Source organism: Nicotiana tabacum, chromosome 24 (genome assembly GCF_000715075.1).
Source record: "Nicotiana tabacum cultivar K326 chromosome 24, ASM71507v2, whole genome shotgun sequence".
Classification (NCBI taxonomy): Eukaryota; Viridiplantae; Streptophyta; class Magnoliopsida; order Solanales; family Solanaceae; genus Nicotiana; species Nicotiana tabacum.
This window is the reverse complement of record NC_134103.1, coordinates 85,512,991-85,585,079: the sequence shown is the minus strand read 5'-3', so window position 1 is coordinate 85,585,079 and position 72,089 is coordinate 85,512,991. Positions and strand designations below refer to the sequence as shown.

At 35.3% G+C, this 72,089-nt stretch overlaps 5 protein-coding genes and 1 non-coding gene across 8 annotated transcripts; 1 reads left to right on the top strand and 5 right to left on the bottom strand.

Moving 5' to 3' along the window:
- Nucleotides 1-15,738: 15,738 nt before the first annotated feature.
- LOC142178282 (uncharacterized) lies at nucleotides 15,739-16,371 on the bottom strand. The gene is made up of 2 exons (XM_075247612.1): nucleotides 16,143-16,371; nucleotides 15,739-16,037 (listed from the first exon to the last, which is right to left on the bottom strand). The coding sequence occupies exons 1-2, from the start codon at nucleotides 16,369-16,371 to the stop codon at nucleotides 15,739-15,741; spliced, it is 528 nt and encodes a 175-aa protein (XP_075103713.1).
- A 4,509-nt stretch (nucleotides 16,372-20,880) lies between these two features.
- Nucleotides 20,881-22,384, top strand: LOC107770234 (uncharacterized). The gene has a single exon (XM_075247981.1). The coding sequence runs from the start codon at nucleotides 20,991-20,993 to the stop codon at nucleotides 22,068-22,070; it is 1,080 nt and encodes a 359-aa protein (XP_075104082.1). The 5' UTR covers nucleotides 20,881-20,990; the 3' UTR covers nucleotides 22,071-22,384.
- Nucleotides 22,385-24,161: 1,777 nt separating this feature from the next.
- LOC107770229 (protein SODIUM POTASSIUM ROOT DEFECTIVE 2) lies at nucleotides 24,162-26,923 on the bottom strand. The gene is made up of 4 exons (XM_016589506.2): nucleotides 26,570-26,923; nucleotides 25,734-26,181; nucleotides 25,117-25,192; nucleotides 24,162-24,527 (listed from the first exon to the last, which is right to left on the bottom strand). The coding sequence occupies exons 1-4, from the start codon at nucleotides 26,704-26,706 to the stop codon at nucleotides 24,274-24,276; spliced, it is 915 nt and encodes a 304-aa protein (XP_016444992.2). The 5' UTR covers nucleotides 26,707-26,923; the 3' UTR covers nucleotides 24,162-24,273.
- A 7,589-nt stretch (nucleotides 26,924-34,512) lies between these two features.
- LOC107770231 (UDP-glucuronic acid decarboxylase 1) lies at nucleotides 34,513-41,426 on the bottom strand. The gene is made up of 7 exons (XM_016589507.2): nucleotides 40,696-41,426; nucleotides 39,765-39,912; nucleotides 39,588-39,667; nucleotides 38,999-39,082; nucleotides 38,847-38,921; nucleotides 36,040-36,132; nucleotides 34,513-34,966 (listed from the first exon to the last, which is right to left on the bottom strand). Exons 1-7 carry the CDS (start codon nucleotides 41,296-41,298, stop codon nucleotides 34,760-34,762), a joined length of 1,290 nt encoding a protein of 429 aa, XP_016444993.1. The 5' UTR covers nucleotides 41,299-41,426; the 3' UTR covers nucleotides 34,513-34,759.
- Nucleotides 41,427-45,513: 4,087 nt separating this feature from the next.
- TRNAR-UCG (transfer RNA arginine (anticodon UCG)) lies at nucleotides 45,514-45,587 on the bottom strand. Its single transcript has one exon. It is a non-coding gene; the product is annotated as a tRNA-Arg (tRNA).
- A 932-nt stretch (nucleotides 45,588-46,519) lies between these two features.
- Nucleotides 46,520-49,684, bottom strand: LOC107770232 (uncharacterized protein ycf20). Of its 3 annotated transcripts, none has more exons than XM_016589509.2 (3): nucleotides 49,485-49,676; nucleotides 47,976-48,173; nucleotides 46,520-47,167 (listed from the first exon to the last, which is right to left on the bottom strand). In XM_016589509.2, exons 2-3 carry the CDS (start codon nucleotides 48,158-48,160, stop codon nucleotides 46,768-46,770), a joined length of 585 nt encoding a protein of 194 aa, XP_016444995.1. In that variant the 5' UTR covers nucleotides 48,161-48,173; nucleotides 49,485-49,676; the 3' UTR covers nucleotides 46,520-46,767. The 3 variants fall into 3 exon arrangements, 2 of the variants coding, with proteins under 2 accessions (XP_016444995.1, XP_016444994.1); XM_016589508.2 differs by having other exon boundaries at nucleotides 49,489-49,676; XR_001644567.2 differs by lacking the exon at nucleotides 47,976-48,173 and having other exon boundaries at nucleotides 46,520-47,183; nucleotides 49,489-49,684.
- Nucleotides 49,685-72,089: the final 22,405 nt, after the last annotated feature.

The following is a 72,089-nucleotide window of genomic DNA, read 5'->3' as shown; positions in this document are numbered from 1 at the left end:
CACTATTAATTTTTTTATCTCGTTTCCTTTATAAGCATAACTTCAAGTTTAATAAGTATTACTCTTCACTTGTCCCACGGACAATACTTTCGACCTTAAATCTTTGCTCATGGGGTAAGGGGGTTGAAAAATCACGACCAGATATTTTTAAGGTCATTGGTGTAATTTTCTGGTGTTTGGACCCAAGTAAATGTATTGGGCTTTTAGATGTCATTCTATGCGTTAAATTTCGAAAAATCTTACATAAATGTCTCAAATGAGTCCCAACTTACCAATCTATAGCCATTAATTAGAGATTTACCAAAACTAGCCTAGTACATATAAAAATTGAAAAACCAAATAAATAAGGTTCTTTCTCTCCAAGAATCACACGCAAAGATCACCTTTCATATTTTTAAGCGTGGTCAGCAACCTTAGATACAAAACGGAAAGGAAATTTCATGTATGAGATAACAAATAAAGTGATGAATATATATATATATATATATATATATATATATATATATATATATATATATATATATATATATATATATATATATAAGATTCCAAAAAATTAAGCAAAAAAGGATATTTTTCAATGGGTATGGTTGAAATTCATTGAAAACATATAGATGAGTCATTATACAAAATTTGAGAAAGATTAGAGGTGATTTGGACTAATTTGATATCAAAATTCGTAGTTAAAATCGAGTTCAAAAAAATTCTTTAGCGACACATGTATCAAACGTGTATCACGCATGTATCTCACCCACATGTATACATGTATATATATGTGATACACATTTGATACAAATATGATACATATGTGATGCACAAATGATACACAATGTGATACACGTGTCATTATTTTCATGTTCATCTTCTATATCGAATTCAATTCAAACCAACTCAAAACTCCACCAAATCATCCCAAAACTAAAATTCAAGCTCCTTAAGATATATCCAGTCTATTTTAATAATATTCACTCAAAAGAAAGTAAAAATTAATATTTTTTGGCTACAAATAGCTAATTGGCTAATATTAGTAATGTTTTATAAATTGGTCAATTTTTGTATTAAACTACTTATAAATGGACATAACTGGTAGTTTCCCTTAAATTTCATGTATGTACAAGGCCATCTATGAAAATATTGGGGATCTTTACACAAATAGCTGGTCATATTCACTATTTACTTTTTCTAACCATCTACATGCATTATACATTGATTATACATAATTATACAAATATAATACATAAATTATGTATATATAATACCTCCACCGCCTATTTTTAGTTTAAGCGATTGGGTGAGTTTAAATTGAATAATGAACCCTTAACCACAGTCTTTGGAAACAGTCACATAAAGTGCTAGTGCCTTTTATTTGGTTAGTATTTATATAATATTGCAGAGATAGGTATGAGATTTAGAGACTTTCTAATCGTCGAGAATCCTTTTTTGCCCTAAAAGGACAAATTATAGAGTAAAGGGATGAAACCAACTCCAAATGCAACAAGAATGAACATTAAAGATTCACCTAACCAATCTAATTTGTTTAAAATTGAGATGTTAGTAATTGTTATTGATGATGTTTTAAAGTATAAGGACTTCTTATTTCTCGTTCATTGTTATGCAAACCAAATAATAGTGTTCGTAGACACGCTTGAAGCAACCATTGAAGCTTTTTGGCTGAGCCTAAGAATATGCTTTTTTTTTGTAATTAAACTTTTTGTATTAATCACCAATGTAACATTTACAAATCTGAGTAGACCATCTTCTCTACAAGATAAAAGAAAGTATCCAAAAACAATCTACATTCTCTGCCTCGCTATACACATTCTAGTCTCTACCTGTTAATGACTAATATTTACAATTGTTGAGCAACACTCGCATATATCCTTCAGCTCTGAAGTTGCACATGCAAGCCACTCTCCTAGCTAGGACCTCCCATGTAGTAGTTTGCTTCTCAAAGATCCGTATATTTCTCTCAATCCACAATGCATGAATATACTCTGCATAAACTAGCTTAAGTACTCTTGCCATCTGAGATTTGCTCTTAGTTTTTATAACTATTCATTGGTGATTTTATGCCCATGAGTCTAAAGGAGGATACTGAATTTGCAGCTAGTGCATGAGTCTATGCCATAGGCACTTACCATATTCGCATTCAACAAACAAATGATCTTGTGTCTCTGGTTTTTGATGACAGAAACAGGAAGTGTCATCTACCTGCATTCCCTATTTCTTCAACCTATCAGTTGTTAATATTCTTTCTTGCACTTGAAGCCACATGGTGAAGATAGCTTTTGGTGTTGCTTGGTTTTGACACATAAATCCTTTCCATGAAACTTTTGGAAGTACACCTAGTAGTTGCTGGTACACTTATTTTATAACTATGTCTTGTGACAAATTGCTAATAAGGTGTAGCATGTCCCTTGCCCGAACCATCCAACATGCTTGCTTTGGTACTCCCCTATGCATGAATTCCTGCTCTTTGATATAGTAGCTATGGATTCATATAATCCATAACTTGTCCTTCTTGTTATCCAACTCCCAGCAGGTCTTAGTGATAGCAGCCTTATTCCACATGGCCAAGTTAATCATCTTCAGCCCTCCAGCAGCTGTTGGAAAACACATCATATCCCATGCTACTAAAGACTTTTTGGTTATTGTATTCACCCCAGACCATATATAGCTTCTACAGTGTACTTCAATTGCTTTAATGACTTTAGGAGGTATAATGAAGATTTGAGCCCAATAAACTTGAATGCCAAAGATTACTGTTTGTACTATCTGTATTCTGCCTACATAAGACAGTTTCTTTGTTGTCCATGAAGAAATTCTGCTCACAATTTTGTCAATGAGAGGTTGCCATTGCAATATTGATAGCTTCTTAGTATCAAGAGGTATGCCTAGATATTTGAAAGGCAATACTCCTTGAATGTACCCTAGGGCTTGTTGAATCTCATGCTTCAATTCATTGCTAACTCCTTCATAATATATTGAGCTTTTTGCTAGATTTGCTTTTAAGCCCAGAAACTTCTGAAAAGGGTTGAACTTTTGGTGCAATAGGACAACAGAAGTAGTATCTCCTCTTGTGAAGAGAAGAAAGTCATCAGCAAAGCTCAAATGAGTTAGGTCCAATCTAGAACACATAGGATGATAGTGGAAAATTTTAACATGCTTAAGTGTCTTTAGGCTCCTACTCAGATACTCCATTGCTATGGCAAAGAGAAATGGAGATATAGGATCTCCTTGCCTAAGCCCTCTAGCTGCATCAAATGGCTTTGTAGTCTCCTCAATAATGAGAATGGTATAATTCACTGTTGACTCACACTCTATGATCCAATTGGTAAATTGAACCGGAAATCCCAAATATTCCAAAACTTAATGCAAGTACCTCTAGTCGACTATATGATAGGATTTTTGAATGTCCACTTTGATGAGGCATCTTGGGAAAATATTCTTCCTTGAGTAAGCCTTGACTAACTCATGGGCCAGTAGAACATTATCTACTACTTTCCTGCTAGAAATGAAGCCAACTTGGGTGTCTGACACAACAGAAGCAATAACGTTTTGCAGCTTGTTTGCAAGAATTTTGGCAATTAGTTTGTATAGAACAGTACAGCAAGCTATAGGTCTATATTACTTGATACTTATAGGGTAAGGAACCTTAGGAATTAGAGTGATGGTTGTGAAATTAATTGCTCTAAAAAGCTTGCCTAAATGAAAGAATTCCTTCATTGCATGACACACTTCTGGTCTGACAAGTGTCCAAGTTCTTTTGAAAAATAATGCATTATAGCTATCAACACCTAGTGCTTTATCATCTCCAATTGCATACAGAGCTTCAAATATTTCTTGGTCAGTGACCACAGCACAAAGGCTCTGTCACAACCCCGAATTCCCTCTGTAGGATGTCGTGATGGCACCTAGTCTCTAAGACTAGGTAAGCCTATCAATGCGGAATAAAAATTTAAATCTGAAATAAATAAACTACAATTCAAACAATTTCAACTCCCAAAACCTAGTAGAAATAAGTCACAAGCTTCTAGGAATTTATTCTTTATATCTCTATACATCAGAGTCTAAAGCAAATAAGGAGGACAACATAGTAAGATAGAAGGGGACTCGGGAGTCTGTGGTCGCTGGCAGATATACCTCGAAATCTCCTCGTACAGCTAGTTTACTGATGCCTGGTCTGATAAGGTGTACCTGGATCTACATAAAAAGATGTGCAGAAGCGTAGTATGAGTACATCATAGCGGTACCCAGTAAGTGTCAAACCTAACCTCGGTAGATTAGTGACGAGGTCAGGTCAGGCCCTACTGGAAAATAATAATAGATGGCATGGTAAAATATTTCACAATATAATAAAATAAAATGACAATGGGAATCAATCAAGTAGTAGGTCACCATTTAATTACACAAATAATGGCAAATAATACCTCGTGGAACAAAACAAAATTTCTTTTCAACTTTAAGAAAAATCACAAACAAATCAAAGGCAACTACGGCCATAAATCAACATCAACAAGGGCACTCCCGAGGTACCGCCTCGTAGTCCCAAATCATAAATAAATTCATAATATCTTATTTCCTTATCTCACCGCGGGAGACTTCATAATTTATTTTAAAGAAAATATTTTTTCCGAAATAGCATCTCGCGTTTTAGCCATCCTTATCATACCACATGACTTCTAGTAGTTCCCCCTACTAGTCACGCGTATCAAGCCACCCTTATCTCACCGCATGCATTTCAATACCCAGAGCTTATACCACCGCATGCATATTAATATCACAATATATCACAATTTGCACCTCAAGTGCTCAAATAAATTAACTTGCCAAAATAACTCAACAACAATGTTTTCCATAATAAAGAGCTCACGGCTCATGCCAAAATAAATCATCAATAATATTTTTTCACAAATAAGAGCTCACGACTCCATCACAATGAGTACTAAAATCTAACAAAAATATTCAGGAATAAATAATTCAACAAAATAATATTTCAAAATCTTTAATATATTGCTTAAATACCAAATTTAAAATGTCAAATAATTTATATTAATAATATTTAATTTAAGAAAAATTACCCTTCAAATAATGCACAGAATAAAAGAAATCAAGTTTCAACTAAACATATAAAAAAAATTAGCAGGAAAACGTCAAGAAAATTTAAAATATAAATATTAAATCAATGATGAAGAACATAACAAAATAAAATAATTTAATTAATGCGCAACAGTGATCTACACAATTTAAAACATAACCTTTCACATTTAGCTCATGTATACACTAGTCACCTCATGTACATGACTTTTCACTCATTACAATCATCAATCCTAAGGGAAATTTTTTTCACACAAAGTTAGACAAGTCACTAACCTCGACTTGCTCCAATTTAATCAAGTAGTATGCCTTTTTCTCGATTTTTTGACTCCGATCGACTCGAATCTAGTCATAATTAATTCTATACAGTCAACAAAAATTATAGGAATCAACTTCATAAGAAAATGCTACATGTTTCAATAAAATTCGAAATTAGCTCAAAAATCACCTGTGGGGCCCACGTCTCGGAATCTGACAAAACTTACAAAATCCAATAACCCATTCAATTCCGAGTCCAACTATATCAGTTTCACTCAAATCCGACTCTGAATCGATACCGAAATCTCAAAAATTCATTTTTATGAAATTTCAAAAACTTTCCCAAATTTCCATCTCAATATACTAATTAAATTGTGAAAACAATGATATATTCGTGTATATTGACCAAATCCGAGTTAGAATCACTTACCCAAATATTTTTCCTTGAAAATCTGTCAAAAATCGCTTCTGCTCAAGCTCAAGTTCGTCAAAAATGGCAAATGAGACGAATGCCCTCTTTTATAAATCTGCCTAGGCAGCCTTCAGAACTGGGCCTCGATCGTGGATTCGATCATGGCTCTCGAGCCTAGACCTCAATCGTGGCTTCAATCACAAGTTCGATCCTGGACCTCGATCATGGCTTGGTCCTTCGATCATGGCATCAAGCCTGAGCCTTCGATCATGACATCGAGCTTGGCCCTTCGATCATGGCATCGAGCCTGGGCCTTCAATCATGGCCTCGATCATGGCATCGAGCCTGTGCCTCGTCTCTGGCTTCGACCCTGGGCTCGATATCTGGGCTCGATCTTGGGCTCGATCACAACCCAGAATATCCAGCAGAAGAGAAAAATTGCAGCAGCTTTTTAAGTCCAATTTTTGATCTGTTAACCATCCGAAACTCACCCGAGGCCTTCGGGACCTCAACCAAATATACCAAAAAGTCCTAAAACATCATACGAACTTATTTGATACCTCAAATTACATAAAACGATGCTAAAATCACGAATCATGCTCCAATTCAAGCTTAATAAAACTTAGAAATTTCAACTTCTACATTCGATGTCGAAACCTATCAAATCAAGTCCGATTGACCTCAAATTTTGCACACAAGTCATAAATGACATAACGGAGCTATAACAATTTTCAGAACTGGATTCCGACTCCGATATCAAAAAGTCAACTCCCCGGTCAAACTTCCAAACTTAAATTACTGTTTTAGCCATTTCAAGCCTAATTTCACTACGGACTTCCAAATAAAATTTCGATCACACTCCTAAGTCCAAAATCACCATACGGAGCTGTTGGAATCATCAAAATTCTATTTTGGGGTCATTTGCACATAATTCGACATCCAGTCACTATTTGAACTTAAGCTTTTAAAACCTTTAATATTTCATCAAAATTCTATATCTTGGGCTAGGGACCTCAAAATTTGATTCCGGGCATACGCCCAAGTCCCAAATCACGATACGGACCTACCGAAACTGTTAAAACACTGGTCTAAGTCTGTTTGCTCAAAGTTGAGTTTTAAAGCTCTAATTCACATTTTAATCCATTTTTCACATAAAAACTTTCCAGAAAATTTTACGAACTGCGCACGCAAGTCGAGTAATGATAAATAGTTCTTTTCGAGGTTTTAGAACACAAAATTAATTATTAACTTTAAAGATGACATTTTGGGTCATCACATTCTCCATCTCTAAAATAAACGTTCGTCCTCGAACGGAGTTAGAAAAAAAATACCTGAGCTGGTGAATAAGTGTGGATAACAGCTGCGCATATCATGCTCGGCCTCCCAAGTCGCCTCCTCGACTGGATCACCCCTCCACTGAACCTTCACGGAAGCAATGTTCTTTGACCTCAGCTTTCGAACCTGCCTATCTAAAATAGCCATTGGTTCCTCAACATAAGATAGATCCTTGTCCAACTGAACCGAACTGAACTCTAACACATGAGACGGATCGTCATGATATTTCCGAAGCATAGAAACATAGAATACCGGATGAACTGCAAAGAGACTAGGTGGTAGTGCAAGTCTGTAAGCTATCTTTCCAACTCTCTCAAGAATCTCAAAAGGTCCAATATACCTAGGGCTCAACTTGCCCTTCTTTCTGAACCTCATCACCCCCTTCATAGGCGAAACCCGGAGCAGGACCCGCTCACCAAGCATGAATGCAACATCACGAACCTTCCAATCCGCATAACTCTTCTATCTAGATTGGGCTGTACGAAGTCGATCCTGAATCAACTTAACCTTTTCCAAGGAATCCTGAACCAAGTCTGTACCCAATAGTCTAGCCTCGCCCGGTTCGAACCAATCCACTGGAGACCGACATCGCCTACCATACAATGCCTCATACGGAGCCATCTGAATGCTCGACCGATAACTGTTATTGTAAGCAAACTCCGCAAGTGGTAAGAACTGATCCCAAGCACCCCCAAAATCTATCACACACGCACGAAGCATATCCTCAAGTATCTGAATAGTGCGTTCGGACTGCCCGTCCATCTGAGGGTGAAATGTTGTACTCAACTCTACCCGAGTACCCAACTCATGATGTACTGCCCTCCAGAACCGTGATGTAAACTGTGTACCCCGGTCAGAGATCATAGATACTGGTACGCCGTGAAGTCTGACAATCTCACGAATATAGATTCGAACCAATTGCTCGGAAGAGTAGGTAGTCATCACAGGAACAAAATGAGCTGACTTGGTCAGCCTATCCACAATCACCCAAACTGCATCTAACTTTCGCTGAGTCCGTGGAAGTCCAACAATGAAGTCCATAGTGATTCGCTCCCATTTCTACTCCGGAATCTCTAACTTCTGAAGCAACCCACCCGGCCACTGATGCTCATACTTCACCTGCTGACAATTTAGGCACCAAGCTACATATTCCACTATGTCTTTCTTCATCCTCCTCCACCAGTAATGTTTCCTCAAGTCCTTATACATGTTCGCAGCACCCGGATAAATGGAGTACCGGGAACTATGAGCCTCATGGAGAATCAATTCACACAAACTATCTACATTAGGCACACATAGCCTGCCCTGCATCCGTAATACACTGTCATCTCCAATTGCGACTTCCTTGGCATCACCGTGCTGAACTGTGTCCTTAAGGACAAGCAGATAGCAGTCATCATACTGGCGTTCCCTGATACGATCATAAAGAGAAGACTGAGAAACCACACAAGCCAAAACTCGGCTCGGATCGGAAACATCCAGTCTAACAAACTGGTTGGCCAAGGCCTGAACATCCAAGGCTAAAGGCCTCTCTGCTACCGGTAAATATGCTAAGCTACCCAAACTCTCCTCCTTACGACTCAAGGCATCGGCCACTACATTGGCCTTCCCAGGATGATAGAGAATGGTGATATCATAATCCTTAAGCAACTCCAACCATCTCCGCTGCCGCAAATTAAAATCCTTCTATTTAAACAGATGTTGTAGACTCCAATGATCTGTGTAGACCTCACAATGGACACTGTATAAGTAATGCCGCCAAATCTTCAAGGCATGACAATAGCTTCTCATGTACCTTTAACTGTCTGGACGCGAGGCAATCACCCTACCGTCTTGCATCAACACTGCTCTGAGACCAATACGTGACGCATCACAATACACAGTATAAGACCCTGTACCTGTAGGTAATACTAATACTGGGGTTGTAGTCAAAGTTGTCTTGAGATTTTGGAAGCTCTACTCACATTCCTCGGTTCACCTGAACGGAGCACCCTTCTGGGTTAATTTGGTCATAGATGCAGCAATAGAAGAGAAACCCTTTACAAATCGGCGATAATACCCTGCCAAACCAAGGAAACTCCTGATTTTCGTAACTGAGGACGGTTTGGACCAACTCTGCACTGCTTCAATCTTCTTCGGATCTACCTTGATCCCCTCGCACGAAATTATATGGCCCAAAAATCCCACTGAATCAAGCCAGAATTCACACTTTGAAAATTTTGCATATAACTTTTTTTCTCTCAAAGTATGAAGCACAATCCTCGGGTGCTGTTCATGATCTTCCCGACTCCGGGAATATACTAGAATGTAGTCAATAAACACAATGATGAAAGAGTCAAGATAGGGCTTAAATACACTATTCATTAAGTGCATAAATGTTGTTGGGGCATTGGTCAACCCAAAAGACATCACAAGGAACTCGTAATGACTGTACCAAGTCCTGAAAGCAGTCTTCAGGATATCTGGCTCCTGAATTTTCAACTGATGATAGCATGAACGCAAGTCGATCTTAGAGAACACTCTGGCACCCTGAAGCTTATCAAATAGGTCATCAATACGTGGCAATGGATACCTGTTCTTCACTGTAACCTTGTTCAGCTGGCGGTAATCAATACACATCCGCATAGAACTATCCTTCTTCTTTACAAATAAGACAGGAGCACCCCAAGGCGATACACTGGGCCAAATGAAGCCCTTATCCAGCAATTTCTATAATTGTTCTTTTAATTCTTTCAACTCTGTTGGGGTCATACGATATGGTGGAATAGAAATGGGATGAGTGCCCGATAACAAATCAATACTAAAATTAATATCCCTGTCGGGTGGCATACCCGGGAGGTCCGATGGAAATACATCAAAAAAATCCCTTACTATAGGAATTGACTCCATGGAAGGAGTATCATTACTAACATCTCTCACATAGGCCAGATACGCATCACACCCCTTCTCAATCATTCGTTGAGCTTTAAGAAATGAAACAACCCTGCTGGGAACATGATCTGAGGTACCTCTCCACTCTAGCCACGGTAGACTTAGCATAGCCAATGTCACCGTCTTGGTGTAACAATCAAGAATAGGATGATAGGGCGACAACCAGTCCATGCCCAAAATAATATCGAAATCCACCATACTGAGCAATAATAAATCGGCCCTGATCTCAAAACCACTGATAATAACTAAACATGACTGATACACACGGTCCACAATAATAGATTCACCCACGGGTGTAGATACATAAACAGAAGAACTCAAGGAATCACATGATATGCCCAAATACGGGGAAAAATAAGATGACACATAAGATAAGTGGAGCCTGGATCAAATAAGACTGATGCATCTCTATGACAGACCGGAATAATACCTGTGATAATAGAATCAGATGCAACGACCTCTGTCCTAGCAAGAAGGGCATAATATCTGGCCTGGCCTCCCACTCTAGGGCGACCTCTACCTGGCCGACCTCCACCTCTAGCTGGCTGTGCAGGTGGAGTGGCAACTGGTGCAGTAATCATGGCCTGAGAAGCCAGAGGGCCCTGTGGAATAGGTTGGGCCTGAAAAATATGTGGAGGTGCACCCTCCTAAATCTGGGGCAATCTCTCATAATATGACGAGTGTCACCACACTCAAAATAATCCCTCAGAGGACATGGCTACTGGGACTGGCTCGGGCCTGATCGACTAGACTGCCCGCTGAAAGCACCCCGTACAGGAGGTACAGAAGACACTGGCGGTGCATAATATAGAATCTGAGGTCTGGGAGTAGCCGGAATACCACTGGAAGCTGGAAATGCTGAATGAATAGGACGACTCACATAACCTCTACCATGACGGGCTGCAACTGGGGCCCGATAATTATTATATGTGCCAGAATCTCGGGGTCTCTTAGCTTTCCTCTCCCGGATACGCATACCTTCTAATCTCCTAGCAATTGACACCACATGTTGGTATGTGATGTCCATCTCTAGCTCTCGGGCCATACTGTATCTGATATTAGGGTGGAGACCCTCAATAAATCTATGAACCCGCTCTCGAACAGTAGCAACCAAGGCTGGTGCATGCCTCGCTAAATCACTAAATCAGACTGCATACTCTGACACGGTCATAGAACCCTGGCGCAACTGCTCAAACTCTACGCGCCATGCATCTCTAAAATTCTGAGGAACATACTCCCTTAAGAACATATCTGAAAATTGAGTTCAAGTGAGTGAAGATGCCTCAGCGGGACTATCCAACTCATATGCCCGCCACCACTGGCAGGCTGCTCCTCTAAATTGAAATGCTGTGAAAGAGACCCTACTGGAATCCACAATACCCATAGTATGAAAGATACGGTGATATTCCTCCAGAAAACCCTGAGCATCCTCTGAAGCTAAACCGCTGAAAGTGGGAGGGTAGTTCTTATACCTCTCGAGCCTGAGCTGCTTCCCTTCTGAAACTGCTGTCCTAATCTCAGGCCGAACTGGGACAACTGGCTGCACTGGTATAACCTCTGGGGCATGGTCAACTTGGGCCCGTGGTTCTGGAGTACGGGCAGCGGGAGTCTGTGCTCCTCCCCCGGCCTGAGATGTGGTAGGAGTAAGTGGAATCACCCCTGCCTGAGCTAGAGTGCCAAACATGCTCAAAAACTGGGCAAGAGTCTCCTAAAGTGCAGGAGTAGTAACAGGCGTCTCAGGTGCCTGCTCTCCAACTGGAGCTACTGGTGGCTCTGGTGCAGCAGCTCGTGCAGGTGCTCTGGCTGCACCACGTGGTCTTCCTCGGCCTCTACCCCGACCCCCGCCTCTTGCGACTCCAACAGGGGACACGGGTGTCTGATCATCGGATCCAGTTGAGCGTGTCCTCCCCATCTGTGAGAGAATAAAAAGATAATGGTTTAGAACTTTGAAGTCAACAGTGCACACGATAAGGAATCAAAGAAGTGAATATTTTCCTAACAGTTCCATAGCCTCTCGAAGATAAGTACAGACGTCTCTGTACCGATCCGCAAGACACTACTAAACCTGCTTGTGACTCATAACACCTATGAACCTAGTGCTTTGATACCAACTTGTCACGACCCCAAATTCCCTCTGTAGGATGTCGTGATGGCACCTAGTCTCTAAGACTAGGTAAGCCTATCAATGCGGAATAAAAATTTAAATCTAAAATAAATAAACTACAATTCAAACAATTTCAACTCCCAAAACCCGGTAGAAATAAGTCACAAGCTTCTAAGAACTTATTCTCTATGTCTCTATACATCAGAGTCTAAAGCAAATAAGGAGGACAACATAGTAAGATAGAAAGGGACTCAGGAGTCTGCGGTCGCTGGCAGATATACCTCGAAATCTCCACGTACAACTAGTTTACTGATGCCTGGTCTGATAAAGTGTACCTGGATCTGCACAAAAAGATGTGCAGAAGCGTAGTATGAGTACACCACAGAGGTACCCAGTAAGTGCCAAGCCTAACCTCGGTAGAGTAGTGACGAGGTCAGGTCAAGCCCTACTGAAAAATAATAATAGATGGCATGGTAAAATGTTTCACAATATAATTTAAAAAAATGACAATGGAAATGAATCAAGTAGTAGGTCACCATTTAATTATACAAATAATGGCAAATAATACCTCGTGGAACAAAACAAAATTTCTTTTCAACTTTAAGAAAAATCACAAACAAATCAAAGGCAACTACGGCCATAAATCAACATCAACAAGGGTACTCCCGAGGTACCACCTCGTAGTCCCAAATCATAAATAAATTTATAATATCTCATTTTCTTATCTCACCGCGGGAGCCTTCATAATTTATTTTAAAGAAAATATTTTTTCCGAAAGAGCATCCTGCGTTTTAGCCATCCTTATCACATCACATGACTTCTAGTAGTTTTCCTTACTAGCCACGCATATCAAGTCACCCTTATCTCACCGCATGCGTTTCAATACCCAGAGCTTATACCACCGCATGCGTATTAATATCACAATATATCACAATTTGCACCTCAAGTGCTCAAATAAATTAACTTGCCAAAATAATTCAACAATAATATTTTTCACAATAAAGAGCTCACGGCTCATTCCAAAATAAATCATCAATAATATTTTTTCAGAAATAAGAGCTCACGACTCCATCACAATGAGTACCAAAACCTAACAAAAATATTCAGGAATAAATAATTCAACAAAATAATGTTTCAAAATCTTTAATATGTTGCTTAAATATCAAATTTAAAATGTCAAATAATTTATATTAATAATATTTAATTTAAGGAAAATCACCCTTCAAATAATGCAAAGAATAAAAGAAACCAAGTCTCAACTAAACATATAAACAATTAGCAGGAAAACGTCAAGAAAATTTAAAATATAAACATTAAATCAATGATAAAGAACATAACAAAATAAAATAATTTAATTAATGCGCAACAGTGATCTACACAATTTAAAACATAACCTTTCACATTTAGCCCGTGTACACACTCGTCACCTCGTGTACACGACTTTTCACACATTACAATCATCAATCCTAAGGGAAATTTTTCCCACACAAAGTTAGACAAGTCACTTACCTCGACTTGCTCCAATTTAATCAAGTAGTATGTCTTTTCCTCGATTTTTTGACTCCGATCGACTCGAATCTAGTCATAATTAATTCTATACAGTCAACAAAAATTATAGGACTCAACTTCATAAGAAAATGCTACATTTTTCAATAAAATCCGAAATTAGCTCAAAAATCGCACGTGGGGCCCACGTCTCGGAATCCGACGAAACTTATAAAATCCGACAACCCATTCAATTATGAGTCCAACCATACCAGTATCACTCAAATCCGACTCCGAATCGATACCGAAATCTCAAAAAATCATTTTTATGAGATTTCAAAAAAAATTCTAAATTTCCATCTCAGTACACTAATTAAATGGTGAAAACAATGATATATTCGTATATATTGACCAAATCCGAGTTAGAATCACTTACCCAAATATTTTTCCTTGAAAATCTATCAAAAATCGCTTCTTCTCAAGCTCAAGTTCGTCAAAAATGGCGAATGGGACGAATGCCCTCTTTTATTAATCTGCCTAGGCAGCCTTCAGAACTGGGCCTCGATCGTGGCTTCGATCATGGCCCCCAAGCCTAGGCCTCGATCGTGGATTCGATCACAGGCTCGAGCCTGGACCTCGATCATGACCTCGATTATGGCATCGAGCATGGTCCTTCGATCATGGCCTCGATCCTGGCATCAAGCCTGAGCCTTCGATCATGACATCGAGCCTGGGCCTTCGATCATGGCATCGAGCCTGGGCCTTCAATCATGACCTCAAGCATGGCATCAAGCCTGGGCCTCGTCTCTGGCTTCGACCCTGGGCTCGATATCTGGGCTCGATCACAACCCAGAATATCCAGCAGAAGAGAAAAATTGCAGCAACTTTTTAAGTCCAATGTTTGATCCGTTAACCATCTAAAACTCACCCGAGGCCTTCGGGACCTCAACCAAATATACCAACAAGTCCTAAAATATCATACAAACTTATTTGAAACCTCAAATCACATAAAACGACGCTAAAATCACGAATCATGCTCCAATTCAAGCTTAATGAAACTTAGAATTTCCAACTTCTGCATTCGATGTCGAAACCTATCAAATCAAGTCCGATTAACCTCAAATTTTGCACACAAGTCATAAATAACATAACGGAGCTAGAAAAATTTTCGGAATTGGATTTCAACTCCGATATTAAAAAGTCAACTCCCCGGTCAAACTTCCAAACTTAAATTTCTGTTTTAGCCATTTCAAGCCTAATTTCACTACGGACTTCCAAATAAAATTTTGATCACCCTCCTAAGTTCAAAATCACCATACAGAGCTGTATGGAATCATCAAAATTCTATTCCGGGGTCATTTTCACATAATTCGACATCCGGTGACTATTTGAACTTAAGCTTTTAATTTCTTTAATTTTTCATCAAAATTTCATATCTCGGGCTAGGGACCTCAGAATTTGATTTCGGGCATACGCCCAAATCACGTTACGGACCTACCAAAACTTTCAAAACACTGATCTGAGTCTGTTTACTCAAAATGTTGACCAAAGTCAACTTAGTTGAGTTTTAAAGCTCTAATTCATATTTTAATCTATTTTTCACATAAAAACTTTCCGAAAAATTTTACGAACTGTGCACGTAAGTCGAGTAATGATAAATAGTGCTTTTCGAGGTTTTAGAATACATAATTAATTATTAACTTTAAAGATGCATTTTGGATCATCACAGGCTCACCTACTGAGAGTGTGTGAGGACAGGTCCCAGTTTCATTATCTCTTAGTTCACTACATGCAAGTGAGCTGATCTTGATCCCATAAGGGATTTGTAGAAGTCAATTATTTCTTGTTGGATCTGCTTCTGGTGAGTGAGTCTATCTCCACAGGCATTATTTAGTTCTGTAATAACTTTTTTATGACTTCTTTCCTTCATGATAGGTGATAAATATTTGGTGTTAGAATCACCAAGTTTTATCCACTTAGCTCTAGATTTCTACTGAAGGATGCTTTCTTCTATTAGTGACCATCTTTCCAGATCTTCAAGTAACCTTTTCTCCTCTAATGCTACTGCATCAGAGTAGCCCTTGTTCAACTGCTCTTGAATATCTTGCAGCATGTATCAGAGATGTTCTATCTTAGTTGTTACTCCTATGAACTCATTGTTATTAAGTTGCTTCAGTTCTGAATGTAGTTGTGTCTGACAAACTCCCTCAACCACTGATAAGAAATCCTCATGATTAGCCCAAACATTAAAGAACTTAAATGGGATCTTGCCACTGGATTCAGCTCTCCTTAAAGTGATCATCATGGGAGCATGATCTGAGATAAAAGGTATTTTGTAGTCCACCTCCATATGACCAAAAGTATTCATCCATTCATCATTTCCAATAGCTCTATCAATCCTGCTGAAAACTCTATCTGCAACTTGTTATTTATTAGACCATGTATAGTATTCCCCCTTCCAAGGTAATTCACATAAGTTAAAACATTGCATATAGGTTGTGAAGTCTTGAATCTCATTACTTGTTACTGGATTCCCATGGAGTCTTTCTTGTACGTTTAACACTGAGTTAAAATCTCCCCAAATGAGCCAAGGCTTGATGATCTGTGTTGCAAGGTTTTGCAGATGCACCCACATAGGCTTTCGCACCTCAATTATGTTAAACCCATAACTGACTGTCATGAGACAGTTCATTTGATTCTTCCTTCCTCTAACATCACAATGCATAGCTTGAGCAGATTGATTCATCATTGTTATATCATAGTAGGAAGGATCCCATAATACCCAGACTCTTCCATTAGCAGCATGTTCATAGTTAAATCTTGCTTGCCATCGTAGCACTACCCTATTAGCAATGCCATGTGCCTTATCTTTTTTTACTCTAGTTTCTACTAAACCAACTAGTTTAATATTATTCTCTTTAATATAGGTACTCAACTCTTTTTTCTTATAACGTTTGTTGGTACCTCTAGTGTTCCAAACCAACCAAGACATCAAGTAGGTTTGGATGTACCACCTGCAGATGGTAGTGACAAATTAGCCATCATAGCTACATTTGTCTGTTGATTAGGGCTTTGCTTACCAGATGATACAACTACTTGTGCATAGTTCAGAGGCATGCTATTTACTTCAGCAGCTTTCTTCCCTTTATTAGGAGATTGTTGTCACGCCCCAAACCTGAAGAGGCGTGGCAGGCACCCGGTGCCATACTCGGCCCGAGCATACTACTCTGTAACTGTAAACTCTGGAGGGTAACCCTCAACTTAGGCTGAAGAGGCCATATTCTGAATCATCTCAAAATAACGTCTACAACCAGCAACAACAAATTAAACATCAACAACCAGCAACAACAAATTAAACATCTACATAGGGCTGGTAAAGCCACAATACTGATATAAAAATGTATAGGACTTGTCTACAAGACTCTAGGAATAACTGAATTGTATCATGGTCGGGACTGGGCCTCGACCTACTCATCAAACCTGTATTTATAAAATGGACTCCAAGGTATCAACCTGGTAACTCCGAGGAAGTGTAGCTTACCAACTAAGTTGATGTTTGACTTTGTTTACTAGGAAGGTCTATCCAATTGTCTATTAGTACCTGCAGGCATGAAATGCAGCGTCCCCAGCAAAAGGGATGTCAGTACGAAATAATGTACCGAGTATGTAAGGCAACAAGATAACTAAAATCTGAAACTGAACTGATAATATTATAACTGAAAGTACCTGGGAGTCAAATATAATTTGAAGATATCCTTACCTGCTGATACTGACTCATCTCTCTCAATATAGTAAGTAAAGTAGTTGTCCGGCCCAATAAGGCTCGGTATGTGTAACTGCTCTGCCGCAGTAGGCTCGCTCATAGGAGCTCGGCCATACTAGGCTCTGTATCTCGGCCATTCTGGGCTCGCTCATAGGCGCTCGGCCATAGTAGGCTTGGTATATAACTTACCATCAAATCAGAGGTTTCCCAATAGGGGCCTGCCCACCGATTATAACTCGATGGTGGTAAAAATAATGTAATACTGTATATATATATACTATAATACTGTATATATATAGACCCTCTGCTCTCTTGACTGGAAGAAGACAATACTCAATTGAATATAAAGTCCCGATAAGGGAGAATACTGTAACTTATGAGACTAGGATAATGTATATAAATTCGGGAGTATGAACTTCTCTTTATGCCTCGTTATCAAACACATGTAGTTACGAGATCATGCCAAAATGAAGGAAGGGCTTAGCCTTAACATACCTTATCACAATCTTTACAATCACCAAGTTGAACTCGCCTCTTCGCACCTTAATCTACAACAATGATAATAATACTATCATTAAGTTATGAAAGGTACAATTATCGCACAACAAATGACAAGCTTATCTTGTATTTAAACGGGCAACATCTCCCCTATAATCCTTACTTCCTCCAAATTCAAGATAATACCAATAACATAAGAACGCAACAATAACAACCTATATACATTATTTTCCAACCTTATATACACCACAAAATACTATAAAATAGCCCAACACACCCCAATCTCTTCATACACAAAACGACCACTGTAGTAGTGTCAAACAACTCAAAAATATTACGACGAGCGACCAACCCACCACCCTGCATTAGTTTGGTATTTCTACACACCCTTACTTCTCCAAAACTCCACAAAATAGCAGTAAAACACGCAGCCCAACAGCAACACAAAACAGTCCACAAAACAGTCTGTTACAAGTGAATAACTCGAACTTACAACTTCCGATCACCGTCTCATGAGTTCTTACAAATATAGAAGGACTTGCTATGCATCCACATCAGAATAAAATGGATGAAAGAGAGCAGTAAACTTACCTTATTTTTTGGATAACTCAGCTCCTATCTTGGTTCTTCAAACTCTAGGCTTTACCTCCAATTAGAACTTGAAAGGGAGAGAAAATCAATTGGGGTTTGTAGGCAATTTTTGGGAGGATTTTTGTAGAGATTATGTCTGGTTATTTTGACCTATTATAATTATAATATATGAAGGGGATAGAATTTTACAAATGCATCTTTGGACGACCCGAACTGGCCCATTTTTGGATTCTCGTTTAAGAAAGTAGGTGATAGTCTGCGCAGTCTCGCAAAAATGCCCATATATCTCTACTCCGATATCGTATTGAAAAACGGTTTAATGAGTTAGAAAATAGACTCATAGATATTTAATTTGATGGGTGGAACACCTCTTAACTCTAAGTATATTGGGATAAAATCGCAGTTACATTTGACCCAAAGTTTCAGTAAAACTTATGAACGTAACTTGTGATGACTTTTATCGACTTTTGTTCTACCACTCGCTTGACTTCAAAACATAATACACGACTATCATACAACTAACATAACTCATAACATAACCTCCTTATCATGTTAAACACCCTTGTCTCACCCCAAAAGTACATACTATAACATTCCCAACTTGTCGACTTTCGACAAAATATTATTTTCTTCAATTTCTTTAGCTTCTGAACCTTCCAACCATCTTTGTACTTGTTGTTCATGATCTTCAATGTTTGTAACCTCCGAGGTAATATGATTAACTTACTTTATATACTTTCAAAGAGGATCTCATTTTCAAACTTACATCAATTGACTTACGACGTACTTTCATGTACAAAAATATGGGGTGTAACAATTGTTGTTGGCCTTCTACATTTATTGGTTCTGCTACTCTACTCTCATCAACACAAGTAGTGATCCTTTGTTCATTTAGCATCACTGTCTTCCCTTGGTTAGTTTTGTGTGCAGGAGCTAACATAACTCATGTACTCTTCCACACTTGCTTCACAGGTTGTGGCCTATTTCTTTTGGGTTGCTGAATTTGTTTGACCTCCTCCTTGCGAGCTTTTGTACAATCATGATCAATTTTTAAGCATTTCCCACAGAATTCAGGTTTCCAGTCATATTCCACTGTCTGATCAAAAAGCCTACCTGAGTCATCCATAATAGAGTCCTTGCTTGGAAGAGGTTTAGTGACATTCACCTCAATGAGAATTCTGGCATAAGAGATTCTAGTTTATTTGGCAATGCACTCATCTGCAAACAGTGAAATTCCTATTGTGCTTGCTATTCTACTTAATGAGCTACCTCCCCAGCAGTTCATGGAAAGTTTGGGAAATCTAACGCACAGAGGAATCTTAGTTAAAAATTCAGCATCAAAATCAAATTGTGGACTCCATTGTTTTATTATCATGGGCCTATTGTTGACTGTGTAAGGTCCCTCACACAGAATTTTCTTCATATCGGCCATGGATTGAAACCTAACAATGTAGTAACCATCGTCATGAGAATAGAGCTCTAGCATAGTGACCGTATTCCACATCTGGTTTATATATCTATGCATGTAGTTATACCCTGGCTTTTCCCCAATTACATAGATGATTAGGGCACATTTCCACTACAAAGTTTCAGCTTCTAAATCTGATTTCTCAAGTTTGACCACAAGATTACCTGCTACTAATTCAGGAGTAATGTAGTGCAAATTTGCAGTTGATCGATTACCATTAAGGCCCCCAGCCCAAGCTGATTTCCTGGCAATGAAACAGTAATGTGTTATGGTGATTGAATCTCAACTTCATTCTTCTTTCCCATAGTAGCATCAGCTGATTTTGAAGCTTGATTTCCAGCTTCCAGCTCCTTGCCCAATGGAACAGTAACATCCCTAGATGGAGGAGGTGTTACACTATCTCTCAAGTTCACTTGCATAGGAATAAGGCTTTGATTTGCTCGTTTCTGCTATTGACTTGCAGATGCAGAGTCTCCGATATAAGGGGTCTGGGTAAGTATTCCACCTCCTACCTATGTTTTGAAAGTTCCAAAGATTGACTCCATGACTGCAGACGAGATACTTCCGATGTTTTTGAGCTTAAGTATTTTGTCATCAACCTTGATCTTTACTGTCATTGACGAGGTCGATGCACATTAGCTTAAACTGTGCCGAGAGAGGGAGGAAAAAGGCGACAAATGCTCGATTTGGCCTATCTGTTAAAATAAATATGCCTTTGCTGCTTTCTCCCTTTGCCAAAATAATTTTCGGGAAAACTACATTGTATAATGATTTTCAAAAAATAATATAGTCGGTAAAAATATATATTTTTGTATATTAATATATAATAAATATATTTTATATTATATATAATTAGTATATATATTTTTAATATATTTAGCTAACGAATATAATTATTTTTGATAGATAGGCTAAATACGTTACTTGTCCAAAATTTTCCAAGAATTGGGATTCTGCAATTGACCTCCCATTATCATCAGGGTTTAAGAGCTCTCACTCTTTCTTCATTTCTTCTTCATCAGCCCCATAACACCCCCAACCAAACATCATGAACACCTTAAACCCTTTCGCCGCAAAAACAAACCATTTTCATAACCAATTCATTCCTTCATTCCATCAACATTGCTCTCTGTTAACTAAACAACCCCTTAATAATTCTCTTTCCTTTAGAACTCCATTACCACCATCTTTATCCTCCTCTTACTTACCCATCAAATCATCCTCCTCAAATCCTAAAGCCCCTAAACCTAAAACCTTCAAATCATTAACTCCACTCTCTTTCCTTAAACCCACACTAATCTCCACCATTACAGCCACTGCACTTTTCTTCACCGGATTCTATCTCAACCCTAAATCAGCCATTTCTACCCCGCTATCTCCCCCACCGTCTGCGGACACAACAAGTGTAAATGAAGAGAATACCGAAGATGCCCTCAAAGAGGAGCTTCTCTCTAACCCCGATGATGTTGATACAACTGCAAATGAAGCAGTCTCAGACAGTAATACCGAAAATGCCCTCGAAGGGGAAGTCCTCTCTAACCCCAAAGGTGTTGAAGTCTTGAGAAATATGTTAGAAAATCACATTAAGAATAGAGAATTAGTCGATGCCCTTAGCATATTAAACAAGTTAATTGAGCTCGAGCCGAATGAGACAGAGTGGCATTTCTTGAAATCTCATTTGTATGTTCATAATGGGGAGCTGGAATTAGCCAAAATAGGTTTTAGAGAAGTAATATTGAAAGATCCTTATCACGTTGAAGCTTATCGCGGGCTTGTTGTGGTGGCAGGATCAGAAGACGAATCGACAAAGGAAATGAAGGAAATAGAGAAAAAAGTTGCGGAGGGAATTAAAATGTGTGAGGAGGAGAATAGGAAGGATGAAATGAGGGATTTTAAGCTCTTGCTTGCGCAAATATGGGTTATTGAAGGTAAATATGATGATGCGTTGAAGGTTTATCATGAGTTAGTCGATGAGGAGCCGAGTGATTTTAGGCCTTACTTGTGTCAAGGTATGATATATACAATGTTGAAGAAGAACTACGAGGCTGAGAAGTATTTTGAGAAGTATCGGGGACTGGTACCGCGTGAGAATCCTAATGCTAGGTTTGAATTTATGATGTCGACTTGATAGAAACGAAGTTTTCCAGTTGAAGTTGACATTCTGTGATTGAGGTATGGTAGGCATTGAGTTGCATTGTATGTTTGTAGTTCGTTTATATTTTGCTTATTATATGTTTAGATTTTTTTTAATCTCGGGTTTTAGAATGTAGGCTTTTATATTTAGTTGTAGGAACTAGGTTCGAATGAAAATATTTGTAATTTAGTGGAATGGAGCTCGAAGCTATTTTACATTTCAGATGGTATTTTGAGTGACAGGATGAACTATATAACTTAATTAAAAAAAGCAATATTCAATAATACTTCGTGAAATTATCTTTTCTCTAATTCAATCATTCCGCTCAATTGCTCCAAGTCCTATATGTCGTGAGCTGTGACTTCTGAGGCTGAAGACAAAGATTACATGGGAAAAGTTTGTTGCTACCGATATGTGGGAGCAGTGAGGGTATATTCTGCTTTGCTGAAACAAGTTTTGCCATTAGTGCAGGGTGCTTGCTTAAGTAATGCTATTCATACCATACTACACCTTTAATCCTAGTACTCACTGGGAAATCTGAGTTAATTAGAGATTAACATGACCCCAGTTTCTTAAAAATGTTGAACACCTACTTATCAAAAAAAATGTCGACCACCTTTCATTCTGAAAATTATCTGAAATAGATGGTAGTCGTTCAACTTCAGATTAGATGGAGATTAAACTCAATAGACCAATTAAACCTATATACGCTTTGTTGTTTTGCGAAGTGAACTCAAGAGTCTGTCTTTGAAGAAAAGAAAGTCACGATTCTTTGTTCTTTAGGTGTTCTGTGTTTCATTTGTATTTTAATTATTCCATGGTACGTTTTGGGGGTAGATTGGAGGTCTGGACTAGATCCTTTTTGTAATTTATAATTATCTTGGGGATTTGCAGGATTACAAGGTTAGTATGATCATCAAGATAAAACATTTCATGTTCCATATAGTAACTTATCTGGTCTTTGTTATATATGTTAAAAGTTCATTAGTAGATACTATGTTGATCTTCTCCTACATGGTTTTTTCTGTGAATAGCCCGCTAGAAATTCATTGCTCTTTTGTTCTTTGGTTTAGTGTGTTTATGTTGTTAGTTGGTAGTTGTTGGTTGAATATAGCTTAATTAGCAAATGAGTAATCGTTGGTGCTGGCTGCAGATCTTGTTCGTGTTGTGCGTATTTTCTATTTGTCAGTTTGACTTTGTGGTAAGATCAAGTACCCAGTGGCATACTGCTTGATAAGTGTAGGCTAGGATTTCCTTGCCAAGAAAAGTATAGGCTGAGATTTAAGGTTGTCTTGTATTTTCCATGTATCAGTTTTGGTTTTAGGCCAGTTAATTTGACATCATGAAATTTATGTAGATCATGATCGAGTCCAATGATGCTGTTTTCTTTTGTAAGTCTTGAAGTTTTCTGTTTAGACCGAATCTAATAATTTAACCCTAATAAAGATTTGATTATGTATGTGTGGATTAACTGATATAGATGAAGGAAGCTTGCTAACTGATACTCCTTCCGCTTCATTTATCTGTTCGACGGAGCACAAAGTTTTTTGAAACTTGTGGTCTATAAATATGCTATAACATTTGTGGGACTATGAAAGCTTTTCATTTTCAGGTAAAATGGGAAGTTTTTAAGTTAAATTATTTCCAAAAAAAAAAGTGTTATTCTCTTTGGAACAAATTAAAAAAAAAATAGGGTCACAGAATCTGAGACGGAGGGAGTAGCAAATAATATTGCACACTTGGCTCAGAAAGTTAAAAGGAAAGAGAATAAAAATGTAAGAGGGAGCTTCTCTGAGAATTATTACTACCAGATTCCTTTTCCTTTCCGAGCAGCTGAGGATACATTCTTTCAGTCGTATCTGCAACAAGAAAACTTTGGAACAATGCTGAATTTAACGGAAAAAATTACTCATACCTAGTGTTCGCACCAAGAAAATAAATGTAATTAAATTGCATATAAAATTTTGGTTATGTGATATGTATTCTCACTTCAGTCTTGTGACTCTTGTGAGTAAATTGCCTGGTTTGGTTACAAGTATTTTTTTTTCCGACGAGTTTATCCTGGGACATGTGGTAAAGTAAGTAGTCAGCAAAAAAATTTCCATGAAAATCAAAAAGTTCAACAGCACCACAATGAAGATGATAAAAAAATCCCAGGATATAATTTCCTTTATCTAAAGCACATAAACTTAAAAATTTACATAAGGTGAATAGTTGCTGGACTTGGAGGAACATTATTATCTATGTTGTCATGAGACAGTACCAACTGCTGCTTGACATCTCTCATGAACTCAGAATTACTCAAATTAACTTTGTCTGAAGAAGCCAGTGTTGGTGTCATAAGCTGTGCATTCTTCACCTTTGAAATGCTTGCAAGAACCCCTAATGGTGTCACATCCCCAATAACCGTTACCTTTTTCGCAGCAAAATCTATGTTGAAAGATGTCACGCCTGCACAGTGCAAAAGATATTTGCACGATCAGATTGCTTCTTTTTTTTTTGATAAGGTTGCACGATCAGATTGCTTATAAGGTAATTATAGATAGAAGAACTATAGGTTACATGTCGCACTAACACTGAGTTTGACATGCGCTATTGAAAGCATTAGTTCTTTAACATGTCGTGATTGTAGATAGTGGTGGTGGAAGGAAGAAGGTTCTAGTGGTGGAGAAGAAGTGGAGGGGATGGGGTAAAATGGATTGGGGGCGGTGACATGTCATGACATCTGGTGTCCATCTCACCAAAATATCAGTGTCACGTAGGATTGAGTATCCATCTTGGACATTCCTAATAGAGGAGTATATTTGAACCATTTGGGTAACAACGGGAGTATTTTTATGCGGATAGTATAACAAAGGGTAAATTGATCTTTTTTGCACAGTAAATGGGCAAATTTGGCCATTTTCTTTAAATTTATACTGCCAGTGTATATAAGTTAAGAAAATGAACACATCGAGAAAATGTCAAAGAAGGCATGTCAATGGTCCCCAACAAATTTCACAAGGAGAAAAAAGTTATCACAAAGTGCAGAGGTACACACCTTGCATTCCGGAGATATGTTTCCTCATCTTCCTTTCACATCCTTTACAGTGCAGTGAAACTCTAAGAACAACCACCTGCAACAAATATTCATTACTATGTCATATATTGTCTCTTTGGTCCTTTTTTGGACCACTTTCTACAACTAATCCTCCTAACTTTATGATGCTAACAAACAAGAGAAGTGTTTTCTGTATCTTTCTGAAAAGGAAATTAAGATTCTATTAAATTAGATTAATGCTAGACAGACCTTTTGCATTTGATCTAGTATTATAGCTGAAAGGTTTTGTACTTTCTTGGCTTCTACAAGGATCGTCACCAAAATTATCACTTTAAAGGGTCGCCACAAAACCCTTTTGCGGCGAATAAAGGGATAGCCATGTAAAATTGTCTTCGGAATTTTACGCAAATAGCTAGTCAGAATTACTGTTTACTTTTCCTAAACGGTATACATAATATTATATACTGATTATATATGTTTATACACATATTATACGTGAAGTATACATACTTATACATTCACCAGCTATTGTTAGTTTAACAGTTGGGTGGGCGGCTATTTAGATTAATTCTTCAAAAACACTTTATGATTTGAAAGGAGAAGGGGGGGAAAGAGACCTGATTAGTAGAGGCAGAAGATGGTGGTGGCTTTTGAGCACAAGATTCATCTGTTTCTATTTTCACAGCTTCCACAGAATTACTAGGAACCAACTTGAGAACAGGGTCAAAATCTGATAAAGCATCCAACAAATTACTTTTCTCACCCAAAAGATACCTAGAAGAACCAGGTGGTGTTATAAATTCACCAGGTTTTGTACACCTCCAGCTACTACTTGTCTTAATACTAATATTCTCATTTCCCTCAACACTGCTACTCTTCCTTTTCTCATTATCCTTTCCTATCAATGGCTTTCTTGAGCCCTTTCTCTTGGTTTCTTTAGCCGGTTTCGAGGATGATTTTCGGTTCTTGTTCTGAGGTTTTGGTGAAATTGGTGAGTGAGCTGAGCAAGGTGCAGAGACGGATTTAGGACCTGTTCTTCGCGAATCTCTGATAATAGGATTGTACCTAAAGAGAAGATTAAAATTAATATTTTGCAAGAATACTCAAGTTCTATTGGTTACTAAAATGCATTAAAGTTTTTATGACTTCCTGAAAACTAAGAGATAAGGGCAGCCCGGTGCATAAGGCATCTCGCGTTGACGCAGGGTTCGGGGAAGGGTCGCACCCCAAGGGGTGTGACCGAGACAGCCTATGCTAATGCAAGCATTAGTGGCTGCTTCCACGGCTCGAACCCGCGACCTAAAGGTCAGACGGAGACAACTTTACCATTGCTCCAAAGCTCTTCTTCGAAAAACTAAGAGATACTTAAGAGTTAAAAAAACATCAATTAGTTTAAAGATATGTAGTACTATCATTTTTAAAGAAAAAAATGCATTAATTCCAACAGTAGTACCGGTCAATAGCGCGGCTACTGGATATGCTGCCGCCGCCAAGTTGGATAGAGGAAGAGGAAGCTGAAGAGGAAGAAGCTTCTTCCATACTAAGACATATTGCTGTTGCAGCTTGGGATGCACAGAATATATCTTTCATTTTTCAAGAAAGTTATGAGTCTAGAAATGTAAGGATAATATATGGGAAGTAGTTGAATTTGAAGGCTAATTAATGGTTTAGAGAATCTGAATCAAAACTTTTGGTGAAAGCAAAAAGAGTGAAGGAACTGTTTGAGAGACTGCTTTTATGATTGAAAGTGTTGAGATAGAAGGGGATAAGGAGAGTGAGTTGTTTACTATGGGAAGGGGAATTGAAGGAACTGATATTGCATAGTGTTTTTACTGTTTTATGTGTATTACTGTTTTATGTGTATTTAAGTTCACATGCTAACTTATGATACCAGCCTGGAGATAGATTCTTTTTCAACTTCTGAAATTTACTCTTAAGATTTTACTCCATTTTAGTTATAGGTGTATCGGCAGCCAAGTGACAAAGTATCATGCGTTCACGTAAGGTACGAAAAAAGATCGCAACCCAAGGAGTGTATCATGACTTCTAATAATTTTTTGAACTTCAAAAGTTTGATAAGTATTTCGATAAGACTTTGTGTTTATTTATATAGGGAAAAAGGTAAAATTTCCTCATCTATACGAAATATCAGAATATTATCCTCCGTTATATTTTGGGGTATTCCGACCTTTGTCGTTAGTGAAATATCTTGTATTTTCTCTTAACCCTAACAGAGCTTCAACCTGAAATATAGCAAAATGCTTTGACACATGGAATCCATACAATACCTATGTGAATGAGGAATAAGTACTTGCAAAGATTTAAAATTAAAAAAATTAAGTAATAATATTGGTGAATTGTGATTAAATACCCCTATTTAATAAGTTAAAGTTGAAGGAGTGACACTCGGGGACTGGGTTTTCTGAAAGATTCAGTGACAGTTTCCTAAGAGTGCGCTTCTGCCTCATTTATCTAAACATTTGTTTTATGTTAGTATTATAATTTTTTATGAGAAATGGTAAAAATATATTATACCAAATCATACTAATTTAAGTGATAACTTACTATCGTTTTGTCATCGTTCCATAATGTCATGTAGAATAAACTTATAATATTATAAAAAAAATGTAAGATACGGGATAAAATTATAATATAAAAAAAGTAAGGTAAAAGATAAAATAAGATTATTTAATGATAAGGAAGGACAAGGTGAGAAAAAGAAAAGGCAACGGCACGACTATACCAAATCGATCGTTACATAAATTGGCATTTTTCATAGTTATATACATAACGATAGATTTAACAGTATGATACAATAAAATTTAAGCAACAATCAAAATAAATATAGTATTTTAAAGTAACAATACACACAATACAATAGGTAACAATCATGGTAAAATATGGAATATTTGACTATGTTTAATGATACCATGTGTGTAAAAACATATGTCATGTATTTATCGGGTAATATCAGTGCAAATAGTTTTTACCGCAAGAAATACTAAGTTGTTAAAAGTAAACAATTAAATGATACTTTTGGCATGGCCTACATACCTGATAACAAGTAATGAAACTTACAGAGACAAGTCTGAGTTGAAATTACCAAATAAGACACTGCAACGGCTAAATAATCTGTAGACACTCAATTTTTCTTCTTCTAAGCATGCAACTCAAAGTTCAGATTTCATGTGCAACTGTTCACTTGTTATAATACAAAAACACATTTTTGTTTTGTTCAAGTCATGGGGTTTTAGCAAACTGACAAGCTAAATAAACTTCTTCATTTATTGTCTTTTGTTACTCGTTATCCCAAATTATATTATATACATTTTCAGACATATGAGTCACAATTTTTCAGTTGTGCTCATGTGAAATTGACATTGATCCAAAGATATAAGATATGGTTATTATTTTAAAAGGTGCAGGTGTAAGACGAAATGTATTACCTATTATGGGTGTGGTGTGTTAACCTCAAAAACATGAGATATAAATCTTACTATCTTGTTTCTATAAATATATGTATAAAACAAAATAATAATGTAAAAATAGACTATAATATGAAATTTTAAAACATTTATTGAAAATTGTAAATATGCTAGCTTTAAGAATGTATTAAAACTAATTGAACCATCTTGGTTTAGCATATAGGTAGACAGTGTTGTAATTAACTCAATTGTTAATTTCAGAACATAAATATATGATATTAGTTACATTGTATTGGATTAAAATGTAAAACTTGAAAACTATTTGGTGTGGGAAGACGTTGCAACCTTAAACTGAGGGGTCTGAAGGTAGTTTAATAAAATCAGAGGACACTGGACTTACTGTAACAAAAATGAATTAGAATTTTGAAGGCTCATTGCCACAATTTTTCAAAATGATTTTACCCAAGCATTTACTTCTCTGACTGCATTGCCCCCTGTTTCACACCACAAGTATTCTCTTGCCGAGCTTAGCGTACCGGCCAAACTAAGGTAACTTCTGCAAGTAGTAGGCGAATTTAGGATTATTTTTTTTCCCGAAAAATTACAAAGAAAACCCGTAGTCGCTATCCTTTGAGTGTGCACTGGATAACTTGTTCATTGTGCAATAGCTCGCAAACTACACAGGAGATGTAAACTGCACTCATCAAGCCGAGTGCGACGAGCTCTGACTGACGAGGCTACTGGTGAGGGGAATCGATCCCAGATCTCCCATGTGGGAACCATTCACCCAACCAACTCAGCTAACCTTTGCGGGCTAGGATTTTAATTTGATCGATTTTTAAGATTTTTAATAGTGACAGATAAGGGTGTCAATGGTTCGGTTCGGTCGGTTATTTTATAAAATTTGTACCACGCCAATTTTTCGGTTATTGCATTTTGTATAATCACAATTAGACTATTCAAAACCGTCTCAATCATGTCGGTTTCTCTTCGGTATCGGTACGATTAGGTTAATTTTTCGTATTTTTTAAAATATCATGTAAAAGTCACTGCTAAAAGTAGAATGCAATAACACACATACTTTTATAGGATATAACAAAACTCTTTAAATAGTTTTACTGTTTAAATAGTGATAAATTAAGAAAACATGAAAGATGACTAGAGTATAGATCCATCAACTATTCTACGGCAGCATAAAAGGAACTAAGCAAAGACAAGAGAAGATAAATCACACGAGTAGAAAGATATTAACCAAGCTAGGACTCAAGAATAAAGTCTATAGAAGATTAAACATTCAAAAATATAAATTTAAATCACATGAAAGAAAACATATTCAATACATTATAGTTTGCAACTCATAATCACTAGAATACTGTGTCTTGCTAGTGAATATGATGGAAATAATTTAGTTTAAGTAGGAGTAGCTTAATAGGTTTGGGAATTATGAATTTGATTTTAATTAGTTGTTGGCTTGTAACCATTTTCATAATTCCAAGGCCCAAGAAAATATTTAATGCTTTATTATTTTTAAACTTAATATATAAATATATTTTTCACATGTAAATTTATTCGGTACGGTTCGGTATTTTTTTGATTTATTTTCATAAAATAAAAAACCTACCCTAATTATCGGTACGGTTGTAGATTTATATAAAAACCTACGGTTGTATTAAAAGAAACCTAAAAATCAGTTCAGTGCAGTTCAATTCGGTCAATTTAGTCGGTTTTTAAATATTCATTGACACCCCTGATGACAGGGTCAGGATTAACACATGAAAAAGTCAAAAAAATTGAACATATAGTGTATGCATGTATACATATAATTGTGTAATTAGATAAAATCTAACTGTACAATTTAATTTTTTGAAAGGGATGCCCCTTGATTAAAGGTAGCTTCACACTGGTTCTTAGCACTAAAAATTCATTGTAATCCTAAATCCTAACTGTGTAGTTAGATAAAAGAATTTTTATCTAACTGCACAATTTAATTCTTCGATGAACGGTGCCCCTGATTAAAGATGACTTCACATTGGTTCTTAGCACTAAATTTATCGTACTTATAAAATTATGAGTTCAAATCTAAGTTGAATCTGCATATTGAAAAAAAAAATTCAATTGAAAGCAATAAAAAATATTTTTAAAAAAGGACTTGTTGAACTCTATGAGATAGAATCTTCTTATGTTCTTCAGTAGCTCAGTGATAAAGCGGTAGGCCATACTGATCGGCAGGAATTGAGCTGACTTGCTAGTCAGATGGTTTCACTATTTGTAATCCATTGAATTTGCTCGAATTAATTAGGGGAAGAAGAACAAACATAAAGGTCTATCAATTGTAGATTAAACGTGCTATGAGCCCGTTTGGTAATAATTGTAAATAAATTATTTTTAAGTGCTTAAATTAATTTTATAAATAAGTAGTTGCGTGTGTGAATAAAAGTCTGAAACTAATACTTATTAAGTAGTTTATATTTGGTAGAAAAATATTGATAAACTATTTTGTTAAATTAAAATAAAACACCCTTAAATTTTTTATAAAAGATTATAAATTAAAGAGTTTCTTATTAAAAAAGATTTTTTTTTGAATGATCAAGTTGAGAGTGATCAACATATGACTTTTAGCTACTATAGCTAGGGGTGCACAAATCGAACCAGAAAATCGCACCAAACCGAAAAGTCAAACCAAACCGATTAAAAAACCTGACTAAGGTTTGGTTTGATTTGGTTTGGTATTGAGTAAAAAAAATTCGAACCAAACAGGCATATAAATATATAATTTTTATATATACTTTTAAGATTTTATATAGAATTTTCAATAAAAAAATGTCTAAAAATATTTAGGATTTTCTTACGGAATATAATATATATTTTATAAAATATGAAGTGCTCCATATTTATTAACCTTAAACAATGGATTGTATGATCACTTTCTTATTAAGTGTTACTGAAATGCGTCAATCTCTTTGTTCTTCCATATTCATATGTCAAGATCTATTAAATTCTTATACTATCTTTTTCGAATTTGAAATGGTTATTATTATTTAGGTATCATATTGATTTTTATGTTTAATCACTAAATCCGGTTAACCTTGAAAGTGTACATCAACGAAAAATTATTGTCAGGCGATTTAAAACTATCAAATGTTACTAAGTAAATTCTCGCATAAGAATATTTAATAGATAATATGTTTGTCAATTATTTTTAAATTTTTACTAAATATATATTTACTTATCAAAAATTTAATAAAGTAAGATTGAAATAATATTTAAGTAGCAAAAAACCCGAAAAATTGGTCAAAACCGAACCAATCCAAACCGATATAGTTGGTTTGGTTTAGTTTTGAAAAAAAAAAGTGAATCAATTCGGTCTATGTACACCCTTAATTCTAGCTTATAACCACTTTAAATATTTATCAAATGCTTAGTTAGTCGAATACCAAAAAGAAACGAAGTCGGTGGTCCAATAAGTTGTAATGAGAAAGGAGAAAACTTTGATATGGTTGAAGAATAAGAATATAGGAACCATATTCGTATTCTAAAAGAACATATGCCTCTCTCCATTTGCAAACGCGTTTGGAATTTTTCTTTTACAGCTGATAATGAGAGCTTCACAGAATCAGATGCGTTCATAAACATAACAACACAAAGTCTCTTTTCCTTCTTCACTTCTTCCTTTTCTTTTATCCTTTAATTATATTGTTTCAAAACACACTATGAAAGAACTCTAAAGGAATTGGTACCTAACAGCATTTTAGCCCTCAACCTTTCTTTTATGAACCTTTATTATTCATATACTTTATATCTGCTTTTATAAAAACAAGGAAAGATATCCTTTTTTATTATTATTATTTTCGACCTGGTGTCTGGTACCCACTTTGGATCAGACTAATCTCGACTCGTGCTACAAGTCCCCATTTTAGGGGTATAGCGCTACCTATCTCCTTTTACAGATATACCAATTATTGCTACGTGGTGCTGCTCACAGATTTGTTCTCAATTACATTCTCTTTTATAATTTGCTTCCGGAATCAACATAGTGCCAGAATTATTTTGATTTTATTATATTAACTTACAATTTACAAACTATCGGTGAATCTTGTAACTAGTGGTGGCAAAATAGATTAAAAAAAATTGTTATCAATCCATATTATTCATTAAAAAATGGGTTGATAATAATTTTTTTTAAAATGGGCCAAATACGGATAAGATCCATGTTATCAACTTAAAAAATGGATAATCCTGAGTTTAACTTTACATTTTCAAATACTCAAATTGGGAGTTCCTCAAGTTTGAGAGAGTATGAATTCTCTAAAAAGTGATCACATTCAAGAAACCATAGATAACCTATTTTCTATCATTATTAAATATGGGTCGAATAGAATAATTTATCCATTTTGTATTACCCGTTTTTGACTCGCACATATTCAACCCGACCCGCCGATTTGCCAGCCCTACTTGTGACATTCAGTTCCAGCACGATGAAATTTGTTATGGTACTTGTAATATCAAGAAGGTACTAAAACTTCATCCGTATCTCAAGGACTTCAATTTATTAATAGGTAGATGCACTTTGATTTTCAGTTATTTTTGTAGGAATATAGCAAGTTTAACATACAAAGTTTTTCACATGCACAAGGCCACTTTAACTTCAAAAATCTGCGGGAGAAATGCATTTGCTTTGTTCATCTATAATATTACCGGGATAGTGTAAAGTAGAGTAAATTTCATGGGTGGTCATTCAACTTTGTGTTCGTTACCCAAAAGTTACTTTTCTTTCTTTTGTTACGTAAAAATCATTCAACTTTGTGTTCATTACTCAAGTCACTTTTCTTTCTTTAGTTACAGAAAAATTATTTTACTATGCTCTAGTTATTACAATAATCACTTTGATCAGATTTTACAAACCTTTCACGTGAAAAGTCTATTATGCCCTTGACATTATAAATCCTCACATTTATGTAATATATTCGTACATTTAATTTTTTTTTAATATTAATTTTCAAGATATATAAGTAGCATTATTAATTTTTTTCAGTAACATTACCGTGGACAGATCTCAAGTCCACGTTTTTAATCATGCTTAATGAATTATGTTTAATGAAAATTAAAAAATCAAAGGTCATTGATTTATCAGCCTAAAATATCCGCATTTAGCAAAATGACACATCAAATTAATACTTTAAATAAATAATATTAACAGATAAAGCTTTAAAAAACTTAATATCAAACACAAATATCTTTGAAACTTTTTTTAAAATTTTTTATTGACTATAAAAAACTATCATTTGTTAAACAAATATGTTTTTATTATTTTAATTAAATATTTTTTTTATCATTTTTATAATTAAAATATGTTCATGTTTGAATATGATTAACCAAATTGAGTGCCATGAAAAAATTAAATGTATGGATATATTAAAAAAAATAATAAATAAAATAATTTAAAGTTATTTTAATTATAAGTAAAATACCTACAAAAAAATATATTATAGTATACAATATAAAAGGTATTACATAAATGAGAGGATTAATATAAAGGACATAATAGACTTTTCAAGTAAAAGTATTATAAAATCTGGGCAAGGTGATTTTTGTGATAAATAGAGCAAAGTAAAATAATTTTTGTGTAACAAAAGAAATAAAAGTGACTTTTAGGTAATAAATACAAAGTTGAATGATTTTTACGTAACAAAAAGAAGAAAAGTAACTTTTGCGTAACGAATATAAAATTAAATGACGGAGAAATGAACAACACTTTACTCAGTAAAGTATTCTGAGGGGAAAAGATAGAGAAATGAACCATCATATAGAGAGTGGCTCCACATTATAGTACACAAGAAAAAAGTTCAAAACAGTACCTACAACAATTAAATGCAAAATCAGGACAGAGTAAAAGACCATATTACTTGTTAAAACCAATGCCCAGCAACAAATGGTATTAACAGAAGCTAAAAGCTCAAAACTACCTCCCTGCAGAATCTGAACATTGTCTGAATTACATTATATGTGGATTGTGAAAAGATATCAAAACGGAAAACTGAATACAGGAAGCATCTGCCCATGGTCGTGGCTTATGTCTGTGCATTCCAGTAGCTATTGCAATATTGATACAAAAATGAAGAGGGAAAAAATGAATGAATATCAACATCATATATTAGCAAAAACAATAAATAAACAATACTAAGCTTGGTCTATACAACCTAATGTTGCTTCTACTCTTGTTAGTTTCCTTTCCCTTCATCTTCATTTAGGATGCGATTGCGAAAATCATTGACCATGAGGGGCAGCCCCTCGCGCAAGGGTACTTTGGGCTCCCAGTTTAGTAATTCCTTTGCTTTGCTGATATCTGGTTTCCTCTTGTGAGGATCATCAGCTGTGTTAGCTCTGAACTCAATAGTAGCACTTGGATCAATCACTTCTTTGACCACCTGTATTCCCAAGGACAATGACTTTGAGTTATTTGATAACATAACTCGCAGTTGAACCAGGTAATTTCTTAGACATTAGATACAGTTTGTAGTCGACAACCTAGTGCACTGAGTACCACTTCAAACGGACTGGACTCATTCACTGAAAACCAAAAATGGTGGATAACACTGTATGTCCAGTCAACCATAAGTTTATACTGACAAGACAATAATATACTATGCATTTCAACATAATTATGATTTGTTTCTTATATTGAAGACGTACTTCCACTAAGCATGGATAAGATTAGACGCCCGATCAACTATAACTATAAATCAGTGTTCTATACTCTTTTACATCACTATTGGTTTTCTTATATAAAAGACTTGTTTCTCAAGAAGCATATAATGTATAGTAAAATTACATATTACTCCCGTCATTACATGACAGTTTCCATATAGGCACACCCCAAAATGCTCGACTCCATTCAACCTTTAATACAATTTTCACAAGTTTGAAGAATTCAAATTCTTTAAAATATACAAATCATAACTCTAAAGTGATGGTTTCACCATCAAACTGATTTTCAACCACTTCGATATCTTCTTCGCGTACCACAAATACAGTTTTTGTCAAATTTAGCATTTTACGCTCCGTGTCTAGTCAAATACCGTCAAATAAAATGGGATGAAAGAGTGCTATTGATATAAAAGGAGCCAATAATTAAATATAAACACGGTATAAGTTCGAGATAAACCAATGTTATAGCAAAACAATAACTATAAAGGAACACAACTTTATCCAGATCAGATCGTGCAGATTTAATATTTTGACACTAGAAAATGTTCGGTGAGTCTTTAAACAACAATTTATAGTTGTATCAAATAGCAACAGACAAAAACAAAAAGTGAATTTTATCTGTAATAAAAGTTATAAAACTGCAATCTATTGAGCAATAATGATAAAATGACAGCAAAAGAAGAAAAAACATGCAAAATCAACAAGCAACAATCACTAAATAGCCCATATAAGTAGCGCGAGAACTATTTGGGAACAGGCAGATATATGCAATACAGCAGAAATCATGGCTTACCTCGGCAAGCTCTAACATGGTGAACTCTCCTGGGTTTCCCAAGTTGAAAGGGCCAATGTGTTCACCCTCCATTAAGGCCATTAATCCATCGACCTTTAATCAACAGAAAGTTATTTGTCTTAGTATCATTGTTTGCATTTCAACATAATGATATGACTGTTAAGAATTTTTCAAATATGCATAAGCAAAAAGCAAGCTGCCGCATTTGGACTTTTGAATTGGACAAAATTTCCAAGACAAATTAATGAATTTGCAAGATATTTAAAATGAGATGTAAAATAATCGGATAATGCACATGTAAAAAGCTTGCATGCACAAACATGTATATATTTATAAGTAAGAAATGTTCCGGATACTAGATGGTTATACCAAAAAAAATGTTCCTTGTTTCTTCTTAACCAGCTCCTAACAGGAAAATAGCAACAATCACCACTAACTAATCTAGGCTTTGTAGACCAGGCAAATGTCCATGCTCTTTTAGTTTGGCAAGACCATAATATTCCACTGTTAGCATCTCCTATGTTTTTTGAGATTGTCTACCAACTTTGAACCCTTGACTTAGTAGTTTGGAGAGAACTCCCCCAACCACTATGAACAAGGATGGCCGGTGATAGCATCTCCTATGTGTATCATTAGACAAGTCATTGTGTTAACAGAAGGCCAATATATTAAGGAATCATTCACAAGGTATTCCATTTAGAACTAATCGATTTATACTTTCTCAACCAACGGCATAGCAAAGATTTTTAGTCTTCTAGAGCATTGTTTCATTTCTAAAGCTTCTTTCCAGACATATTACAACTTGGAAATATATCCACATTAGAAAGTTGCACTTGTCAGGTGAAATATCTAGTGCACTCAAACTCATGGTCTGCAAAGTGATTCTCACACTAATGTATGTTAATTCACTGGATTTCATTGGCCAAATGCATAGACAGCCCCCTGAAATTGTCCGAATATTTCATCTAGCCATCTACACTAAGCCTATGATTACTTGAACACCCGACCTCTACTCGAACTGTGTCACTTAAACACGTCTTGCTGACATGGCACATAGTGTGAGCATCACAGATGTTGAGCGCGTGAATGTTAAAAAACAGTGCTCAAATGGACTAACGGTAAGAAATAGACTCCCTCCCTCATTCTATAGGCGATCCCCCTCATTTATCTTCTTCTCCCAAACTCATTTTCTACCATTTTTTCAGACCATAGATTCAGAAGCGACAGAAATCTTTATACTCCTATTCAACACATCCAAAATCATGAATGATTAGCTATTCCCAGATTCCGGACTAAGTTAACTGATTGGATTTAAAATCAGGGAAATGATAAAAGTTGTGGCTGCCGGCCACAGCTAATGATATGTTTTGATAACCCCTCTATTTTTAACTAAACATTTGATTCCTGTGATACAGTAGAGATGACTGGAATAGAACTTCCAAGAATTTCCATGACCCCATTTAGTCTCTTAGCATTTTAATGAAAGCAGTATCTTCTTTTAATTCAGGTTGGATTCTCCAAATCAAACTACAAAGCATTCCCTTGGTGATGCTAAATAGCATATAATCACAACTCAGGAGCTGCCCACCGTAAGATTCTTGGAGAAGATTTCTTCATAAAAAATAAAAAAAAGATTCTTGGAGTAGATTTTTTTTTTCTAAAGAAGCTAGACAGTCCAGTAAAAAAATGATGGTAGATAGATGTCATCACTCTGTAATAGAAAAGCAAAGATCTTTGAGTAAAACCATTTACTTCTTTGACCATCATTGTCCCCACCATAAGATTCTTGGAGAAGAAACTTTTTATTATAAAAAAAAAAAGAAGCAAGATGCTCGAGTAAAAACCATGATATTACATAGATGTTATCACTCTATAATATAACAGCAAAGATCTTTGAGTAAAACCATGTACTTCCCCCATCCGGTTTTTGTTTGACCTACTTTTCATTTTAGTCAGAGGTGTAAAGACTTGCATCTTTCCCAAATGGAGAAAATGTCAAAGGCTCAAAATGTCAAACTTACATATAAATTATATTAACATTGTGTTATACCATCTTGCATAAGAGGAGACACCTTTACACTCTTCCATATCTTCAACTAATACTGGATTATGCAAGCTCAAACCTAATAGCTTGTTCAAACTTTATCCACTTAATATCTGCTAGCCAAACTAGGTAGGTCAACTGGGACTAAGGGCACAGTATCTTCCAAAAAATGGTAAAAAATTTTGTCCACTAAATTAAGCAAGTTAAAGAAGAGGGCATATATGTCACGACCCAAGTCCATATCACGTATTGTCTGACTTGTCCCAACGGACCTCACGGATTTGTCCCTTGGGCTATACCATCTTCGATCCCAAGCGCGCGTACTATGTGAACGTGTGTTATACCTTATAAAGCTCTTCACTTTCCTCTCCCATTCCAATGTGGGGTACACCTAAGGTAACATGCGCACCTCTTCTTCGGAAGCTTGCCGGCCTAAAAGCCTGCCAGTCTTGCTTGACCCTTCCTCGTCAGCTTACCCTCCGTCATGGGGCGTCACAGCACATAAATCTATTTGCTGCCAGATTTAGAATTTCACCTTACAAGCTCTTTCGCAACATAGAATAATCAAATGTTGCTTAAAGTAAAAAATAATTGGCTCAACTAGGAAGAAATGTCGATATTGGCTATAACATACATCATCATTTTCTAATTTTTTGGAGTGATTTACATTTCTAAGAGCTTAAATCAAGTTTTTCTACCTAACTCAGCGGCATATTAGGGCAGCGACATAAAAATGGAAAGGTAGCTAGTTAAAATGACATACCAAATCAGATACATACTGAAAGCTTCGTGTCTGCTTCCCATCACCATAGACTGTCATTGGTTGCCTGCGGATGGCCTGCAAACATGGTTTTAGAAAGAGATTTACAAATTTGGTTTACAGCACTGATGTTAGTATAAGCTGAGATGGCAAACCTGGGAAACAAAGTTGCTGACAACACGTCCATCATCGAGACACATGCGAGGTCCATATGTATTGAAAATTCGGGCAATACGCACCTGCATATGAATATTACAGGTTGTGAACTCTGGGTCATCTATGAAATACGATATCAATTACTGCTTATAGTCTTGTTTTAATGTGGCAAGCCATAAAGTTGGAAGAGATAGAGTTAAATGCCATGTCATAAATAGAAAACTGATTAGGATAGATTCTTAAATTAGAAAGAGTACATCTGGAACTAGAAAAAGCCTCCCGGTTATTGCCTATATTCCATACGCTTCCATGATCATAATAAAGAAGAATTTTTTCAAAGTTTCACAATTTAGAACTGCAAAAATTATTTTTCGTGACTTAAAATACAAGCAGTTTCCCAAATTTATGAATAGAAGAGTTGTTCACTCATTGCTTCAACCAGAAGAGTTGTTTCACCACCACACTAAGTATTCATTTCACATAGAAAGCTAAAGCCTTCAGAATGGAAAGCTCATTCAAATGCACATGAGCATTCAGCACATCACATGTCATAATAATCAGTACTAAGAAACACAAATCTTTCATTACCTCAACACCTGCACCACGATGGTAATCCATGGTCAAGGTTTCAGCAGTTCGTTTTCCCTCATCATAGCAGCTCCTAACACCTATATATTTCAAGACGCTCAAACGTCACTAAAATCCGTCAGACATACTACCTTACCAAAGAAAAACCAGAAAAAATTTATTGAGGCTGCTGTGCACCTATTGGATTTACATGTCCCCAATATGTTTCCTTTTGCGGATGCTCAAGTGGATCACCATAAACCTCACTTGTACTAGTAAGCAAGAACCTCGCACCAATTCTCTTGGCAAGGCCCAACATGTTAAGAGTACCCATCACATTGGTCTTGTAATCATAGTTAAGGATCTCAAATACATCCAATCAAATAAATAATAAAATACCAATTAAACATGCACGGAATTCCTTAACATGTTAATTAGTGCAAAAAAAGAATTTTTACACTGTCAGGCTACTTAAAAAGCCAAATTGATGGTCAAGCATTCTACTTAAAAGCCACATCATAGCAAACTTTCAATGATAAGCATAGATTAGCAACCTGCAACATGTTAAGAGTATCCATCATAATTGTCTTGTAATTACAGTTAAGGATCTCAAATACATCCAATCAAAAACTATAGAATGCCAATTAATGAATTAAAAAGGAAAGGCAGTCTGGTGCACTAAGCTCTCTCTATGCGCGGGGTTCGGGGAAGGGCCGGACCACATTGGTTTTTATGTATATAGCCTTACCTTGCATTTTTGCAAGAGGTTTTTTCCACGGCTTGAACTCGTAACCTCCTAGTCACACGGCTGCAACTTTTACCGTTGCGCCAAGGCTCACCAATTAAACATGCATGAAATTCCTTAACAGGTTAACACTTATCGAGTTTAACTTTTATGCACCGATAGTACAAAGAATATTTACACTATCATGCAACCTAAAAGTCAATTATAGATAACTTTCTATAGCAAGAATGGATTACTAACCTAGAAATATGGTAAATGACCTATTATAGCCCGTAAAACGTAAAACTACACTGATAGTATAAAAGTATTTTCCAATGTCTGTGTATATAACTTGAATCCATAATTAACACAATATAAACAAAATAATGATGTGGAAAAGGATATAATAGTTTTGACAGGATTATACTTGTAATGAACAGGAGAGGCAGGGCACGCCAAGTGGTAGATCTGATCCACTTCTAACAAAATAGGCTCAACAACATCATGTCTAATTAACTCAAATCTATGATTCCCAAAATGATGCATCACATTTTCTTTCCTCCCAGTAAAAAAATTATCAATCACAATAACATCATCACCTCGTTTAATTAACTTATCAACCAAATGACTTCCTACAAAACCGGCCCCACCAGTCACTACAATCCGCATGCGTTTTTTCCCTATCCCAACTGGGACCCGCCCCGTCTTATACGACGTCGTAACGGTTGATGTATGGGTTAAGGGCACGGATTCGGAAACGTGAAATGATGAATTGGGGATTGGAGAAGATGGGTTTAGGTTGGGCTGGAGAATGAAAAATGTTGAACCAATGAGAATGCCAACTAAGATGAAGAGAAGGCGTTGTTCTTTAAGAAGATAATTAATGGATCTAGGTAGAGATCTGGGGTGTTTAAGAGGCTTTGGGGAAGAAGGTGGGGTTGTGTTTTGTGACATTGACATTTCTTCATCTCTTCTGTGATTCATACTTGATTGTGTATGCAATTTCATGGCTTTGTTGTTGTTCTTCTTCTAGGATATTTGGTGGGAAATTTTCATGTTTTTGGCTGAAAGATTGGGGATTTGAAAGTGAATTTGAGTGTTTATGGATTGGAATATTTCAGGTATAATATGAAGCAGCTAATAAGCATGCTGAAAACCACTTTTAATGCTAAAACTGATTTAATAAATAAATCGTTACGTATTTGGATACAAGTGTTGAAATTTATAATGAGCTGTTACTGTATTTGATTAAAAAAAAGTGTTGATAAGCTCTTTTTCTGTTAAAATAACTTAAATAACCTTAGAAGTGTTTATACTTATAAGGGCGTAATTTATTCAAAATTTTAGATTCCAAATCGATCCAAATATAAAATATTTTATTTGTTATTTTATTTTAAATACAACTGTGCTTAGATAAAATAATTTTTATGATAAATATTATTTATTTTATGATAAGCATATAATCATAAGTTACAATAATTAATAAATTGATAAAAGTTTCTCAGTAAAAAATAAACCTAAATAGGATAAAATATTTGAAGAGAAACAAACACTGTCTTTATCACCACAATATTTAGAAAGCAACACACCAAAAATTTGATATGTCCTCATTTATTACATACAGTTCAAAGATTAATACACAATCATATAGATATAAATATACAAAGGAATAAAGAATTTGCTTATCTTAAATAGTCAATGGACATTGCAGACTTGAAGAGAGGGGGGTTAGGTTGAAATAGTACTTGAAGTAGTGAGTATCGATATAATAGTTTTGTTCTAAAAAAGAGTATTTTAAGGATAAAATAGTAAAAATTTTGGTCAAACTTAAAGTGCTTATAAGCTAAAAATTTATAAGCCGGGGGTGACCAACTTACGGCTTTTGGCTTATTTTTGACTTATAAGCACTTTTAACTTTACCAAACGCGTAGATAAGCCGAAAAGTGCTTATAAGCTAATTTGACCAGCTTATAAGCTTAGCCAAACACACGGTTGTTTTCAGAGTCAGAAAAGGCAGCTTCAAAATCTATAATGGTTGAGCGGTTGCATTTTTGTTACAGAAAGGGAACGTTTATAATATGCTTTAACTAAATTTTTACTGGCTGGCCTATTGCCCGGATATGAGACCAATTTTACAAGGTTAATTTTTTTGTTAAGCAGGTACTAATGTTAATTAATTAATATTCACCATAACATTGTCGTGTCCATGTTAATTTGCCGTATTGTTAATTATTTTATTGGATATTTACTATTTTTCTTCAGCATGTATAGTGGTTAATCATGTTCATCAAAATTTTGTACAGTTAGGAAGATATTAATCACCTAGTATTTTGTTTTTATTGTAATTTGAAAATAGACCTTATGATTATCCTTCCAATTTATTAATCATTAGGTCACGCCCTAATGAATTATTTTGATGTTTTCAGAAGCCAAACCTTTACAAAACTTTTTCAAAAAGTTGTCCCAAAAAAAAAATGTTGACAATCACCAGAAAATGTCAAGAGGCTTTTATATTAAATTTAAAACATAAAAGTGTATACTTTTCTTGCTAAAATAAAATCAAGGGGGCTAAACTAAAAGTTTTCATTTTAAACAATAGATCGGGGCATTTCTGAACTTGGTGACTTACGTACCTGAACTTTATGTTGGCTTAATTACCCCCTAAAGTTGAAAATTTGATAATCTCGACCCTCCTAAATGCTAACAACTTATGGAAGTGTGGTGTAGATTTTTGTGTACACATGATAATTTTTAGAATAAAAATATATATATTTACCTTTTTAAGTCCACCAATTATTTGGATCATCTTTTTCGGGCCAAATCTGTAAAAAACAATTTGGAAAACAATATTATTTTAATAATTATTTTTATTTGACTAAAGATAATAATATTTTAATCAAGTTATTTTTACATACTTGGTCAGAAAAAGAAGAAATGCATTTACAGAACAAATGATCACCGCATCTAAAAAAGAAATAAAAAGAAATATGCACTTGGAACTATATTATTTTGGCTAAAAACAACAAAATTCAAATCAAATGTGTTTCGAAGTTGCCTAAAAAAGTACATTCATAGTTGAAACAAATAACTATTGCATGTAAAAAAAAAAATTATACAGCTTGAAAATACATTGTTTGAACTCCATTACTTTGTCTAAACTTTTTTTTATTAAGCTGAATTAAATAAAGTTTTAACTAAGTTTGCAGATTGGCCAAAAAAATACACAATTAAAACAAATAATCATTGTGTCTAAGTAGAAGAAATGATTGAGATAAAATATGCGTTTATACTAAGAAGAAACAAAGGGCAATATAGTTGGAACAACTAAATTATTTATTGATTATGCGGCAATTAATAGTTGAAAAATATCCTACTTGAAAGCTATTTTTTAATTTTTCTTCCACATCTAAAAGAGCGTATATTCATGCTCTTTATCACATCAGTGTCTAGGGGGGTCGAGGCTATCAAATTGGCAACTCCATGGGAGTAATTAGGACAACATATAGTCCAAGTATATACTGAACAAAAATCGTCGATTTTAGGGGAACCAATCTAATCTGCGTAAACAATACTTTTGGCAATTTTTTCAATTATTTGAAATAATATATAACGACTGTGATTATTTCATTTTGCCCAATAATTTTGAGGTTAAGGAGGTTTTTATCTCATTCAATGGGTGCATGAGATATTGCTTGTCAAGCTTATGTTTTAAGAGATTAATAAGTACAATTTCTTCTTTCATTTTTACCAAAAGAAAAAAAAAACTTTCTTAAAATACTTTTTGGAAAATGTATCTAAACAAACATATATTAACCCTACCTTTTCAAGTTTCGAGCCATTTGATATTCAAGTTGTTCATCCTTAACTAAGTTTCAGAGTTGTATTGATAAGGAGTGCTTTATTCCAAAGTAATTTTGTCCACTACAAATTTAGTTTAGTCAAATTACCGCCACCGGATTTAAAAAACTCAATTTTTTGTAGATGCAATAGTATATGTTCAGTACGATCCGTCCTTGGCACCATCACCATACATGTTCAAGATTGTGTTTGAAGCTAGCATAGCACCCTTCCTTCCATAATAATTAAAGAGGGTAAGTACTTTTTTATCATTAATTAGGAGTTTCGGGTTCGAACTCTGGTATGGAGTCGCCTTTATTAGGGAGCGCTTTACCTCTCAATGTGGAATTTTTCGGTGTCGAATTCGGATTTTGTCGGGCTCCAATACAGGTACCGAATATCGGGTGGGAAACCAAAAAAATTAAAGGGGTAAGCATCAAGACGTTCTATACTCTATCTTAAGTTTGAAGATATATACTAACAAAGGCCGAATGGGCAAAAGCATTGCTTCATGCAAAAGCTTCTAAGTTAAATGATGTGTATGGTAAACTGAAATTTCGATTTCAATCTATAAATGGACCCACACAACATCTTAAAATAATAAAGAAAATAGAACCATTTGAATATTGTTATTATGCACTCACAAGTGCTTATTATGTGTATGTAAAGAACTTTTATAGTGTTTGTGATCTGAGTAGAGGCTAAATTTAGAACTTTATTGTGTTTGTGAAGAACGGGGAAAAAAATCCTAAGACAAAAATAAATCATAAGGAGCAATCTTTAAGTGGAAGACTGAATGGAGGTTGTTGGAAGGTAGGGATGGCAAAATTAACCCAAACCTATTTGATTCGTTCAACTCGCCCAAATTTTAATGGGTTTGGGCTGGAATTAATATGAAAATTGGCTGTTTTGGGCTAGCCCAAGTTAACCCATCAAAAATCATCAGCCCAAACGAACTCATGATGATGCTCAACTTTAACCCATAGAAATGCTCACTCATAGAGTTCTACTTTTTAACATTCTGATCTTTGTTAGTATTATAAGATGAAGAAATATCAAATAAAGTTATAAATCTAAATTGAGGAAAAAAATCATTAGGCATGGATTGACATTTATTCCAAAACATAAGATAATTTTTATATACGCGTGTTTAAAAGTTGAGAATATTGCAAAGATTTGGGTCAATTTGGACAGGTTAGGTTACAACTCATTGTTTAGCTCATGTTGACCCCGTCCATCTTAACCGAAGTGAATTTTGGGCAGGGTTGAGCAATGACCCATTTAATGAGCCAATAATCTTGACCAGCCCAGATATAGCCCAAACAGCCCATTGGCTACCCTACTAAAAGGAAAAAAAAATGAAAGAGAAATAGAAGGAAAAGAAAACGACCACAGTGGGAGTCGAACCCACGACCTTCTGATCCGAAGTCAGACGCGCTAATCCACTGCGCTATGCGGTCAGATGAACATATTTTGCATGAACAACATTTTGGCGTATACTATCAACCCATACCTTAATAAACATCTTCTAACTTTGTGAATCTTTATTGCACGGCGAGGACGATTTCTAATGGGAGCCATTGGTTGATTGCTGATTTAAAAAGATTTTGTTTACGTGTCATCATAATTCTTGGATAAATATCTATAATGCAAGAACTTCTTTTATCTTGACATGTTGTCAAAAGCAACTACCCCACCCCCAGATACGAATATTCTAGAAGTTTTCAAAAGTAGAAATTATAAAAGCTCGGGGGAATGAGTAAAGCTTTGAGCTCAAGGTTCAAACTGCATCTATTCCTTGCTAACTTGTCAGTCAGCCCGTTAGCTTCCCTTTATTAGCAAGCCATTCTGTCATTTTAATCAAAATCAAGAAATTTATTAGCTAATATTAGGTTGAATCATCATTAACTGCTACAACCAGGGCTTATGTCCTTAAAAAGCATTGCAAGTAGAGTCATTCCGTCCAAACCTGGAACGTAGGTTAACAATCCAACTCCATGCCATTCTAAAAGCCTTTGTACATGCGCCGAAATCGAAAAATTACCACAAAAGGTAGAAAAAATGGTTCAACATAGTCCATTATAATTTGAACAAAAATCTTTTGTGTTTTATATTCACGTCTCTTACGTGTAAAAATAAAACATCTTTTGGGAGATTTTAACATTAAATAAAAAAAAAAATGTAATGAGCCGCAAAACCAATTGGCCCCACAAAAGTGCTTATAAGATGAAACTTGTACAACATTAAATACTTGTCTTATCAACTTCTTACCATTCTTAATAACTCGTAACTTATGCTTGAGCAAAAATCCCATGCTCAATAACAATCCAGAGCATTCTGTTGATATGAATCAGCTTGTAAAAGTCTCAAAGAGCTAACGGAGCAGATTAGCTTAAAACTGAAAAATCGAATCATATTTTCCTATACATTTTATAGATGTGGCATCTAACTGGGGATGCTCCCATGTACAAGTGACATATATGCTACACCGTTGGAGACACTATACAACAGACATCCTGCAAATAGATGTATAAATACCCCTGGACAAAATGAATTTGCCTACACAACCCCATAGATCAAACTATGAAATTTCAATGGCATTATGATTTCTGTACACATCCCCCTCTCCTCATCTCCACTCTAATATTTGAAAGAGTCCAGGAAAAGACCAAGAGTCAACCCAGTCTTCCAATAATTGAACATGGTGATGAAGCTCCTTACCTCATCTAATAAAGGAATTGCTCTATACATGAGTGCTCCAATGCCCTCCACCACAGCCACAGCTAATCCAGCAGAAATAATATCCCAATCACCTGTCTGCCCTATTACAGTGGCAAATGCCGTTGCACAATAGAAACCCACTAAGAAAAATAGCAACTTCACCGGTAGGTTTTTCCTCAGCACCTTAATTCTGGCATCTAATTTGACAAGAAGAGCTTCTATGGCCCTAATAAGTCGAGTTCCACCGCTGCTGCTGGTTGTAGGAGAAGAATTTAGTCCATTGCCATCTGCAGCACTTCTTATAGACCACGCCAGCCTCCTATTTTGCAATTAAACTTTGAGATACACAAAAAAAGTTACTTTTATAAGTCTATGAGCAAGGATCTAGCATTAAACAAAGATAACATATATCATATAATTTCCTTATGAGCCCCAGCAGGCATATTCTAAGGTATTTAGCTATTTGAACAATATAAGGAAACTCAAAGGAGAGTTTTATATATTCCCAAATAGGTACCCTACCTCATTGCAACTGGGACTAGGGTGACTTGTAGGAATACACAGGACAAGCAAACTTGGACTTAGTAACGGAAGCAAACTTGGACTTAGCCAAGACAAATGGATATTGGGAGAAGTTATTTAATTTAACCCAGCCATTGTACCTTATCAAAAATAACCAGCCATTGTAAGAATCAGTTACTATAAATAGCATTTTTCAATTGATTTTTTGGGAATGACTTCCACCTTACGAATTGATGTTAACATTCTCTGTTTTCCTTAGTATAGTTAGGATTTATATCTGCAGGCTGTTAAAGTGAGTTGCTTGTACTTTTGGAAAATGATAAAAGAGATTCTCTATGAGTCCTCAATCCTTATATCTTGGCTTCTCCACAAAGCACAATAACCAGTATTTTAAAATTGACAAACTAGGTAACAAAGAACTCTCAAATCTGTAAATATTTTTGCTTATTGAAAAAGAGAATTTTCTTTTCAGGAAATTAAACCTGGAAGAACCTGTTGTAATCACACATGTTTCCTTCTTATGCATGCAATCCATTTCTGGTGGAGGGAAGGGGCACAACTATGAAGCTACATCAAAGTTTCACATGACCAAGTGAAAAACTCACTTGAAATTTCTGAAAGAAGAAGGTTGGACAATATTAAGGAAGGATAGCTGGAAATGCATGAGTCTGCCTAGCGAATGTGCAGGTCTCCGAAGGCAAACAGTTCCATTAAGTCTTGATCTAGTATTATCGGCAACCAAATGCTTAGAAGTTGTTCGACAGCATGGAAAAGGCAGTTTGGTGGCCATACTTTGTTGGTATCTGTTAAAACAAACATAACGATCAACAAGAACTGTGAAGAGTTATTCCCATCTCTCTGAAGGGTCCAAACATTTTGAAAAGTGAAAAATTCCCTACACGTTTCTTATTATCATTTAAGGAGTAAGGGAAAGATACATAAGAAGCATTTACTCTCCAATTGTTACTGAATGTACTTGTTCTTTCCTCTTTTTTTTTCAATGACAACGGTGTCCGTCTATGTGAGACATCTTGCATGCACCTTAACTATTTCATGGACCATGGTAGCCAATAAAAGCCCACAAGCATAGGTGGAGGGTAAACCTCCCATCGAGCTGAAGCAAATAAGTTCAAGAGTGTTGTGGCTGGGACTTGAACCGGGGGTCTCCAGGTTGTTACTCCTATGCTTCAACTACTTAAGTGTTCCTTGGGGATATTCACTTAATTTTAATGGAGCAAACCAGCTCATAAAGTTTACAAGCTTGAATTCCCTCCCGTTATACATATCCTAATTTATATCCGCAGTTGGAAGGGTAGAAAACAAAGATACTTCAAAACAAATTCACCGGGAGCTTGATGAAGGGTGGATTTTAAGAGACAACTCCAAATTCAAGTTTACCACAAAAATCTCATAAGACTACGGATGTGATATTAAAGCTTAACGAGCTTCCCCGAATTTAAATTATAGCTTCAAATGTCAGAAAATTACATCAATGTGACTAGTTGAGGTGCACGCATGATAGCCCAAACTCAACGGTTATAAAAAAAAAACATTAATGCGACAAGCTTCTGTAATCAAGAAACAATTTTTCTTTTTGTGTCCAGTTTAGCTCGTGTGCATGTCGGCTAATCTGCCGGGCACCTGAGCACTTGTTAGCTAGGAGGTACCAGGTATCAAGACACAATATTAAAATGGAAACCTATAAAATAAGCTTGAATAAACAAACTGAGCCCCTAACAAATCAGAGAGCATAAAACTGGGCATAAATATTCACAATTCTACTATTTTCACAATTGAATCACCACCATAATCCAAAGAAGTTCTCATTTGCTTTAGGAGCTTCGACAAACATGTGTCACGGCCAAATTGAGGCACAATTTCATATATTGCCATCACTATCTACTATAGTTACAAAAGCTAAGTATTCTCTCATTATGGCTAGTAGTCTAGTAAAATACATTAACCAATAACAAATGCAAGTAATAAAGCCATAAAAAAGACATAAAAATGAAATCAATTAAGCTGGTTTGGAAGAAATTTACGGAGTTGAGAAATGCAAAAACTAGGGTTTTCAGAGGAGAACTGAGGAAGAATCAAAATAAGAGCTAAAATACCTACCGGTCTTCTGATTCTCTGCTCAATTTGCTCGACGGCGCCTCTGAGAGCAGTCACCGTCAGTCGCCTAGCTCCCGCCGACTAAACTATACAATCAGAACAGTGTGTATCGTGCTAGTCATGGGTAGGCAATTGTCCACCCACTAATTGGACAATTGTTAAATTTCTCATGTGTCATTTGGTTCGAGAATAGTGATACATACAATTTCTTTTTTTTAAACTTATATATTTATGTGTGAAAGTAAATATCATGTGTAGAAAAAAAAAATATCAGAAAATTAAAAATAAGTTTGTAAAATCCCAACCAACTACCTCCAACAAATTAAATACACTCTCCACACACTAGGTTTAAATATTATGGGGAAATTACCTAATATTTTTGTCTTTATTAAGATTTGAATCATAGTCCCCAATATTTTTACACACTTCATTTAACGTTAGATCAGATCGAACATTTAATTATTTATGAAACTGTTATTTTAAAATATGAATAACGACCATAGATTAGAAGGCTTGAAACACGTACGAAACGCTTTTTCTAAAAGCAATATTCGCACCCTCTCCTCTGCGAGATTGCTATGGGACTATTGGCAAATAACTTTAGTGGATATGACAAGCCTATGAATTTCAACAGTAAGCAAACAGTGGGAAAATTCTATTGAAAGCAAGAACTATGGAACATGATATTTAGAATAGGAAGTTGGAGAAGGAAAAGTATTTTGCTGAAGGTTGTAAAAGGAGGACTCTGTAAAGTAACGTTATTTGATTTTAATTGAGTTTGAAAGAGAAGATCAATTTTTTTATATAGACAAAACAGTTATAAAAAGGAACGGACATATCCATTCAAGCAAAGTCACACCTTTTCATTTAAACTTTTGAACTTTTAAACTATTAATTATATTTAAACAATAATTTTCTAACAATCCCCCACTTGTTTAAATATAAATAATGATTCAAATCAAGATGCATAAAGTACTAGTATATCTTTTACTTAAGTACTGAAACGTCCACTTATCAATAACTTGTTATTACCCTTTGAACCCAAAACTACTCATTTCATAGTGTTAGGTAGGGTTGCCATTATTGGTATACTTAATTAAGGAGTTTTAACCCAATCAAACTGGAAGTCGTTTTCACTGACTCCCTTGTAAGAGGTTTAGTAAATGGATCAGCCAAATACTTTTTGACTTTACAAATGTGTGAGAGATAATTCTATTTTTAATTAATTTTCTCACATAATTATGTCGAAGACTTATGTGTCTTGACTTTCCATTATATACATTCCTGTATGCTCAAGATAGAGTAGCTTGACTATCACAATGAATTGAAATTGAGCTCATACTTTTTGAGATCAATGGAATTTCTAAAAGAAAATCCCTCAACCACTCAGTTTCTTTTCCTGCTTATGCGAATGGAACAAATTCCGACTCCATGATTGAATGTGCTATATGTAACGATCCGATCGGTCATTTTGAGCTCTAGTATGTCGTTCAGCGGTTCGAGACCTTGAGTAGATTCACTTCATGTATTATAACTTGCACGTGTAGTCGGATTAGATTTTCGGAAAGATCAGAGTTGGTTTGGAAGAATAATTCTCAATTCAGAAGCTTTAAGTTGGAAGAGTTGATAATGGTTTGACTTTTGGATAAACGATCTCGGATCATAGTTTTAACGGTTCCGTCAGATCCGAATAATAATTTTGGACTTAGGTGTATGTCCGAATTTGGATTTGGAAGTCTGTAGGTTGATTTGATGCCTTTTGGCAAAAGTTAGAAGATTGAAGGTTTAAAAGGTTGATAGGTTTAACCGAGAGTTAACTTTATTGATATCGTATCCGGATTATGGTTCGGGGAGTTAATATATGTCTGTTGTGTCATTTGGGACTTTCATGCAAAATTTGAGGTCATTTCGGGTTGATTTGGTATTGTTCGGCATGATTTTTAGAAGTTTAAAAGTTTATTAGTTCATTAGGCTTGAATTGATATGTGATTCATGGTTTTGATGTTGTTTGGTGTGATTTGAGGCCTCGAGTATGTTCGTGTAACATTTTGGGACTGGTTTGTGTGATTGGGTGGGGTCCCGATGGCCTCGGGTGTGTTTCAGATGTGTTTAGGTTGTGTCCTCTTATTTGATGTTTCGGCATCATTTCTTTGGGCATAAAGAGTACTATATTGAGAAAAGACCTATGATTTGTTCCTATATTAAACTATTAGATCTGTATCCTAATTACAGAACCATAGCAAAAGAATCGTCGAATTCTGAGGTCGTATGAGAGAGTTATGTCCATTTCCATGTCGGGAATGATTGCTGGTTTCTGAGGTCGTATGGGATCAAGCCGCTCGCCTCGGCAGAATCGTGCGAAATACTTGATAAGGAGTCCGCGTACTCATAAGTTTTCTGACTTGAGATGTGACCGTTGATTTGGTATTGACCATTCCGTATTCCATTTGAGGAGGTATCCGATAATTTAGGACTTTGTGTTCACTGTTCAGCTAGACCGTACTATTTGCCTATATCTATTCTCATTGTTTATTTACCATATTTCATACTTGTCTACTTTATTATATTTGATTTACTGGACCACTAGTAAGCGTCAATGTCGACCCCTCGTCACTACCTCTTCGGGATTAGGGCTAGATACTTATTGGGTACAAGTTGATTTACGTACTCATGCTGTATTTATGCACTAAACGTGCAGGATATGACAGGTTCATTTGGTGGTCATTTGGGGGCGTAGGCGCAACTACTGAGGGGACTTTATGGTAAGCTGCATTTCATGCTATGATTCACAGTACACAGAGTTTCCATCATAATTATTTACTTTATCCTGTCTATCTTGTATTCCAGACTGATGTTGTATTGTTATTGTACTTCCTAGTAAATGCCCATGCATTTGTGACACCGGATTTTGGGATGTTCTAGAATTTGTTTATGGTTTTTCTTACCATTGAAGCATTTTTACTTTATATTTCATTTAAATTGTACGTATCTATGATTTTTAATGCATTGATTTCCCTATCTAATAAGATTTATTATTTTAAAAATAATAAAATAAATAATTAAGTTGGTAGTTCACCGTTGGGTTGCCTAACAACGACGTTGGGCGCCATCGCGACCTATAGTGAGTTTTGGATTATGACATTATACAAGTTTGTTTCTTTGATTTCCAAGAAATTGTACCTCCTCCCAAGGTAAACACCCAACCCGTTGTAGATTTATTGTCTCCTAAACTTGATATCCAACTTGCGGCAGTATATCTTCTAAAATAGCAGGAAACTTTGAGTATTGAATACACAAATCTTTAGTTTTCGAAAACCAAGAACTCACCTAATGGCTTTCCAATTATCAATACTCAGATTGTTAGTAAATCTGCTTAATTTATTAATTGCAAATGCTATGTCTGATCTTGTGCATTGTGTGGCATACATCAAACTTTCAATAACGCTTGCATACTCAAGTTGAGCCATAACTCTTCCTTCATTTTTGATTAACTTGATGCTTGAATCAAATGGGCTATTAACCTCTTTTATGTTTAAGTTTAAGTGACTAAATTTATTTAGCACTTTTTCAATGTAATGAGATTACTCAATATGTATCCCCCACTATTTATTTTAATCTTGATACCCAATATGGTATCAACTTGTCCAAGATCCTTCATCTCGAATGAGGAAGATAGAAACCTCTTTGTTTCTATAATTCCATTCATATCATTGCTTACAATTAACATATCATCAATATATAAACAAACTAACACAAAATAATTACTACATACTTTAAACACACTTATCAGCTATATTAGATCTAAAGCCAAATGATAAAATTGCCTTTTCAAATTTCTCGTGCCATTGTTTAGGAGCTTGTTTAAGTCCACACAGAGACTTGACAAGCTTACAAACCTTATGTTCATTTTTCGATAGAACGAACCCTTCAGGTTGTTCCATATAGACTTCTTCCTCGAGATCATCATTTAAGAATGCCGTTTTGACATCCATTTGATGAACATGTAGGTCATAAATAGACGCTAAAGCAAATATAATTCTAATTGAAGTAATTATTGCTACCGGTATGTATCAAAATAATCAATTCCTTCTTTTTGTCGAAAGCCCTTAGCGACTAATCTAGCATTGCAAGTATGTAAAATCCCATCAATATGATACTTTCTCCGAAACACCCACTTACAACTGATAGCCTTAGAAGTTGGAGGCAAATCAATAATTTTCTAAGTGTGGATAGACATTATTGAATCCATTTCATCTTTAATAGCATCTTTTCAAAAAGTCGCATCTCTCGAAGCCATAGCTTCTTTATAAGATTTAGGATCATCTTTCACTTGAAGAATAATTGGAGTTGTTTTCACAATTGTATCTCTATTACCTTCAACAAGATTAAAAGAAATACGTTGAGAGTGAACCTCATCTTATCCAAGTATTTTAGCCTTTCAAACTCTAGTGTTTCTCCTTTGTTCACGAGGTTGATCATTAACCTCATGTGAACTAGATTGCTCAACAATCCTTTGAGATGTTTATTCTTAAATGTTTATTCTTAATGTTACATCAGTTGATGAAGATTGAAATCTTCTACCAGAGTTTAAAAGATATTCAAAAAAAATTTCACATCTCTAGATTCAATAATGACATTCGACTCTAAATTAAGGAGTCGATAAGCTTTGCTATTTGAGGCATAACCTACAAATGCACACTTGATCCCTCTAGGACCCAACTTGGTCCGATTTGGATCATTATTTTTGCAATATGCAAGACACCCCCACACTTTAAAATATCCTATATTAGGCTTTCTTCCCTTCCATAATTCATATGGAGAGATTTGATTTTTCTTCGTAGGAATCCTATTAAATATGTGACATGTAGCAAGAAGTGCTTCTCCCCACAAATTAAATGGCAATTTAGCATGTAACAACAAAGCATTAACCATTTCTAAATAAGTTCTATTTCTTCTTTCTGCCAAACCATTTTGTTGAGGAGTGCGAGGAGCAGAACATTCATGAATAATGCCATTTTCTTCACAAAAAGTATTAAATTCTACAGGAAAATATTCTCCTCCTCGATCACTTCTTAAAACTTTAATTCCTTTTCCTAATGGATTCTCCACTTCAACCTTATAATTTTTAAAAGTATTAAAGGCTTCATCTTTGTGTCTCAACAAATATATATATAAGTATATCTAGAACTATCATCAATAAAAGTTATAAAATATCTATTGCCGCCTCTAGTTAACATGCCATTTAACTCACATATATCAGAATGTATTAAATCTGACAAGTTTGTATTTCTTTCAACATTTTAAAAAGGTTTCTTAGTCAATTTAGATTTAACACACAATTCACATTTTTTAAATTCTTTTAAGTCTTAAGAAATCAGTCCATTTTTATCCATTCTTTTCATAGTACTTAGGCCAATATGTGCTAATCTATAATGCCACAAAGAAATTGAATCCAACATATAAATAGAAGCATCATTCTTATTATTAATAATAAAACCATCAGTTATAAAGAATTTGACCATTCCATCAGTAGAATAGCCTTTTCCAACAAAGACACTATTTCAGGAATAAATTAATTTTTCTAATTCAAATACAGATTTAATACTCAATTTATCCAAAAGTACCCCACTAACAAGATTCCGATTCATATCGGGAAAATGTAAGACATTGGTAAGAGTAACCATCTTACCCAAAGTAAATGCAAGTTCGACATTTCCCTTGCCAAAAACTTTGGACCTTCCTTCATTTCCCATTTGAACCTGTTGTTCATCAGTCACTACTTTGTAAGTCTTGAAGAGGGACTTGTCGTAGCAAACATGAACTGTGGTACATGTATCATACCACCAACCACAAACTTTGCCTTGTATGCCATAGATCTCACTCACAGTAGCAATGATCTCTTCATTTTTTTGTTGTTGAATTCATTTATGGTTTATGAGTCTTCTTAAATTTGCAATCTCTAGCATAATGGCCGGGCTTTCCACACACAAAGCAATCTCCTTGTTTGGACTTCTTAAATTTTTTTTGATCTTTTTTAGGACCGAGAGAAATTCCTTTGCTTTGCTTTTCTTTGTTGGATTTGTTTGAGGGCTTATTCAAAGCATTGGCTTTATTATTGCTATTATAAAAAATTTCATTCTTATCTCTCTCCCTCGATTCCTCTTCGATTCGAAGGTGCTTTTGAACTTCTTCCAAAGAAAATTCTTTAGAATCATGGAGATTTTTCTTCATATATCCTTTCCATGATGGGGACAATTTTTTTTATAACCACACCAACTTGAAAAGATTCAGGAAGTTCAATTCCTGTAACCCTCAACTGATTTACTATGACCTGTAGTTCATGCACTTGTGCTAAAATGAGCATATCATCAATAAATTTGAACTTAAAATACTTGAAAACCAGAAACTTTTCGGTACCTTCCTTCTCGGCTTTATACTTGATTTCCAAGGCATTCCATATCTTCTTAGCGGAAGGTTCGACAATGTAGAGATCATAAAGGCGATCTGAAAGTGCACTAAGAATGCGGCCTCTACACATGATTTCATCTTCCCCCTCTTTTTTCTTTGTGCCTTGAGTTCTTTAGAATCATCATCCTTGGGTGAAGGAATTGGAGAAAGATTTGGATCAAGCACATAAAAGATCTTCAAAGCAGTAAGCATAAACTTCAATTTGTCCCTCCATCTTGTGAAATTTGCACCATCGAATCGATCAAGATGGACAAAGTCTTAGTTCACGAGTTTGATTATATCAGTATCCATGAAAAGTAACACAAGACCAAATTTCTTTTAATTTGTTTGAAGTCAAAAATAACGAAACTAAAAGGAATAATGGTGTTTGAAACCGACGAATCGAAAACGTAACAGAGAACTATGTCCTTCTAACCCGTGATGAGAAAATCAACAACTAAGAAGAACTTTCTGTTGCGTAGAACAGAAAACTGTTGAAATATCGCTTTTAGAATATTTTAAAATATGAATAACGATCACATATTAGAAGGCTTGAAACACGTATGAAACACTTTCCTAAAAGCGATATTTTTACCCTCTCCTCTACGAGATTGCTATGGGACTATTGGCAAATAACTTTAGTGGATACGATAAGCCTGTGAATTTCAACACTAAGCAAACAGTCGATAAATTCTATTAAAAGCAAAAACTATGGAACTTGATCTTTAGAATAGGAAGTTGGAGAAGGAAAAGTATTTTGCAGAAGGTTATAAAAGGAGGAATCTATAAAGTAACGTTATTTGATTTTAGTTGAGTTTGAAAGAGAAGATTAGTTTCTTTATATAGACAAAACAGTTACGAAAAGGAACGGACATATCCATTCAAGCAAAGACACACCCTTTCATTTAAACTTTTGAACTTTTAAAATATTAATTATATTTAAACAATAATTTTCTAACAACTATTTCCTTTTAAGTTGTTTAAAAAATAATATACATTTTTATGTTTAGAAATTCTTAATCTTAAACTTCCAAATTTACTCTTAATTAAATGTTCTTATAATAGCCACTCGTAACACATAAACTTTTTCGACATGTTACCACAAGTTTCAACTGTACTTTTTGTATGTGGTAATTTTGTTTTTTGTTTCTTAGATTTTTTTGTCGAGTCAAACACCTCTATATAAAATGAAGGTGGAGTGTGTATTCAATTTTAAATTGGATAAGGATTTGTTTGTGATTATATGCTTCACTTTTACTACATCATTTTATCCTGTCTAATTTTGATTTTATTGTACTATGTGATTAAAAGTAATTAATTTAATATAACTTAAATATTTAAAACATTGGTGATTAGATCTAAGCAAAAATGAACCAAGATGGAAGACAAGAGAGGGTCATAAATATCGAGTATGGATAACCTCATCCTAAGTTACATGGGCATATATTACATGATAATTGTGCAAGTTTAATTTTTTTAAATAGAAAAATTAACTTAAAAAGTCGTCCTCCCAATCAATTAAACTAAAATTAGCCGACGGATATATAATATATGTATAATTTATGTATAATATAAGGATAACTATATATCATCAATGTATAATTATGTATACCGATTAAAAAAATAAACAGTAAATCGGTCCCGACAGACTATTTATGTAAAGATCTTTTTTATGGATTCTTTGTACAATATTGAAGATAGTATATATTATCAAATTTAATGCTGCATGTGCTGCTTTCTTCCTTATCAACTGCCTGTAGGTAACAAATTTGGGCAGCAGTGAAGAATAGACTTGTTCAATTTCAGAGATTGATATATAACACTTGATTATTGATAAATAAGGAGAAAAGAGCAAGAAAATCTCAAATGCAGCTAAGACTTGTATATACCGATAATGTAATTTTTTTTTAACACTAACAGATCATCTTTATCTATTATAGTAGATAATTTATATTATTTTCAAGACTAAAAATCTTGTTCGAATGTAGGTCCAACCGCATGTGTATGACACCCTAAGTGTGATACTTTGTACTTCATAATGTTGGGTGTGTCACACCCCTTTTTTACCCCCAAAAGATAATGTGTTATGGATTGTTCTGGGTTAAAAGAGTTTTTCTATTTGAAATGAAAAATTTGAGTAGGGATTATTTTATTTACAGAGTCGCCACTTAGAATTGATTTTTTGGTGTTCTAAGCTACCTTTTATTTGAATCCCTAGTCAAAAGAAGGTTTGACTTTATTTTTAACGGTCCACGAAAATAAAGTTCGGGTAAGAAATTATGTTGATCGGGGAGAAGGTGTAAGGCATTTTTCGAGTCCGGTGATTCTAGCATGGTTACTTTATTGACTTAAACTTGGCTTGAATTCATGCTCGATAGACTGTGCTTTATTTGGTTTTAATGTTTTGCCTATGTCCGCTTTTATTGCTTGATTAATAAAATTATTAAAGGATATTTTGAATAATAAGATGTCGTAATCACACTACGCAAGTGACTGTGTGATCGAGACAAAATTTATTAATTTTATCATAACAACACTATGCAAGCGAATCCGCAGTCATGATAAGAATTATTAGTACGTTATTACTTTTGAAAAATTACTACATTTAAGGAAATTAATTTTGAAAATTATTAAAAAGGTTAACTATCGCACTACGCAAGCGAATCCGCGATTATAGCAAGGGATTAATTAGATTAGGAATTAATTAAAGCTATTAGATATGGTATGAATTTATTGAATACTTAAACATTACGCTACGCAAGCGAGTCCGTGAAGTTAAAGCGCGCCTACTAGGTGCCTAACGTTTAAAATAACTATTAAGGGGTATTTAAATTATTTTAATTATAAAGAAAAACAAATCTGATTTTTATTGGAATTAATTGGTGGAAACATGACACTTTAAGTTTGGTCCAACTTGTTATAAAAAAATGGACCGCTTTGTTACCAAAAGAAAATGGGCCAGCTGTTGGATTAATTGGTGTTGGACTGCTGGAAATATTATAAATATGGGCCATATGAAATGGATTCATTTGCAACTAGCTATATAGAAGAAAATGGGCCAGCTTTTGCTTGTTGGGTTGCTGGCCCATGAAGAGCGGCAGGTGGCTAGTGTAATTACCTCTTTCGATTATTGCTTATTCGGCAGTAAACAACATTACTAATACAAGCTGGTTCCAAATAAATTTGAACATTAATAATAGGAAATTTTACCTCCTATAGCAAAGGTTAACACCTTATTTATTTTAAATAAATACTCTTTTAAAAAATTATATTTTATAGCTACCTTTTAATTTTTATAGTAAAATATCTATTTATGGTTACCTCCTACCCTTGTCATTAAATATGCTATGTATTATTTTTCTCTCTTCTTCTTTCAGATTTTTCTATCACATAATTACTGTATTTGATGTAAACTTCTCTCTCCACGTTCTCTCTCTACACGTTCTCTCTCTCCAATTTCATACACACATCGCCATTCTCTTCCCCATTCTCAGAAACCACGATTCTTCACTTCCAATTTCTCTCACTCACATCGCCATTCTCTTCCCCATTCTCAGTCACCACGATTCTTCACTTCTTCATCTGCATTATCTCTCTCAATTTTCTATATTTTTTGCTCCAAATAGTTGTGGTAAGTACTTAAGTTGTTAGATTTTTGCTTGCATTGTGTTTCTTCTGTTTATCTCTACTAATTTTTTATAAATAATAACCATTGCTATGCTTTCAACAGAAAATTTGAGATTTCCTCTCCAATTGCTGATTCAACATCCCAGAAGAGGGTTACCAAAGATATACCCACCAAAGTACTCAATTTCGATGGGCCCTCTTTCTCTTTGCAAATCACTCAAGCGGAATTGAAATTTGCAGGTTCAGCAGCAAATACAGTTGCAGAGAGGAGAACAAAAATACGCAATGACACATTGAAAGAAGCCCAAGTTGAGAAATCTTCGAAAGAATTAATACTTCTCAATGCGAAAAAGAGAAGAAAACATATGGATGATGCTTCAAGTGTTAAGGGAAAGGAGGTCGATGCAAGAACTAGCTCGGATACACGGGACGAAAAGGTAATTGCTGATGTATCTATATGTATTGGAGTCCTCATACATTGAGTATTACCTTCTCCAATGGGTTTCTCTTATTGTATGTTATTGTATTTATATGTGTGCAATAGTGGATACATCGCTTTCTCTTCTTATATGTTGATTTGATTTATATGTATGTTGATGTATTCATAAGTATTCAAAAGTGCCTTCACTGTATTTGTACTTATTACAGTGACTTTTGCATATTGTATGTAGATGTATTCATAAGTATTCAAAAGTGCCATCACTGTTTTGTACTTATTACAATGACTTTTGCATGTTGTATGTAGATGTATATATATGTATTCAAAATTTCCATCACTGATTTATGCTTATTCCAGTGTCTTTTGCATATCGTATTTAGATGTGTTTAGATGTATTCAAAAGTTCATTCATTGTATTTGTACTTATTATAGTGACTTTTGCATATTGTATGTAGATGTATTCATAAGTATTCAAAAGTGCATTCACTGTTTTGTAATTATTACAATAACTTTTGCATATTGTATGTAGATGTATTTATATGTATTCAAAATTTCCATCACTGATTTGTGCTTACTCCAGTGTCTTTTGCATATTGTATTTAGATGTGTTTAGATGTATTCAAAAGTTCATTCACTGATTTGTACTTATTACAATGCCTTTTACATATTTAGTGAATTCAAAAGTTCATTCACTGATTTGTATTCAACATGTATTTAGATGGTTTTAGTTATGTATTTCGACTAAGTATTTTCATGTGTATTCTCAAGCCAACTGTATTTTGCTGTATTTACAACAACAGTCATTGTCATAACTCCCAATTTTTTGTGGTAATTATCAATACATTATGTTTGCAAAACACGAATGAGTTATGTATTGCAAAAGATTTATGAAATCTTTGTAATTCTTGTTGTATGTAGGAAATAAAACTATTTGTGAAACACCCGCCTATTTCATCATCGCATATCAGTTCATATACTAACACAAACATAGTCTCCGACCTCAAAGAAAATTTTACTCCAGAGCAGTACAACATATTTGGTACTACTTGTTTTGGAAGTTTCCTTGATATAAAACATTGTGAGGTCCAACATCAATTGTTCAAGTGCTTCATGGTTCTGCAGTTGGAAGGAAGTCATGATGATTCATTTTCAATATACGTCAATGGTACAACATTATCCTTTTCAATAAGGGAGTTAGCGCTTGTCACTGGTCTCAATTGTGTTAGTGACCTTGAAGATTTTCAGTTTAACACAAAGGTGCCTAACGGGATTGTTGATATATACTTTGGCGGTGCAAAGAATGTCAAGAAGAAAGATTTATTGAAATGCTTTGATGACAAGAATTGGGGTCATGACAACGATAGGGATGCCATCAAGATAGTTGTGTTGTATTTCATACACACTTTCATATTTTCCTCCGAGAAGAACAGCACAATAATCTCAAGACTACATTTTGACTTGGTCGAGAGTGAGAGATATTCTGATTATCCATGGGGTAAGGATGCATTCCAATACTTTATTAAATCTATTAGCAAGAAGATAGATTCTCAGAAGAAGTACTATAGGATAGCTGGGATGCCTCTCGCTATGCAAGTGTGGTTTTACGAGTGTTGTTCAAAGGTTGACCCAAAAATTGCACTGCGAGTTGCTAACCGGATACCCAGAATACTCAATTGGAAATCCACTGTCAACCAACCAACTTATGCTCTGATGAATGACATGTTCAATGACCAGGGAAACATGGTAATTTACTATTCGTTAAGTGGCTGATATTTTTTTTAAGAATATATTTCTGTTAGTGAAATCATTTGTTTAAACTTTCATTAAAATATAGTTCAATGCATCATACATAAATGTCACTGTTTCAAAATTAGGTCAAATACTATACAATACATAATACCGTGTTAGAACTAAATATTAAATACAGTTGCATACAACCTACATCTTATTTCCCTGTTTTGTTTTTCAAATTAACTGGAATACATTAGAATACAGAAAATAGTTTACAGATACATATGTAATTCAATGAGCATAATTTTGTAATCATACAGCAAAGGTCGTTCACTTTGAGTGTATTTCTATTTTTAGATTGTTTACAATGACATTCAACAAAGCGATATAGAGGTTGCTGTTATTCAGATTCCTCCAGAAGGCGTTGATGTAGAGAACAGTCCTACTTATTCAGACAACAATGAAGATGATTCGGATGACTTTAGTCCTACACCGCCTCTTCAGCCTAAGAAGAAACATGATGCAAGTGTTGGTCCATCTTCATCACCGCCTCACAAAAAGCGCAAACAACAGATTATAGATCCCTCAAATGCAGAGAGTCCAATTCCACATGTGTCGTCAATACCTCAATCCAAGATTCCTCCTGCTGGCATATCTGAAATCAAAGAAATTGTATTGCATGTTAAGAAGCTAGCAGATTCTAAATCAGATGGTTTGTCTTCTTTGAGGAAGGATCTAAATTCATTCAAGGATTATGTGAGTATTGTTAAAACATATTCAACTTTACAGTTTATGTATTAACTTTCATATAGTTTTCTAACACCTCTTGTCACAACCCAAAATCTCAACCTGTCGTGATGGCGCGTATCTCGATACTAGGCAAGCCGATAATCTCAATAAACCCAAACTTCTCTTTAAGGTTGAAAATATAATATTTTAATACAATACAGACACTCCCCAAAACATGGTGTCACTGAGTACATGAGCATCTAATATGAATACAAGTCTGAAAAATATAGTCTATAATAGTCTGAGACCAAATACAATGAACAAAGAGTTAGAGAAGGAGAGACAAGGTCTGCGAAACACGACAGCTACCTCAAAATCTCCTGAAATTCAACCGCGCGAAAGGATCAACACCTACTATGTCCCGGAACACCTGGATCTGCACACGAAGTGCAGGGTGTAGTATGAGTACAACCAACTCAGCAAGTAACAATAATAAATAAGGAACTGAAGATAGTAACGAGCTACACAGTTATGGTTCATTTCCAGTAATCCCAACAAAGAATAGACATGCTATCAAATCTGGCAGTTTAATGTCAAATCAATATTTATACAGTTCCTATTAAGGGTGGTAAGTGGGCCGGTCCAGGCCGGGACCGGACCGGGATCACGGGCCAAACGGGCTAAACGGGCCAGGACCGTTTGACCCGATTTTAGTGGCTCTGGGCCGGTCTCGTGGGCCGGTCCTATGATTTGGGCACGTCAGGCCTGGGACCGTTTAGCCCGCCAGAGCCCGGGACCGGCCCGGTCCCTTAACGGGCCAAACGGTCCCAACGGCTATTTTTTTTTATAAAAAAAAATATAGCCGTTGGGGGTCAAAAATAGCCGTTGGCTATTTATAAAATAGTCATTTAACCCCCCAACTTTGTTTTAATTCCAAACTTTTTATAATTATATTTTTTCCCTATTTTCAACTATAAATACCCCATCATTCTTTCATTTTTTCTTAAAAGTAAAAGAAAGTGGAAATTTAAATAAAATAAAAGTAAAGAAAGTGAGAAATTAAAAAATAAAAGTAAAGGAAGGTGTAAAATTTATTTATTTTTTTAAAAGAAGAAAAATGGGAAGTGAAAATTGTTTAATTTAAAAATAATAAAAAATAAATCTAAAAAATTCTGAATTGTTTTCTATAAATAGTTTTCTATATGTACATCTTATATAGCTTATATACTATACACTTAGTATATATATACTTTTTAGTAGTAACATGAAATGACCAAAGTATGGTACTTTTTAGCTAGTATAAATATGGAATGATAGAAGATCAAGTTTTAGCTCAACTCAGTTTTAGTTGAAACTATAATCTGAGTTGAGCTAAAACTTGATCTTCTATCATTCCATATTTATACCAGCTAAGAAGTACCATACTTTGGTCATTTCATGTTACTACTAAAAAGTATATATATACTAAGTGTATAGTATATAAGCTATATAAGATGTACATATAGTATATATATATAAAATACACATTTAATATATATACTATACTATACTATACTATACTATACTATATATACATCTTATATATAGTATATAAGATGTATATATAGCTTATCGAATATAGCTTATTACTTATATATATATATATATATATACTATACTATATATACATCTTATATAAGATGTATATATAGCTTATCGAATATAGCTATATTACATATATATATATATATATATATATATATATATATATATATATATATATATATATATATATATATATATATATATAAACTATACCATTTTAACAGGATCAAGTGGCGGGCGGTAATCCGCCATGCCTTCTCAATTAAACTAAAACAGAAATCACCGTTTGACCGGGAACTGGACTTGTTTTGCACCTCACATCTGACTTTTATATGTCTGGAAGGTTTTCACCAGTTAAAGATTTCTATTTTAACCTACTTGAGAATTCTTAATCTAGCTAATTCAGTACCCTTATATTTAAAGACTGGCGGTAATCCGCACAATCAGTAAGGATATAAGAATTGAAATATACTTGAATTTTATATATAGTTTAATGACTGTATGGAAGGTTAAAAACCTTTACTCAAGCAAGGGGTTTGTCATAATATAATACATACTTTTATTGAGCCCATGTGTCTAGCAGTTCTAACCGTGAAAGAAGATGCCCTTTTAATTCCTTTATCGGGCTGAGGTTCACGGCTGGCTAGACGAAGCCACTAAGGCAAAGCCAATAAGAGCAGTGTTATATTAGACTGTACCAACCATCTTGACACCAAGTCAAAACTCTATATATAAAGTTCATTTATATTTAAATAGATGTCGTCTCTTTCATGGTTTATATAGGAGAGAAGTTAGATACTCAACATAGATATGATGTCTCTTAGCCGGACATCGTCACGGCCAGAGAGAAGAGACTAGAAGAAATACTAACTAAGAAAGAAATATGTACCTTTTGGCCAAGATGCAAGGCCCTGAAGATGAAGAACTGAAAACTTTATTTACTTTTGTTTTTCTATTACAAGCTACCAGCTACAAACTCTTACTTACAACTTAGAGAGAGAGAGAGAGTTTTAGAGAGAGAGGGTCTCGACTTCGCTTTATCTTCTTCTGAACGAATGAAACGTATAAATAGAAAAGAAAAGAATCTATGAACAATAAAAAGTGGGTCCCGTGGGTCCCTGTTACAGTATTTTTACTATACAAAACAGTATTTCTACTATTGAAACAGTGTATCTACTGTTGATGAACAGTGTATCTACTGTTTGAGGGGGGTCCGGCGGCTTCACTGTGCTGTGGGTTCGGCGGCTTCACTGTTCTTGTGGGGTCCAGCTGTTTCACTGTACTGGTCTCTTGTCTGCTTCTTTTATTTTGCGGATGAATTCTTCCGCATTATGCAAATCTTCATCAGACAGTATTTTTTCTATTTCAAAGGGTTGAGAATCTTCAGCGATATCATCGTTGCTGGTTTCACTCTGCATAGAAGTGTCTGATTTCTCATATTGATTAATGGAATGAAGTAAGTTTCTTTTGACTTCTTCCAAGTAGTTGTTAATCATTTCTGCTTTATCTCCTTCTTGAAAGGAAATCCTTCTGGCAATATGCCTTACTGAGCTGTCATCAATTACCTCTTTCTGAGGTTTACTGGAATATTTTTGAATTTTTATTTCGATTGAATCCAAGAGTTCTTGACCATATAATGTCTTTGTTTTGGTATCCTTTTTCATTAGTTTATCCCAAAAATTATTGTAAAAAATCCTGTATAAGCATGGGACTTGTTCTTCGGTGAATCCGACTTCTGGAGTCCATTTGTGAATCTAGGGAATAGAGAATTCCAGAAAGAAATAAATCTGGTTAATTTTATCTGGGTAACAGATATGATCCGTGTGATATAAGTTGTTTATAAAAGGAGAAATTTTTATCTATTCTTTGTATAACCTGAAAAATGGATCTGGTAAAATTTTTACTGTCGGACCGTGGTATGACCACCGGTTCAAAAACCAATTAGGAACAGCCTCTGCAAATATCTTTGCACACACTTTAATAAACCAAGTATGTTTGTGTCGATCATTATTGTAGTATAATACTTTATCAAATGCCTGGATATAATCCCAATAGGTAAAATTCATTCTAGATTTGTTAAGGCTTATCTGCCTTTCTTTCATTGTGGATATACCCTAGTCTTCAACAGATATAATCTGTTTAATTATAATCTTCGAGAAGTTATAAACGTTCTCATCTGTGCTATACCCAGAAAAGTGCTGAAAATCTGCACTGCCAGTACTGGTTAGTATTGTTTCATAATATGAGCGGGTTTTGTATGACTCACCCGGATAATATAATCTATTTATTAAATACCTTTGGAATATCTTCCACGGCTCTTCTTTTCTCTGAATATCAGAATTTTCTAAAAGAAATATCATTTCTTTTTTAGAAACTTTCTCATGTGACTTGATATCATCATTGTCATCTTTTGTAATGGAAGCAAAAGTATCACTTTGCTTAGCAGAAGCATCTTTCTGTTTTTGAGCAGTCAAATATACCTGCAAATGTGCATATAACGGACTATCTTCTGGAATATCTTCCAGATGGACGGATGGTCCGATTGATGCTTCTTCTCTGAGAGATATCCTCTCATTGGTTAAACTCTTTCTTCCCATTTGTATAACTAGGGAGTTTGATGTGGATCCGTATGACGATCCTGAAGGTGATGATCTTCCTCTGGACTGTGGGGATGATCTTCCCCAACCTCTACCTCTTCCCCTACCCCAGGGGGGTTCTAACCTGTAAATATTCACGAGATAAGAAATCTGGCAGAGAATTATCAATTCCCTTTTTATATTGTATTAGAACAATCTATGATTATGGATGATTTGATAAACTCTCTTTTAAACAACTTGTTAAAACAACTGAGCAATGAACAGACTATTCGTTTGTTAAACAAGCATGATGTAGATATTTATAAACACCAGTATAATTATTTGCATATTGGTATGGTACAAATCGCTTTTAAGCCTTTAACCCTTAAAGGGTTACCAGAGACGTTTTTAGCCGCTCGTAGAGATACTAGAAATCTGAATTTCAGACAGTCTCTAATGGGTTCTATTGATTCTACTGTTGCCTACGGCCCAATATATTTTAATACTTAACCTAATCTACAATTATCTTTATCTGATGTTAATATACTTGATGCATTAACATTAAATGTGAAAACGCATGATTATAATTATGCGCCTGGTTCTGAACTTATATGTTTATCGTATAGGATTTATTTCAAATTGCTATCTACGTTAAACCCCAGATGTAAATTATATGATACATCTGATCAGACTATTTTAGTGGAAATGAATTTTGCAAAGTCTAAGGTCACCACGAGGAGAGCTATTAAGTGGGAGGAAATTAATTTTCCAACTACATGGACTTTGGATTCGGTTATATCCCCCAGTCAGATAACTGATGCAGTCAGTAATACTGAGTATTCTCATATTACTCAAAATCCGGATGGAAGAATTTGCATTCAGTTTGACGATAATAGTTCCACTTATAGTAGACAGTCATTTTCTAATAATAGACTTTTACCTACTATTAGTTCTAATTATAATAGACATTCTTTCACAAATCGTAGACGGTTACCCGATATTCAACATATTTCTTCTGTTGAACCAGTCTATGGACCATCTAGAAGTCGTGCTGCATCTTTGCACACAATTTCTGCAAAAGTAGGTGATAAACCAGTTGAAAGGGTTAAAACTATTGAAAAGGTTAAGATTAACCCCCAGACAAATATTGTCCAGGATAGTGATAATACTTCTGATAAGGATATTCCTTCTGAGTCCGAGATGGATTTTGACCCAAATGGTGTTTAAATGATTCCACACCAAATTGATTTTAGTCCCGGGTCACAAGCTAGAGGTTATATTCAAAAAGAATTTTTCAGTGATAAATGGAACTAGCTGACATTAAGTGTTATAAGTGTGGTAAATTTGGCCATATAGCTCCGAATTGTAAGCTTCAAAAGCTGAAAACCTTAGGACTAGACAATGAGTTACGTGATAAGGTTTATGGTTTGTTATACACTTCTGGATCAGAATCGGATTATTATTCTGAGTCAGAATCCGAAGCTGAAATAGATTTACTTGATTTATCTGATAGTGATAAAAATATTGATAATACTTGTACAACCTGTAAAGGTGATACATGTTTCATATGCAATTTATTCTTTGGCATATATATATATATATATATATATATATATATATATATATATATATACACACACACTATACAATATATACATCTTATATATAGTATATAAGATGTATACATACCTTATCGAATATAGCTTTTATATATATATATATATATATATATATATATATATATATATATATATATATATATATACATCTTATATCGATATACTATATATACATCTTATATACTATATATATTCGATATTAAATATTGAATATTAAAATTTAGGTCACAATTCTATAATAAAATTTACAAAGCATTGTCTTAGATATTTTTTTTAACATCCTTTTGTCTCTAATATCTATTTAATTTATTTTTTAAAAAATATGTTGGGCCCATTTAGCCCGTTTAGCCCGCGGGCTGGGACCAAACGGTCCCGGCCGGTCCCTACAAAAAGCTCGTTTGGCCCGTTTAATTTGAGACCGACCCGGGACCGTTTGGACCGGCCCACTTGGCCCGTTTAGGCCCGAGATCGGCTCACTTGCCTGCCCTAGTTCCTGTTCATGTAATCCGTATATCAACAATCTTTCAAAGATTTTACGACAATGACAGATAGCAACTAAATGCAATAACAAATGGAAATCAAGTACAACCTCTCAGGACAACAATCACTCACTGGGCTCCCATCCCTCATCACTCACTCTCAATGGGTACCCGCGCTCACTGGGGGTGTACAGACTCCGGAGGGGCTCCTACAGCCCAAGCGCTATAATCTGCACGGACAACTCACGTGCTGCACGGACAACTCACGTGCCATAATATAAATATCTAGATCCGCACGGCCAACTCACGTGCTGCACGGCCAACTCACGTGCTGCACGACCAACTCACGTGCTATAGTATAATATAAGGATCCGTACGGCCAACTCATGTGCTATAGTATAATATAAGGATCTGCACGGCCAACTCACGTGCTGCACGGACAACTCACGTGCTGCACGGACAACTCACGTGCTATAGTATCACTATCTCACAATCAGGCCCTCGGCCTCACTCAGTCATAAATCTCCCCAGTCTCTCGGGCTCTCAATAATCATGAAATCAACCCAAACAATAATGATATGATGTATCAATAATAATAACAGAGACTGAGATAAAATTTGCAAGTAAAATCTGAGACTGAGTACATATAGCATTTAGCAGGCAATTCAACAAGTACGCGACCTTTGTGGGTCCCAAAAGTACTATTACATAGCCTAAACATGATTTTTAATATGATTTACAGTCAAATTTTATCAACACATAGAGAGCATATAGCTAACAACAAATTATTCAACTTTACAGTTTTCCGGGACAGACCAAGTCACAATTCCCTCGGTGCACGCCCACACGCCTGTCACCTAGCATGTGCGTCACCTCCAAAATAATCGCATGATACCAAAATCCGGGGTTTCATACCTTCAGGACTAGATTTAAAACTGTTACTTACTTCAAGCCGTGAAATTCTTATTCTGCAATGCCCTTTCCTCGTGAATTGGTCTCCAAAGGCCTCGAATCTAGTCATAAATAATTCATTTCAGTCAATAAAATTTATTGGAATTAATTCCATAAGAAAATAATAATTTTCCATAAAAATCTAAAAATTAGCTCAAAAATCGTCTGTGGGGCCCACGTGTCGGAACTCGACAAAAGTTGCAAAATAAGAAAACCCATTCAACTACGAGTCTAACCATACCAATTTTATTAAAATTCGACCCCAACTCGACCCTCAAATCTTCAATTTAAACAAGAGGGTTTTCAAAATTTCCTAACTCAATTCACCAATTAAATGATAAAAACAACCATGGATTCGGGTAATTTAACCGATATTGAGTTAAGAACACTTACCCCATTATTTTCTCTGAAAATCACCCAAAATCGCCTCAATCCGAGCTCCAAATTTTCAAAAACTGAAAATGGGACGAAGTCTTTTCAGAACTTAAACTCTCTACCTAGACATTTTCTCTACGCGATCGCGAACATTCCCACGCGATCGCGAAGAACAATTTTCCATCGCCCAGATTTTACTCTACGCGATCGCGGACTTTCCCACGCGATTGCGATGCTCAACATTACAGACATATGCGATCACAGACTAGTCCACGCGATCGCGAAGCACAAAACATGTTACTTCTACTCAGCTCCACATACTCTACGCGAACGCGACCTTTGTCACGTGTTCGCGAGTCACAAAATTCTAGAGCTACGCGATCGCATCCCGCTTTACGCGATCGCGAAGCAGAAAATGCCACTGTCTCACATTAACCCTACGCGATCGCAGATATCCCCACGCGATCGCGTAGAAAAAAGACCCCACTGACCAAATAAGCCCACGCGATCGCAAATGCATTCACGCGATCGCGTAGAAGGAAAACATTAACAGATATTAGAAAACTCCAGCAGCTATTTAAGTCCAAATTTTTGATCCGTTAATCATCCAAAACTTACCCGAGCCCCTCGGGACCTCGACCAAATATACCAACAAGTCCTAAAATATCATAAGGACTTAATCGAACCCTCAAATCACCTCAAACAATGCTAAAATCATGAATTACACCCCAATTCAAGCCTAATGAACTTTGAAATTTCTAATTTCTACAAACGACTCCGGAACCTATCAAATCACGTCCGATTGACCTCAAATTTTGCACACAAGTCATAAATGACATAATAGAGGTATTCCAATTTTCAGAATTGGATTCCGACTCCGATATCAAAAAGTCAACCCCCCGGTCAAACTTCTCAAAAATTAAACTTTCGGCATTTCAAGCCTAATTCCTCTACGGACTTCCAAATAATTTTCCGGACATGCCCCTAAGCCCAAAATCACCATACGGAGCTATTGGAATCATCAAAATTCAAATCCGAGGTCGTTTACACATAGGTCCATATCCGATCCAGTTTTCTAACTTAAATTTTCAATTATGAGACTAAGTGTCTCATTTCACTCCGAGTTCCTTCCGAACCCGAACCAACTAACCCGATAAGTCATAAATTAGTTGCAAGAAATAAATTGAGCAGTAAATGGGAGAACGGGGTTATAATATTCAAAATGACCGACCGGGTGGTTACACTTCTCTAATTATTTGTGTATTGATTAGGTGATGGGCGAGTTTACTTCTCTACGAACATTGATCAATGAAAATTTCAAAAAGTTTTCTGACCAGGTTAAAGCCAATCAGAATACATAAAGGGTATACCAGAGAAAGAAATATACCGGAAGACATGATGATGGCATTCAAATGCCATCTGATGCCAATTTGCAAGATAATCCCAAATGCCAAACACAGAGTGATATAGCTGTTGGCGAGAATTCAGAGGATACCATTTTTTAACCTCTTTAGTATAAGTTTTTATTATTCTTCAGTTTACTCATGTATACTGTAACATACATATTACAGAATACACTTATATACATGTGAATTTAGTTTTACATTTGTTTTTAGGGTTTTCTAAATACATTTTCTATAACAGCCTTCACTATTCTTTTAATTGAACCATGTATGCATCAACATACATGGTTCATAATACACTCATATACATATATATACATTAACAGAATACACGTCTAAAAAATATGTGCTATATTAATATATTCTATTGGTTATATTATTAGTCTATGCAAAGGAAGCCGAACACCGACATTCATACTGATCAACACCCATATGCTATTTCAACCGAAGACACGTTATGTAACAACCCAGCCAGTCGTTCCGAGAGTTATAGCCCTATTTCCCCATTCCTGCTTCTTTATGTGTTGTTCAGCAGTGTTGAGTTGTATCGAGTTGGTAGGATTGGGTCCAGAGTAGTTTTGGAGTGAAATGAACACTTAGTCTCTTAGTTAGAAAGTTAAGTTAGAAAAGTCAACCGGAAGTTG

Excerpts from the sequence above, each read along its gene's own strand:
- LOC142178282 (XM_075247612.1), bottom strand. The coding sequence starts at position 16,371 with ATGATGAATCAATCTGCTCAAGCTATGCATTGTGATGTTAGAGGAAGG. Across the intron at positions 16,038-16,142 it reads CCATGGGAATCCAGTAACAA|ATAGAGTTTTCAGCAGGATT; the intron begins GTAATGAGATTC and ends AACAAGTTGCAG.
- LOC107770234 (XM_075247981.1), top strand. The coding sequence starts at position 20,991 with ATGAACACCTTAAACCCTTTCGCCGCAAAAACAAACCATTTTCATAAC.
- LOC107770229 (XM_016589506.2), bottom strand. The coding sequence starts at position 26,706 with ATGAAAGATATATTCTGTGCATCCCAAGCTGCAACAGCAATATGTCTT. Across the intron at positions 25,193-25,733 it reads CTTCTGCCTCTACTAATCAG|GTGGTTGTTCTTAGAGTTTC; the intron begins GTCTCTTTCCCC and ends TATTTGTTGCAG. Across the intron at positions 24,528-25,116 it reads ACATATCTCCGGAATGCAAG|GCGTGACATCTTTCAACATA; the intron begins GTGTGTACCTCT and ends TGCACTGTGCAG.
- LOC107770231 (XM_016589507.2), bottom strand. The coding sequence starts at position 41,298 with ATGAAATTGCATACACAATCAAGTATGAATCACAGAAGAGATGAAGAA. Across the intron at positions 39,913-40,695 it reads ATAATCCTGTCAAAACTATT|AAGACCAATGTGATGGGTAC; the intron begins ATATCCTTTTCC and ends AACTATGATTAC. Across the intron at positions 39,668-39,764 it reads GGGACATGTAAATCCAATAG|GTGTTAGGAGCTGCTATGAT; the intron begins GTGCACAGCAGC and ends TGAAATATATAG.
- LOC107770232 (XM_016589509.2), bottom strand. The coding sequence starts at position 48,160 with ATGGCCACCAAACTGCCTTTTCCATGCTGTCGAACAACTTCTAAGCAT. Across the intron at positions 47,168-47,975 it reads TCTTCTTTCAGAAATTTCAA|GAGGCTGGCGTGGTCTATAA; the intron begins GTGAGTTTTTCA and ends ATTGCAAAATAG.